Genomic DNA, 72,089 nt, shown 5'->3' on the forward strand with positions numbered 1-72,089 from the left:
AAACAACAAAAAAAACTGGGTGGGGGTGGTGTTGGTGGAAAAGGCCTTATTCCATATAAAGAGAGAAATGACAGGGGTGGGGAAAAAGGAAAGAAAATTGACCAGAGAAACTATATGGTTTAATCCAGAGAGAGAGAGAAAAATAAAGAAGGAGTTATAGTACAGGTATAAAGAGAATAGATTAGATATGTCTGCTTAAAGAAACCAACAACCAGAAAAACCAGACTAAAGAAGGGAAGAAATAAGAAGGAGAAAAAGAAGAAAAGAAAATATATATGTAGTAAGAATTGTCCAAGACTTAAATCAGAAGATGCAAAGCTGCTGGGTGCCTTGGGACTGGTAGCAGCACTGGTCTGGAGGCTCGGCTATCTGGTTTGTCAGCATCAATCCCACTCCCGTAGATATGCAGTTACCAGGCATGAAGGGGTGTGGTTTGGTGTAGGCGGGTCCCGCTTCCACTGTGGGCCCACTGTCCCTTCCCTGAAGCCCCACCTTGCTGGTGATGGGGAGAAAAATGGTGACACCCCAGTCTCTCCTCCCTGGACTGGGTGTCCCAAACCACTCTGTTCAGGCAGTTCTCACAGTGCTGTGCAGGCTCCAGCGGGCTGTTTTTGTTTTTTGCTCCACAGTATCCCATGCCTCCCTGGGGCTTGTCTGGGATTCAAACCCAGATGTCCTGAAGAGTCCCACTCTGCGAGCCCGGGGTTCCAGGGATGTGACACTTCACCCCACCTATGGAAGACCTCCTCCCACTGCCGCGTGGGTGCAAATGAGGAGGTTTGTCCCTTTCTGCTGACTCCCCTGTCTCCCTGGCACTCAGCTGGGATTTAAACCTGATGTCTTAAAGAGTCCCACTCCGTGAGCCCTGGTTCCAGGGAAGTGCCGCTCTGTGCCACTGATAAATGGTCTTTGGCTGGTGGGTGCAGGCAGGGTCCTTTGTTCTTCAAATGGTTATATACCATCTTTCCACAGCACTCAAGGGAGGGGATTGCTTTCTCCCTCTGTGGACTGTGCCTCTGAACTAGTTACTGAGCCCAGGGCTGGCTCCCATCCGCCCCAGGTGAATGAACTGGGCAGCCAGCCCCAGTCTGGAGGAAGCCCCGTAGTTAGAGTTTGGATCTTTCTCTCTCTCTCTCTCCCAGTCTGTGGTTTTTCTCTTGTCCAGATATAGTCCTATGTTTCCACAGCCTCTCTCTCTCTTCTCTTTGTCTCTCTGCAGAACGGGATCCCTGCTCTCCATTCCTCTGTCGCCATTTTCTCTCTCCCATTTCGCCATCACATACCTATGGCCCACCAGGTTGTCCCCATGGGTCACTGGAGATGTCTCTGTCACTCTGAAGCCTGGACTCTTGGAACAGAAAGTTCTTTGGCCTCAACACTGTTGTGTTTGAGGGATGAGGAAAATTCAGGTCCCCCTAGTTCTCCACCATGTTGGATCTCCTTTTTACTCATTTTTTAATGCCTTTACTATGCTGGTGCATTTGACATGTGCTAAATTTACATTATGGGCAATTCAACCATCCTCACATATCAGCTTCCCAATGAATAATCCTCATATATTGCTGAGGAGGGGGTGTAGATTGTTAAAAACCTGTAAGGAAGGCAATTTGATACCATTAGCAAAATAAAAAAGGCATACACATTTTGACCCGATTCTACTTCTAGGAATTCATCCTACAAACACACTTATCCTTGTGTAAGGTAATGTGCACACATGAGTACCCCATGTTATTTGTAATAGCAAAATGGCAGAAAGTCTTCATGTATGTAAAAAGTTAGGCACATCCATAGAATAAACTCTTAGCATTTGTGAGAAAGAATGAAGTAATTCTGGAGTGACATCAGCAAGATGGCCAAGTGAGACATCCCTTACTAACATTTTCCCTCAACAGTGATAATTTGGCATCCATCCATGGACAGGAGTGCCTTTGTGGGAGTTTTGGGATCCAGTACAGAGATTGAAAAACCCCAGGGTGGTCTAAGGCTAAGGAGAGCCATTTTGAGAAGGTAGGCTCACATCCAGGTGGCTGATTTGGCAGCTGTGGTCCTGGCTACAGATTGAAAACAGCTGTATACCCCTGAGAGCTCAGCTTCAGCCACATTTGGCTTTGGTCCTGTCCCCAGCACCATGCACCTAGGGACCTGGGAGGAGTCATGCCCACCTGTGCATAGATAATACATATACAGGTGTTGGTCCCAGCTGTGGACCCTGAAGTGGCATATGAACCAGCTCCAGTCCCTGTTGGCCATGGTCTAGGAAACATTGGAAATAAACCTGCCAAACTTGGTCAGACTGTAGATTCTGAAAGGACCCTATACTTGACTATAGGCCCTCCTAGCCACAGTCCATGAGCAGTCCTGGTGGCATGGGACCTGGTGGCATGGGGACCTGGTGGGAGACTTGAGTCTGTACCTCATGAGACCCTGAAACATCTCTATACATGGCCCCAACCACTTCAACCACTTCAGCCATGATTAGGGAGCAGTCCAGCCTTCCCAGGGACCTAGTGGGAGACACACACACCTATCCAGAGCCAGGTCTGAAGACCTCAGTCTTAACTATGAAATCTGAAACATCTCTAGGACTTTATTACAACCCCTCTCAGCCATGGTTCAGGGCCACTCCTTCTCACCCAGGAGCCCTTCCATTGACAAGGCAGGAGCTGTTCTAGGGACCTGGTTGGAACCACACTTGTCTACACAGCTGATAATAGGTCCACTGTCTCCAGATCCAACTGTGGACCTTTGTCCCAGCACCATCCTACTGAACAAAGTACTGGAAACAGTATCATCCACCCAGGGACAGACTGGATCCATGCATCCCCAATGCCCTGGTAATGATCCCATCACCCATGCGGATTCAGTGACAACCTCAAAACTTGCTCCATCCCAGCATGACTATGATTCTGGAGGTAATCTTATCAGCCTAGGGAATAGAAAGGAGACAGTCAATACCTGTTGAAACCAGTCTGTAAAAACTGGAAGAGATGTTTGCTCATGATCATGAAATTCGAGATGTTTGCTCATGGAAATGTTTGCTCATGATCATGAAGAATCAGACAAATATGACACCACCAAAAGAAATTAATGAAACTCCAATAACTGACCCCAAAGAAGTGGAGATCTATGATTTGCCTAACAAATAGTTAAAAATAAAAATCTTAGAGAAACTCAGTGAAATGCAAGAGAGAAGATAGACAACTAAATGAAATCAGGAAAACAACGCATGGACAAAATTAGAGAGTTGAAGAAGAAGTAGAAACCATAAGAAAGAACCAAATGGAAATCCTGGAGCTGAGGAATACAATGATAGAACTGGAAAATTTAATGGAGTGCTTCAACAACAGATGTAATCATGCAGAAGAAAGAATCAGCAAGCTCAAAGGCAGATCATTTGGAAGTAGTCACTTAGAGGAACAAAAAGAAAAAGGAATGAAAAAGAATGAAGAAAGCCTATGTTAATTATGGGACATTATCAAGCAAATTAACATTTGCATCATGAGAATCTCAGTAGAAGATAAATCATAAACCTTAGAAGAGCTCTCCAGGTACAGGAAGTTAAAAGGAACCTGAGCAAGAACAACCCAAAGATGATTGCTCTGAGACACATGATAATAAAAATGTTAAAAGTCAAAGAGAATTTTAAAAAATCAAGAGGAAAATGACTCCTCACATACAAGGGTACCCCTACAAGGCTCTCTGTGGATTTCTGTGCAGAAACCTTGCAGGCCATGAGGGAATGGGATGATATATTCAGAGTGCTGAAAGTAAAAAAAACCCTGCCAGTCAAGAATACTATACCTGGTAAAACTGTCCTTCACAAATGACAGAGGAATAAAGATATTTCCCAAGAAACAAAAGCTAAGGTAGTCCATTGCCACTAGACCTGCTTTATAAGGAATGATAAAAGGAGTTCTTCAAGTTGAACAAAAGGACAGTCATTAACAACATGAAACATGAAAGTGTAAAACTCACTGATAAATGTAAATATGTAGTCAAATTCAGAATACCCTACTACTGTAATGGTGTGTGAATCTCTTTTATTTCTAATATATTTGTTTTTATATTAGAATATATAAACAACCAAAATGGTTGTTTATACATCCAAACTTTACTTATTCATTTAAAAAGAATGACAGTATGCAATGGACAGTATCCATGTCCCTCTAATATATTTGTTTTTTTGTATATACTATATTATAGTATGAAAAGTAACTGTAGCTACAATAACTTGTGAATGGATGCACAATATAAAAAGATATAAAGTGTGACATCAATAGCATCAAGTGTGGGAGGAGGAGAAGTAACAGCATAGAGTTTTTGTATGTGATTGAAGAAAAAATGTTATCAGCCTAAAATAGACTGTTATATCTGTAAGATGTTTATGTAAGCCTGTATCCAAGCTCAATAATTTTTTTTTCTTAGAATCCGGTCTAGTAATAAGCCTATTGAAACAATTCTTCATTTCTGTTTTCATGTGTTTTATTTGTAGCATTCCATTTAACTTCTTGTACTTCCCATCACTCTTCTGAAAATTTCCTATTCATTCACATTGTTCACCTTTTCCACTATACGCTTTGGCATGTTAATTAGTTACATTAAATTTTCTGCCTGGTAGGTCCAATATCTGAGTCATCTCAGAATCTGTCTCTGTTGATTGCACGATCTCTTGTCATGGGTTGTTTATTTCTTGTTTTTTTGCATCTCCTACTTTTTGGTTGAATGTTTGACATTGTAGTAGAACACTAGAACTGAGGTAAATAATATTTATGCCTGAGAATGAGAAGAATATTTTCTTCTGCTTGGCTGTTCATGTTTGTGAGTGGAGTCAGTCTATTCAGAAAATGAGGTTTGACCATTATTGCTGCTATGGCTGTCTTTAGTGCATCACTGTTTCAAATCCCTCTGTGTTATCCTGTGTGTTGGGTGAAGGCTAGGATGTGAGGAAGTTTATACCAATGTTTCTGGTCCAGTCTCAGCTTTTAGCCTTTCCTGTATATGCCTACACCACAGAGGGAACTCTTTATACACTCTTGCCTTTTCCCCATTGGTAGACTGCTATTGCTTATTAGATTGGTGTTGGGCCACTGTTGTTTTCTGTTGTCCTGCCCCAAAACCAGTCTAGTGTATATAAGTTTCACCAGTAAGGTTTTTAAATTGATTGGAAATTGAGCAAGTAACATCACACAATTAATAACTGTATGAGTTTAAAATATAAATAAAGTATAATTTGAGACTAATATTATCAAATATTAATAAATCTTTGCTGTGTGTCAAACCCAGTTCCCAGTACTTTACATACATTAATTCATTTAATTATTAAAGTGATATTTTAAGCATAAGGTAATTCTCTAACTGCAAGTGAATTTACTCGAAATTATTTGCTTTGAATTTTTCAAGGACAGACTTAGCTTACACAACAACCGTTCAATTAAGGCCCTTGGAACATGCTATTGAAAACATAGACCACGTTTTAGATGATTTTTTGTATATATTTTCACGATGAAGCACGCTAAATAAATGCTAAGAAGTAATATTTCAACATTATGATTTTAGGCAAAGACTCATCAGTTTACCTGACAGAACAATTTCTAATCAGGAAGTAGCAGAAGAGATTTGAATTGCTCAACATCTTTGGATGAGCCCCAGACAGTGTGTGTTTTGTGTATATGCTAAGCAAGCAGGGTGAAGAAGCAGTGCGGTTTTTCCGTCTCATATATGTGCACATGATTCCATGTATTTCAAGATGTTCTTTTACTTAGCTTTATTTTGTTCAATTTGTGTTTTTCTTTCCATTGAGCACATTTTGAATGTAAGATAACCACAAAGCGACAAAAGGTTGAAATACAAACAAAATGGTACAGAATGAAAAATGTGCCTGCTAGAGAATTACTCTGTTGTAGGCTTCTACATCAATTACCACTTCTTATCAGGTTTTCTTTGCCTTCTTTAGCGAGTACAGTAAACCTTGTCTAAATTACAGTTTACATCCGAACTTTACTTATTCATTTAAAAATTTCTATGTATTATGTATATGAAGTTACTTCAATGTTCAGTTGACTTTTTTGTGTGAATCTTGGCTTGGAGTTCATCTTGACTTTTCTCATTAAGATTAATGGAATTCTTTCCCATGTCAAATCGCTTAACTTAGCACATTTTTCAGGAATGAATTAAAGTTGTTAAGTGACAGAGGTTCTGATATTTTGTTTATAACAATTTTTAGCTACTATATAACAATAATAATGGGAACTAAGATGTGAACTCTTCCCCTACACTGAAAGTACAGTAAGAATTTAGTATTGCACATGGGAAAAATGAGCAATTGTAGTTCATATGTGTCAGTTGCTCAAGTGTAAAACTGTGAAGTATACATTAAAATAGATATTGAAAACCAGTTATCTATTACTTTTGGTTGTCAGTGTTCAGTGTTGTTTATTGGTAGTCAGTATCCATGTCCCTCCCCCCTAGGATCTGCTTGTATTATAAGGAGTAGTCTGACTAACACTCCTTTGCAATTAGGGTTCTAGACGTGATTTAGCTCCTGCTAATGAGATGTACTCCAATGAGGCTTAGAATGTCAAAGGGAGGTGAAGGCCAGCCTACTTGTCCTGGTGGTCGTTTTGGGGGTGTTGTGCAGAAATGAGTCTTTACAGCTGCCAGAACCCACTTTCCAGTGTGTGTTCAACTTCATGGGCCACACTAAGATGCTGACCTCTGTGTGTCACTTGTATGAAGTCAATGGTGAGGTGAATTTGAAGCCCAGCAGCACTGTCTTGACTTTAGCTACTGCAGCCCCTTCCAACAATTCTGCAATTTTCTGCAAGGTGGGCCTTTCTGCTTGAAGTAGTTTGAGTACTATTAGTTTTCGCACTAAATTGTGACTAACTCCCAGCCCTGTGTATGTGTGCACACACATTCACATAACCATGTGAATTTTAGGTTTAATGGGATTATCATTGGATGCCTCCGGGCCGTAGGACGGGCACAAAATTACCCCATTCAAAGTAGCCGGTTCCTCTCCAGGCATATGACATAAGCAGAGATAGAATTCTCTAAAGGGAATGATTTCTTCAAGAGGAATCTATTAGATTGTAAGAACTAAGGCCTGACTGAATCTGGAGCTGCTAGAATACCCTTCCTGAAAATGAAGCAGAAGAAATCAGAGTTAATTGATGATGAGTAGGAGGGTCTAGTGACAAAGTTTGGACCCTTGGATCCAGTCTTGCCTTGTAACCACTTCTTGAATTCTCTACTTATGAATACATGAACACAAAGTTTTGTTTTGTTTTGTTTGGGTTAAGATCATTTGAATTAGGTTTCTGCCATATGCCTTTTTAAAATTTTTATTTTTTTGAGATAGAGAAAGAGTGAGAGAGTGTGAGCATGATGGGGAGAGGGGCAGAGGGAGAAAGAGAAAATCTTAAGCAAGCTCCATGCTTGGCGTGAAGCCCGATGCGGGGCTTGATCCCACTGGGATCATGACCTGAGCTGAAACCAAGAGTTAGATGCTCAACCAACTGAGCCACCTAGGCACCCCTCTGTCATTTTATATCTTAAAAACTATTGCTCATGATAGTATTATTATACCCATTTTACTGATGTAGAAAATCATTGTCAGAGAGTTTAATCTGATGCTCAAGGTTATACAACTATTAACAGTAGAGAAAAGAGCCAACATTTGGACTTCAAGCCTTATTATCTTAAATGTTATGTAAGCCCTCAAGGAGCTTACATTCTTTTTTTTTTAAATTTTTTAAATGTTTATTTACTTTTGAGAAGAGAGAGAGCATGAGCAGGGGAGGAGACAGAAAGAGGGAGACACGGAATCTGAAACAGGCTCCAGGCTCTGAGCTGTCAGCACAGAGCCCGACGTGGGGCTCAAACTCATGGACCGCGAGATCATGACCTGAGCTGAAGTCGGACGCTTAACCGACTGAGCCACCCAGGTGCCCCAAGGAGCTTACGTTCTTCAGGGGAAACTACCATGTAAACAGAAACTTGTAAAAACTCTTTTGCATGTTGCTGTCCAGTTTTTCCAACACCATTTGTTGAAGAGACTGTCTTTTTTCCCACTGGATATTCTTTCCTGCTTTGTCAAAGATTAGTTGACCATATAGTTGTGGGTTCATTTCTGGGTTTTCTATTCTATTCTGTTGATCTATGGATGTTTTTGTGCCTTTACCGTATTGTCTTGATCTCTATGGCTTTGTACTATAACTTGAAGTCTGGAACTGTAATCTCTTCTGCTTTGCTTTTCGTTTTCAAGATTGCTCTGGCTATTTGGGGTCCTTTGTGGTTCCATACAAATTTTAGGATAGTTTGTTCTAGCTCTGTGAAAAATGCTGGTGGTATTTTGATAAGGATTGCATTAGATGTGTAGATTGCTTTGAAAAAAAAAATAACTGGATCACTTTCTTACACTATACACAAAAATACATTCAAAATGGATGAAAGACCTAAATGTGAGATAGGAAACCATCAAAATCCTAGAAGAGAACACAGGCAGTAACTTTTTTGATATCAGCTATAGCACCTTCTTACTAGATATATCTCCTGAGGTAAGGGAAACAAAAGCAAAAATTTAAACTATTGGAACTGTATCAGTATAAAAAGCTTCTGCACAGCAAAGGAAACAATCAACAAAATTAAAGGCAGCCTATGGAATGGGAGAAGATATTTGCAGTGACATATCTAATAAAAGGTTAGTATCCAAAATCTATAAAGAACTTATCAAACTCAACACCCAAAATACAAATAACCCAGTTAAAAAATGGGCAGAAGAAATGAATAGACATTTTTCCAAAGAAAGCTTCCAGAGACTAACAGAGACATGAAAAGATGCTCAACTTCACTCATCATCAGGGAAATACAAGTCAAACCTACAATGAGATATCACCTCACGCCTGTCAGAATGGTTAAAATTAACAACAGGAAACAACAGGTGTTGGTGAGGATGCATAGAGGAATCCTCTTACACTATTGGTGGGAATGTAAACTGGTGCAGCCACTCTGGAGAACAGTATGGAGGTGTCTCACAAAATTAAAACTAGAACTACCCTATGATCCAGCAATTGCCCTACTAGGTATTTACCCAAAGGATACAAAAATACTGATCCAAAGGGATACATGCACCCCGATGTTTATAGCAGCATTACCAACAATAGCCAAAATATGGAAAAAGCCCAAATGTCCATCAACTGATGAATGGATAAAGAAGTTTTGATAAAACTTTGGTTTGTGAGCATAATTTGTTCTGGAAACATGCTTGTAATCCAAAACACTTGTATGTTAAGACAAATTTCCCCATTAAAAAAAGAAACTCAGATGATTTATTCCACAACCCAAAAATATTCATATAAAAATGATACCAAAATTGTAATATAATACAAAATAATAAACAAAATACCAAATATAAAGAAAAATAAACAAATTACCCTGCACTTAACTTTGAAAACCTTCATGGCTGGTGTAAGGGAGACAAGAGAGAGGAGGGTTATTGCGTAGGACAATTTTCACTATCACTAACAGATATTGACTGTAGTACAGTATGAAGAAACTCTTGTCATAGACTGTATTTAATGTAACTGACAGTAAGGCTCCAGAGTAAAGGGTCTGTATCTGCAAGCAGCCTGACCTAGAATGAAACTAAGCATTCCTAAGTTTACTCTTGTATGGAAAAGCAAAGGACTGTCCATAGGTGCTTTGAACGGACAAAAAATACAGTAGTGCCAACTGTGGGCACCTTCCAATGTTCTGAAAAATCACTGATTTCTACCAACTCCATGGTCTCAGACTGAGCATCCAAGCATGATGTGCCATTAGCACTGCCATTAGCAATGATGTGGATGGAGGTAGAGAGTATTATGCTAAGTGAAATAAGTCAGAAAAAAACAAATACCATATGACATATGTGGAATTTAAGAAATAAAACAGATGAATATAGGAGGGGAAAAAAGAGAGGCAAACCAGGAAACAGACTCTTAACTATAGAGAGCAAACTGATGGGTACAGAGGTAGGTAGGAGGGATGGGCTAAATGCGTGATGGGAATTTAGGAGGAAACGTGTTGTGATGAGCACTGGGTGTTATATGTATATGACAAATCTCTAAATTCTTTACCTAAAACTAATATTACACTGTATGTTAGCTAACTGGAATTTAAATAAAAATATGGAGAAAGAAAAAAAAATAAACCTTTCAAGTAAAAAAAAAGAGAAGCTTGTGAAAACTGTGGAAAATGATACAGTAAGACATGCAGAAAGTACCATGGAAATGGAATAGGGCATGATTAATTCTTCCTGGCAAAGCTTCATAGGAGAGATAAATATGAGCTGGGTTTTGAAGAATGATTAGGAGTTTTCCAAGCAGATAAAATGCATTTTTCGGTTATATAAATGAGAACCTTTGAATCTAAAAATTTAGATATTTATTCCATTCATCCATTAGTGGAATATTTATTTATTTTTGGAATCAACCTTTAAAAATTGCTCTTTCATGCAAAACAAAAACAATAACAACAAACATCAAAATACCAGTTTTGTAAAGTTTTGTAAAGTTGCCTTGGAGAACACAGCTTTGACCTATAGCTCCAATTATACTTCCTAGCATTTTTATCTTGAATTGAATTGGTTTATGCAAAATAAGTTGGAGGAAGTAAGACAACTCAGGGCTTCCCCTCTGCCAACCACAGGGCCATCCTTTATTCTTTTCCAGGGGGCTATTTATTTGTACCAACACCATTTTTTTAAAAGGCTCTTCTTTCCCCATTGAATGATCTTGGCAGTCTTGTTGAAAATCAGTTTATCATAGATGTATGAATTTATATCTGAACTCTAAATTCTATTACATTGATGTATATATCTATTCTTATGCTGGTACCACACTGTCTTGATTACTGTTCCTTTGTAATAAGTTTGGAAATCAGGATGTATAAGTCCTTCAATTTTTCCTTCTTTTTAAAGATTGCTTTGTCTATTCCAGGCCCCTTGCATTTGAATATGAAATTTAGGATCAACTTTTCCATTTCTGAAAAGTCAGCTGGGATTTTGATAGGAATTTAATTGAATATGAAGACCTTTTTGGAGCATCCTACTCTGCTCAGGCTGCCATAACAACATACCATAGACTGGGTGGCTTAAACTTAAATTTATCCTCACAATTATGGAGACTAAAAGTCCAAGATCAAAGTACTAGCAAGGTTGGTGTCTGGTGAGAGCTCTTTGAGCCATAGATGGCTGACTTCTCACTATTTCTTCACATGGGAGCGAGAGAGAGAGAGAGAGAGAGAGAGAGAGAAAGAGATCTTCTCATAAGGTCACAGTCCTTTATCTGATTAGAGTCCCATCATTATGACCTCATTGGACCTTAATTACCTCCTAAAGACCCTAAGGGTGCCTGGGTGGCTCAGTCAGTTAAGCATCAGACTCTTGACTATGACTCAGGTCATGATCTCATGGTTCATGAGACTGAGTCTGTCCTGCGTCGGGCTCTGCGCTGACAGTGTGTGGAGTCCACTTTGGATTCTCTCTCTCCCTCTCTCTCTGTCCCTCCCCTGCTTCCTCTCTCTCTCTCTCTCTCTCTCTCTCTCTCTCAAAATAAATGAATAAATATTTTTAAAAATTACCTCCTAAAGACCCTATTTTCAGAAACAGATACAGCCACATTGGGGGTTAGGGCTTCAACATATGAATTTTAGGGGCACACAATCCAGTCTATAGCAGGGAGTATAACATCTTAACGATATTAAGTCTTCCACCCCATGAACATGGGATATCTTTCCATTTATTTAAGTGTTCTCTAATTTCTTTCAACAATGTTTTATATTTTTCAGTGCATAAGTCTTACTCTTTTTTTGTTAAACTTTTGTTAAACTTACTAAGTATTTGGGGGGTTTTGGTGCTGTTATAAATGGATTGTTTTTGTAATTTCATTTCAGATTCTCATTGCTAGTTTCAATTGATATTTGTATATTGATCCTGTATCTTGTAACCTTGCTGTACTTGCTTATTTGTTCTAATAGTTTTTTTGGTAGATTTCTTAGTGTTTTATATACAAGATCATGTCATTTATGAATAGATGTAGTTTCACTTTTTCCTTTCCAAGCTGTTCCAACAATTTAACTCTTCTGTGTTTTGTTCTTGTTATTCTCTTCCCGTCCCCTCCATTTGGGTTATTTGGTTATTTTTTTAAAGATTTTTATTTGATTTTACTGTTGAATTAATAGTTATTCTTTTTTTTTAATTGAGGTATAATTGGCATGTAACATTATGTGAATTCCAGGTGTACAACATAATGATTCGATATTTGTATGTATTGTGAAATGATCACCACAGTAAGTCTAGTTAACATTCACCCTTATACACAGTAGTTATTCTTTATTAAATTTTTTATAGGGTTTCCCTATGGATTTCAACATGCATTCATAACTATCATGGTGTAGTTATAGTTGTAGTGTACTGCTTCACTTAAAAAAATAAGAAATCTTGCAAACTTATAAACTCATATTTCACCATCCTTTATGTTTTTATCAGTTATCTCTTCCTTTCAGCCACAAGAGCTTTACCATTTATTGTATTGAAGTTTTGAATGTGCATAGCTTTTGTTCTGAAAATATCCATATTTCACCTTCATTACTGAATAATACTTTTGTTGGATATAGGTAGAATTATGGGCAGAGATTTTCTTTCAGCTTTTAAAGATGTTCCACTTAACTGAGGGTTGATGGGGGGTGGGAGGGAGGAGAGGGTGGGTGATGGGTATTGAGGAGGGCACCTTTTGGGATGGGCACTGGGTGTTGTATGGAAACCAATTTGACAATAAATTTCATATATTGAAAAAAAAAAAGATGTTCCACTCAGTTATGATTCACAAGTTTTCTGATAAGAAGTTAGCTATTAATCAGATTGTTGTCCTCCTATATATAGTATGATGTTTTTCTATTGCTGCTTTTAAGATGTCATCTTTATCTTTGATCTTCAGTAACTTAAATATGATTTGATTCAGCATGGGCTTTTGTGTTTTTCTGCTTATTGCTTACTGAATAATCTGAATCTGTAAACTTCTGCCTTTTATCAAATAATCTATCTTTGAGTTTGCTTATTCTTCCTTCCATCTTTGTTCAGCTGTTATGTCTATCCCATAATTTTTTCTTTCATAAATTGTAATTTTGGTTCTAGAATTTCCATCCTTAGAAATCATTTCAATATCTCACTATTTCCCATTTCTACACTGTGATTTCATGCATTGAAGATATGTTTTGTTTTATACTTTACTGAGGTTAATTACTGCTGTTGGTTGAATTGTGTCTCCTTCAAAATTTCTATGTTGAACTCTAACCCAAGTACATAACAATATGATCATATTTGGAAATAGGATTATGGAAGATATAATTAGTTAAGATAAGATCATACTGGAGTAGGGTGGGCCTTTAATCCAATATGACTGGTATCCTTATAAAAAGGAGAAATTTGGACACAGATAAAAACACACAGGGTGCAGCCTATGTGAAGAGTCAGGCAGAGATTGGAATGAAGTTTCTACATGCCAAGGAATGCCAAAGATTTCCAGTGAATCACCAGAAACTAGAAAAGAGGCATGTAACAGATTATCCCTCACTGCCCTCAGAGGAACTAACCTTGCTGACACCTTGATCTTAGACTTCTAGCCTCCACAACTGTGAGGCAATAAACTTCTGTTGTTTAAGCCACCATGATACTTGGTATAGCAGCCCTAACAAACTATTACAATTATAATAGCTACTTTAAAATACTTGTCTACTAATTCTAAGGTTGGTTCACTGTAATATTGGATTTGATTGATTTTTATTTCTCTCGAGAATGTGTTTCATTGAATTGATTCTTCCTATGTCAGGTAATTTTGGACATTATGCATATTAAATAGTAGAGATGATGGGTTATATTCTTTTTCTCTTATGAATATTTCATTTGTTTTAGCTGGTGATTTCCTGGGCTGGGATTGAACTTCTTGTGTCATTCAGAACTTTTGTCTGAGCAGAGTTGCTTTGAGTCTCTTCTATAATGTGCCGTTAAGGAGTCATCCAGCGATATAGGTAGACAGAATTGGGGGATTGCCCTCTCTGGCTCTTCCTGTTTTAGGACTCTGGTAGTTTTTTTTCACATGTGTCTTTGTTGCTGCTGTGTGCATTATTCAGACTGCATTTAGCCCAGGCTAAAAGTGTCAAAAAATAGGAACTTAGGGCCATAGCTGTCCATGTCCCTCCTCCATGTGAAGGTGATTTCCCCTTGAGCATGTTTGCTGCTGTTCACTCTGTAGTAACTTCAAGCAGATTTCTTTCCTCCCAGGTTTTGTCATCACTTTCTGCTGTGTGCATGTGTGTGTGTGTCTGTCTGTCTAGAAGAATCTTAGTCTATCATGTCTGGAAACCAATCTCACTTCCATTTTTGAAGGCTATTTTAATTAGATGTGAAATTCTTGGTTGATAAAAATTCTTTTTCCGGACGTTAATTGTATTATCCCATTTTCTTCTGGCTTGCATAGTATCTGAGAAATCTGTTGTACTTATTACCTTTGTCCCTCTAGGTCTTTTTTTTTTTTTTTCCTGGCTGGTTTAAAGATTTTCCTCTTTATCACTGGTTGCCAGCAATTTGCTGGCTGTGAGTTGGAGGTATGTGTTCTTCTTGCTTAGAGTTTATCAAGGTTCTTAGATCTGTAAGATGGGATTCTCATCAAATTTGTAAAGTGTCCCAGGTGTCAGGAAACACCATTTAAATTGGGCAGATGGGACCGTGTGCCTTTCATGGAACAGACAGTAGAACAGGGAGGGAATGGATGGGGGAATACTGACTGGGGCTCCTGAGAAGCAGTGAAGGGTGAAGAATGAAGAGAGAAGGATGAAGAAAGAGCCAAGGAAAGGGGAGTGTGTGTGTATGTGTGGGGGAGAAGATTGGGGTAGGGGGAAGACTGGGGTAGAGCCTGACATAGGGACCAGAGGGGAAAATTAATAGGGATAGAGTAATCCCTATTGGGGTGGGACAAGAAAATGGAGGCATGAGGTCAACAGCACTTGGGAGGAGAAGGCCAACCTGGAGGAAGCCAAGTCAAAGAAAGACAGAAGACATTAAAAGGGGGCACAAAACATAGAAGAAGGGCAGCCAAAGAGGTTCCAGATACTAAATCTGAGCAGGTAGAAGAAATAGATAATGAACGAAGTGGGGTGAAGGATGAGAGGAGGGTGGAAAACAGAAGGAAGAAAGAACCACGTCTGGATGTTCAGAGCACAGTAGCATCTCCAGTGGCACCACCATATGGAGCCCGACTCATCCACTCCAGGAGTGGGGAGAGGGCGTCCCACGGCAGAAGCCCTAGACTTTAGCTGGAGTCCGGGCAGACTCCAGGGGTCCCGGGGTGGCGGAGAAGCTAGGGCGGACCGAGTGGATCATTACTCCCGGCCGCAATCCTTGCTTATGCGTTGGTGCTCAGTGGACGTGCGCCTCGTTGACCGAGGGGTGCACCCAGCAAAGCAGAGAGAAACCACGAAGGAATGAAGGCCCTGGGGGCGTGGTGCGGGCAGAGGGGACTCTGATGCTGAGAGTAGCGAAGGAGCGCCGAGCCCCCGCGCAGAAGGGCTCACGGGCTCGGGAAGTGCCTGGAAATCAGCCCGGGGTCGGAAGATGGGTGCAGGGTTGGGTGGGAATGGACAGGGAGTGTAGGCGCGTAGGGAAGCGGAGGGGTTCGAGAGATCCTGGGATGATCTGAGGATGGAGGTGATGCGTGGCTGCGGAACAGAAGTGTGTTGGGACGGGAGCACGACCCCGGCTAAATCGTCCCTGTGGTTTTCTCTTCTGATTTTCTGGTGTTAGGAGCGGCAGCATCAGAGGGTGATGGGTAAGGAATAGGTCTTCGAAGGGCAATCTAAAGGGGAGGCCAGTGGCAGATGGTGGGGAGGGTGGGCGCACGGGCGGAGGCGCGGACGAGGGCTAGTCCCAGGCGGGGTCCGGTGGGGGATCCCTTCGTCCTCGCCCGCTCCCCGGCTGCCTCCCCAAGCGCCAGCCGTGCGAAAAGGGCATGGATGCTGAGCCGAGCCAGGGCTGTCCGCGCCAAGAAGAAAGCAGGATGGAGGGGCGGGGGCCAAAGCCGAAGGGGCGGACGCAGGGTGGCGTCTCGCGCCCCATAAAGGGGCAGTGAGACCGCGCTCTCTTCTGCGTGGGCTGCGGCCACCGGTGGGGAACGCGGTGCGATGCGGGTTCCCTGCCAGCAGAGCCCGGTGCTGGCGGGCAGCGCCGCCCTGGCCGCCCTGGGGGCATTGCTCCTGTACCTGGCGGAGCCCTCCGGCTACGGGAAGTACTCGGAGCGCGCAATGCCCGCGGCTACTCGCCTGCCAGCCCGCGCAGCCTGGTTCCTGCAGGAGTTGCCATCCTTCGCGGTGCCTGCGGGGATCCTCGCCCGGCAGCCGCGCGCTCTCTTCGGCCCTCCGGCCACCGTGCTTCTGGGCCTCTTCTGCGGACATTACTTCTACAGGTAGCGTTTGCCCGCTGCGGGCGCGGCGTCAAGGAGCGAGCGCCGAGGGAGCGCGGAGCCCGGCTCGAGGGGAGCACCTGGCGGGGCGCGGGCCAGGCGAGGAGCTGTCGCGGGACACTGCCCCGGCCCCGCGAGCCCCTCGGGCTGGCTTGGGGCCCTCCGGCTGCCGCGGGGAGGCAGGTCCGGCGAGCGGGAGGTGGGCTGGCAAGCTCAGGCAGGGCAGAGCTGCGGGCATCCACCGTTCCCTCCGTGCGCGCGCGCGCGCGCGCGCCCGGTCACCTGTGGCGGCTCACCATCCCCCACCCCCCCACTCCGTTTCCGTCCCCTTTCACTTTTCCTTTGCAGGGTGGGGGGCGGGCTGGTCCTGGGATCGTGAGTGAGTCTACGTATTGGCATCTCCCGGAGGAGGCCGTGCTCGGAGGGACCGATAACTTCACCTTTGTGGGTCTGAGGAGGGAGGTGGGCAGAGCCTGACCCGGACTTCCACGATGGGAGAGAGAACGTGTGGGAACCCCCTGGTCTGAGCGGGAACCCCAATTCTCAGCCCTAAGGGGCTGCGCTCGCCACCAACTCATCTACCTGGTCAATTACCCTGGGACATAAGCGTGAATGAGTCGAAGTTAACTTAGAGCTCAAATGTTCTTCTAAATTAAGAATCCCAAATTCGGGACAACTTTGCCTTCCGGTCTAAGTAAAGATGGGACCGAAACCAGAGGCTTCGGGCATTCGGACACTGACTGCAGACCCTCAAAAAAGACCCCCTGGGGAGGGAAGGAGCACCTGAGTAAGTTGCCTGTCGCGTCCCGTCATTTAGCATCTGGTGTCTCTTCCAGCCCCATTGTAACCTGGCGAGATCTGTAATTAGTTATGCCACTATGCAGACAAAGAAGCCGATGCTGAGTAAAGGTTAAGGGACTCCAGGAAGACGATGCAGTAATGCCTGGCCAGATTCAAATCTAAGTCAATGCAATTCCACCGTTTCAATGAAACTCTTAAGTCAGTGAAACTCCACCGTTCAAGACGTTTTCACCACGTTAAGCAGGCACAAAGTCCATGCAAGACGAAAACAGAGTCCATGGCAGAGAAAAGTTGCCAAACCAAATCAAGAAGTTGAACACAAGCACAGACTAATTTTGAGTAGATTATTTCTGGAGTCAAAAGATGAAGGAAGTTTAGTTTAGAATTTAGGATAAAGAATGCCTCTGGAAGCTGAAAGGCACAATCCTTTTCCATAAGGATGCCTCATTTTTTGGAGCAGGAGTTTGTAGAGAGACCATGTTAACCTATCTTATGCTCCGGATCTTTTATTATTGGTCAAGATTTAATATTTATACAATTGAAAGTGAATTCTCATTCTTTTAAAAAGATGAGGATTGGCAAGCAACAAGAACTAAGAATTAAAATTTCAGAAATGGGTGTCCCTTGTGCAAATATTTACAAAAAGTCTGTTGTGGTGCAGGTTTAATAAACAACCATGTCATTTTGCCCAGATTTAAATGGTTTCATGTGTACTGGAAAAAAAAAAAAAACAAACAGATAAGAGACGATCTTTTGATTTCACTGTTTTTAGAATTGACATTTGACCAAAAAGTATGCTTCTACAACAATGGCTTTTGTCTTCAAATTAACAACTGTCTGTTAGCACCATAGACAGTATTTTTTTGAGGTCATTTCATCTTAAAGTAATGATTGGTGTTCTCTAACAGTCCTATTAATATAATTTTTAGACTTGTTTTTAAAATTAAAAGTCACTTTGCACAATAAATGATGACCAGTACATTAAAAAAGAAAAAAAAAAACCCAAGGAAGTAATTACCCATAAAATGAGTATCGATGTACTGTCCATCTTTTTCACGGGAAATCTTTTTTATTTTATTTTATTTTATTTTATTTTATTTTATTTTATTTTATTTTATTCATTTTTAACATAATTTATTGTCAAATTGATTTCCATACAACACTCAGTGCTCATCCCAACAGGTGCCCTCCTCAATGCCCATCACCCACTTTCCCCTCTCCCCCACCCCCATTCAACCCTCAGTTTGTTCACAGTATTTAAGTGTCTCTTATGGTTTGCCTCCTTCCCTCTCTGTAACTTTTTTCCCCCTCCCCCTCCCCCCTGGTCTTCTGTTGAGTTTCTCAGGATCCACATATGAGTGAAAACATATGGTATCTGTCTTTCTCTGACTGACTTATTTAGCATAATACCTCTAGTTCCATCCATGTTGCTGCAAATAGTCAGTTTTCATTCTTTCTCATTGCCAAGTAGTATTCCATTGTGTATATAAACCACATCTTCTTTATCCATTTGTCAGTTGATGGACATTTAGGCTTTCCATAATTTGGCTCTTGTTGAAAGTGAGGCTATAAACATTGGGGTACATGTGGCCCTATGCATCAGCACTCCTGTATCTCAGGGGGAATTTTAAAAATAAAAGTAAAGGATTTAGAGATGGATTCTGATGGAGGGAAAATTGCCCACTGAAAGCACAGCTCTGAGTTAGTTGTTCTTGAGGCATGAAGATGTGATATTTGCTCACCTTCCCCTTGTGTGAGCTCTTTCTTCAAGGCCACTGGAGTACTGGATCTGCTATCATTTTGAGTGTGTATAAGGTGTTATACTCTGCTGAACACTCTTTGTGGATTATCTACTAATCCTCATCCAACGTATGTAGATCAGCATTATTTTCACCCCCATTTTGCAAGTGAGAAACTGGGGGAAGAAAAGGTTAAATAATTTGCCCAAGGCCACACAGTAACGTGGGGAGCCATGGCTCAGACCCAGAGAGTTTGAATTCAGATGTCAGGTTCTTTGCTACCATGATAAACTCTTCTATGCTTGTTCTTGCTGCCTTGTCTTTACCTTTTAAAGACCTACTTAGACTTATAATTAATATTTTTTTTATTCTGAAAATAATAAATGTTCACTAAGGAAAAAACAAAATACAAAAAGTAGAAAAACACCCATAATTTCCACACCTAAGTATATCAGTAGTTAATATTTTGGAACATTTCTAGCAAGGCTTTTATTTTTATTAGTAGATTTTTACACAGGCTTGCTATATTGAATATAAATAGATTTTGTTCTGCTTGGTAACCTAACATTTTATAATAAGTGTTTTCCCACATTATCATAGAATCTTTGTAAATATAATCTTAATGGCTGCTTGTGATTTCATCTCACGTAAAACAATAATTTACCTATCCGTTAATTTATAGTTGGACATTCAATTTGCCCCCCTCCTTTTTTTGCAGGGGTTAAATCTATGAATCATGTCTTTGCAACCTACCTTCTTTTCAGAACGTAGGAGTGTTTTGTCAGTCAAGATTCCCAGAGGTGGTTCAAAGGCTATGAACATTTTTGTGCTGAGGCTTTAGGAGTTATGTAGCTTGATAATAAGGGTACATTCAGGAGAAAGCATCAGGCTTCCTTGACTTTACTCTGTTCTGTAAATTGCTGTGACACGGAAACTAGGATGAAGGGACAGGGGCTCAGGAGGAAGGCTGGCTCAAGTGTGGCTTAGAATCTTTTGCAAACTGTCCCTTCAGGACTATTCAGAACAGCAATATGTCCTATTGAATAGAAGTTAAAACTCTTTTCACTTTTCTCCTTACAAAGGGGATATGCTAGAATGTAAGTTCCACAGGGGCAAGGATTTTTGTCTTATTTTTTCATGACTGTGTCCCCATTGTATAGAAAAGTGCCAGTAGATAGTTGGTACTCACTAAATCTGTTGAATGTGTGAATGGATTCTACCTCTGACATTAGTACAGGCAGTCAGGATTGTAGGAGAGCAAGTGAATACTTAGAAATTACTGCTGAGATTGCATGGCTCGGTCAAATGAGACAGCTCTCCTCCCTTTGGAATCTATTGTTGTGGATGTTTAGATGGTCTAGCCACAGGAAAAGATTGCTGTGTAAGCATGTTGCCTAATCCCACTGCCAAAGTTATTTTGAAGTCAGAGTTATCTCTCTTGACCTTGCCTACAGCCCTGGAATGATCCTTTGCTCACAGTCTGTTTAATCCTCATGTTTCCAGAGAAGCCTTTGTGTCCTATGCAATGATCATTATGCCACCTATGCCTGTGGCAGTTGATGTCTTTTTCAAGACTTGGATGTGACTTTGGTATTTAGCTGAAAAAGGAAAAGAAGGCTCTTTTCACAAAAAAGGTGACTATATTGTGAAAAATTGCTTGCAGTGTGACTTTTCCTGACATGTATCCATCCAGAAGCACAGCATAGTGTGTACTTTAGAGTCTGTTTAAATTTAGATCTTTCCTGGGGTTTAGATGTTGAAACAGATGGCATTTCCCAATTAGCCAAATAAAATGATGGCTTCCATAAGATGCATTTTTGCTTCAATGGGTCAGTTCATTCTCCAGAAGCATGAATTCTCCCTTATTCTTCAAAACTCAGATCAGGGATCACTTCCTTCAAGAAGCTTTCTCTGAGTCCCTCCTCTGTAAATCCAGGGGTGATACCATTCCTTGGGCTTTCATAGCAGCCAGTGTGGCCTTCTGTGAGGCACTTTACACACTGGATCATGATTATCTTCTCTAAGGAAACTTCATCCAGCATCCTCATTTTACAGAAATAAAGCACCAATAATTAGGGGCAAAGAGGGGGCTGGGACTCGAATCTCCGGATGTGCCTTGCCAATGCTTCTCCAATCTCACAAGCAGTGCTGATATCTCAAATATTCAGAAGTAATCCAACCTCATGCAGGAAACACACTGATGGTTGCCAGAGGGGAGGGGATGAGGAGAATGGGCAAAATGGGTGAAGGGGAATGGAAAATAGAGGCCTTCAGTAATGGAATGAATAAGTCACCGGGATGAAAGGTACACCACAGGGAATATAGTCAATGGTAGTATAATCACATTGTATCGTGACAGATGGTGGCTATTCTTGTGGTGAACATAGAATAATATATAAATTTGTCAAATCACTATGTTGTACACCTGAAACTAATGTAACGTTGTGTATAAATCTATTTCAATTAAAAAAAAAAAAGAAAAATGTGTCCTTACATGTAAAATAAAACAATAAAAACTCAAAAAAAAAAACCCTCTAAAATCCTTATGAAGGAAACTACTCGTTGGCTAAGAATCAGTGTTGAGTGATGCCTACGTTGGAAACCATCTAGCAGATGGAGAAGAAAAGCAGGATGAGCCACATTTTTGTTGTCACTTGATCATAAGTTAAGGACATTCATGAAGCATAATTTGATCAAGTAGGAGTAACTAAAGGGTTCTTTAGAATGAGGGTTAACGCCAGATAGTAACTCTTTTGGGCTTGGCAGGCATATAGTCTCTGCTGCAACTACTCTACTCTGCAGTTATAGCGTGAAAGCAGCCACAGGTAATATGTGCACAAATGAATGTGGTTGTGTTCCTTCTCTGGCCTGTGGACCGTTAATTTTTGCCGGCCTCTCCTTAAGAAAACCATGAATGGCATAGCTTTACAATCAGTAAATTGATTGTATTTCAGGTAATACTATAATAAAATTTTGTTAAATCCTGTAACAAAGCAATGGGCAGATTCTAGAAAATTTCTGGTGCATTTAAACGCGAATTTGGTAGTGACATCATTTACTGAGAATTCCTAGGTTCCAAGTCCTTTATCTGAACCCTGTGGGAAATAGGAGGAGTCTTGGAGTTTACATCTAAATGGGATGACATCATAAGCACATCTGAAAAATATAGAGCTCTGTTTGCCAAAAATGTAAACAAGCTTTAAGAGATCGTGACCATTTCATTTTTGCCACATTGAAGAAAGGACGTTCTTGCTCATTTTAAATCTCACGTAATGCTGTTTAAAATGAACAAATAAGATAAGGAAACAATGATCCAAACTGGTGAAGTGATGTGTATGACATCACATGGCCAGGAAGGGGAAGCATGGTGCTTAAACTCAGCCTTCTGATTCTTTGTCAGCGTTCCACATGCTCAGAAGCATGCTAGGTCCCATAGGAGACACAGAGAAGCACCTCCCGGTGCTTGGTCTCCAGGAGGAAGGCAAGAAAGAATCATCATTATGTGTCTATCATTCTTTCTGGTGTGAAAGTTGGGTGGTGGCAATGTCAGTCTGAGAGGTCTAGGGCAGGTGGGAAAATGCAAATTGAGGGAGATACAGACCTAATTGGGGGGGGCACAGTCCTGTCACTGAATGTCTTGTCTGTGCTTGAGTGTGCATTGAATAGAGGACACTCTCTCCTCCTACCCAAGTTCAGAACCAACTGAGAGATAAACCTAAGACTTAGGCAACAATCACCACTGTTAGTAGAGTTAATTAAAGTTGATTTGGGGGAACGTGGCTTACATTTTAGATCATGTGAGCTTCCTAACACTATTCCTCAAAAATACTCAGCAACACCCATAGCTGAACAACCATAGGTTTTCTCTGTGGAGCCTATTTTCAAAAGGCAGCAGAGGGAGAGAAGGGCTGAGCTGTGTACACCTCCTGAGAGGTGCTGTAAGTTTGTACGTTTACCAATCAGGCAATTCACTTCTTCGCTGAGGAGGAATGAGTGAGGAACAGTGGAAGGGCCAAGAGGGATACTCTGATGATGGGCTCTCAGCAAGCAGGAGGGAGGACATAAGTGTTTTCTTTTCTAGGTATATAGAAAAGTTGTCTACCTATTGATTTTTGCCAGAGCCTGGCAACTTGGTTCTGGAGCATGGAGCACCTCCCCCTCTGCTTTTTGACTCTCTGCCACATATGGCAAAGGGGCCATCCAAATCTGGACTCAGGTTGTTTCAAAAGTCACTGTGCTCAACCCAGAATCCTTTAATAAGAGCTCAGCGTAGGAGCTCTAAATTAAAGAACTTTCTGAAGTGGGGCCAGCAATGTAATTTGCCTTCTATTTGGTTGGGGAAGGGGACAAAGGAAAGGAGAACCCAATATTTATTGAGCTCTGGGGATTCTAGGAATGATGTTACAACATTTACTTTGGTTTTCTCATTTTGTCCTTGAGGCAATTGCTGTTATTAATACTATTTCACAAATGACAGCACTTGGTCTGGCCCTCAAAGAATGGTCTATTCCCAGATTTGTGGGTGGGCATGTGATGTTCAGTCAGGAAAAGGGGCCTGATGGCTTATGACTTAAAATTGTCCAGTGCTTTATGTACATTGACTTGGAATGCTTCTCCTCTTTTTAATACCAAATATCTTTCAAATGTATGCCATAATATCCAATCCTACTACCCAAACCTTAATCAGGCTCCAAGCTCTTTTCAAAATTCTATGTTGTCAAGGCTGACCCTAGAAGTTACTGTGAAGAAAATAGGCAATATGCTTTTGACATAGCTGACCATGAAACATCCCAGGATCCTTTTCTGTGTGCAGTGTCTGTCTCTCTCCTGCCCCTATTTGCTCTCTTTGAACAGCAGTGCGAGTTCTCACTTCAGTCTCTCCATAAATGTTTTTTTACTTGCCCAAAGTCATATATCTGGTAAACAAATCTAAATATTAGAGTACTGGGTCCTTTGTTTTCTTATTATTGAGTTTTGCAAGTTCTTTATATATTCTGGGTACAAATACTTTCCCAGATACATGCTTTGCATATATTTTCTCCCAGTCTGTGTGGCTTGTAGTTTTCATTCTCCTGGCCATGTCTTTTGAAAAATCAGAAGCTTAAAATTTTAATACCACCCAATTTTTCTATTTGTTTTTGTGCTTTTGGTGTCATCTCTAAGAAATCTTTGTGTAAGCTACGGTCACAAGGATTTTCTCTTATGTTTCCTTAAAAGATTAAGGAAAAATAAATAAATAAATAAATAAATAAATAAATAAATAAATAAATAAAAGATTTAGAGTTTAGGGTATTATATTTATGCATATGATCCATCTTGGGTTAACTTTTATATAGGCTTAGAAGTGTGAATCAAAGTTCTTTTTTTTGGTATGGATATCCATTTGTTTTAGTATCATTCCTGAAAATACTTTTCTTTCTCTAATGAATTGCTCTTGCATCTCATGATATGAACAGATACTTTGCTAAAGAGAACATAAAGGAAAATAAAAACATGAATAGATGCTCAACATCATTAGTCATTAGGGAAATATAAATTGAAGCACCCCGTGGGATACCAGTATGCATCCACTAGAATGGCTAAAATTAAAGACTGACCATACTAATTTGTATACATTGTTTATGGGAATGTAAATGGCAATCACTTTGGGTAACATTTTGACAGTCTCTTAAAAAGTTAAACAGAAACATACCATACGACCTAGCCATTCCTTTTGCTAGCTCTTTTCCTGATAGAAATAAAAGCACATATTCATACATAGATTTGTATGAAGATGCTCATAGCAGTTTTAGTTGTGATAGCCAAAACCTGGAAACAACCCAAACGTCCATAAATAGGTGAGTAAGCACACAAACTGAGGTGTAATCATATAATAGAATCATACTCATCAATAAAAATGAATTAATTTCGGGGGCGCCTGGGTGGCTCAGTCGGCTGAGCCTCCGACTTCGGCTCAGGTCATGATCTCGCAGTCTGTGAGTTCGGGCCCCACGTCAGGCTCTGTGCTGACAGCTCAGAGCCTGGAGCCTGCTTCGGATTCTCTCTCTCTGCCCCTCCCCCACTCATGCTCTGTCTCTCTCTCTTTCTGTCAAAAATAAATAAACATTAAAAGAAAATTTTAAAAAATGAATTAATTTTTGGGGTGCCTGGGGAGTTCAGACAGTTGGGCTCTCGATTTTGCCTCAGGTCATGATTTATGGTTTGTGGGATTGAGCCCCACTCTGGGTTCTGTGCTGAGCCCAGAGCCTGCTTAGGATTCGCTCTCACCCTCTCTGTCTCTCTGCCTTTCCCCTGCTCATGCTCTCTCTCTCAAAATATATAAACTTAAAAAAAAAGAATTAACTATTGATACATGGTACAACATGGGATGAAACTAAAAATAATTATTCTGGATAAAAGAAACCAAGCAAAAAAGAATACATGCGTTATGATTCCATTTATATGAAATTGAAACCAATCTGTGGTATTTAAAGTATCAGTGGTTTCTTAGGGCACCTGGATGACTTAGTCCATTGGGCATCCAACTTTGGCTCAGGTCATGATCTTGTGGTTCGTGAGTTTGGTCAGGCTCTCTGCTGACAGCTCAGAGCCTGGAGCCTGCTTCAGGTTCTGTGTCTCCCTCTGTCTCTCTATTTCTCCCCCACTCATGCTCCATCTCTCTCTCTTTCTTTCTCTCTCTTTCTCGAAAATAAATAAAGATTAAAAAAAAAGTATCAGTGGTTTCCTAGGGAAAAAGAGGGATAGAAGGTGGGATTATGAAGGGTATGAGCAAAATTTGTTGGTGATGAATATGTTCATTATTGATATCACGATAGTAATTTATCAAATTACATACTTAATTACATACTTTAAATATGTGCCCTTGATTCTTAATTATACCTCAGTAAGGATGAAAAGAACTGCAGGTAGGCCAGTGAGAAAATTATATGTATGTGTGGCCCTGTGTCACTGAGAATTGTTCTAAGTTTCTGTGAATCTAATCTGGCAATGTTTACCAATAGCTGAACAATTGTTCACTTTTTTTTTTTTTTGGCCCAGGAATTTCATTTAGGGGAACTACTCAAGGGAAATAATCTAAAATAAATCAATTTATACAAAGTTATGTTATTATTTACAACTGCGAAATACTGGAAGTTACTTAAATGCCCTATAATTGAGTTCTGATTATAATCAATATGATTGAATATCATGTTTACTTAAAAATATTAGTTTTTTGGATTATATGATGAAAATAAGCATATAAAGCCATTTAGTAAAAAAAAGTAGCCCATAAAGAGTACGCTCTGAAAAATCCACATCAACATGCATGAATTAACATTGATAAAGGTTGGAATACAAAGTGATATAAATAGCTGATACTTTAGGCTTCTGTTTTTTCTTGTAATATGTTATATGTTTCTTGTAATATGGTTTAACTCTTACTAAACCTAATAGAAGAAATAACACTGATATTAAGATTTTAAGAAGTACCTTGCAAACTGACCATGCGATTAAATGCCACAGAGATCAAGACACTCCTACAAGTAGGCACTGCTTTGAGGGATTTGCTTTGAAGGAAGAATCACCATTCATGTGTAAGATTTCTTCTACTAAGCTGCTATGATGTCACTAACTCCTGAAATTGTCACTTTCCATATGGATACTTTGAGTTAGGATGTTGAAGATCCCTTAAAATATAATCATGTTGCTTGATAAATATCCTTTTAATACCTGTAGAATCTGTGGGAATGTCACCTCTGTCATTCTTAATTATGGTAATTTATGTCTTCTCACTCTGCCCCAATCTGTCTAGTTAGAACTTTATCAATTTTATTAATCTTCTCAAGGAATTGTATTTTGGGTTTATTTAGTTTCTCTATTGGTTTTTCTGTTTCCTATTTATTTGTTTTCTGCTTTGATACTTATATCTATCTTCCTCCTGCTTTGGCTTTAATTTGCTCTCCTTTTTCTACTTTCTTAAGGCAGAAGCTAAGGTTATAGATTGAGACCTTCTCCCTTTTGTAGTATAGGCATATATTGTTATGAATTTCACACAAATAAACTGCTTATGGCACCTCACAAATTCTTATATGTTGTTTTCATGTTAATTCATTTTCAAATGTCTTATATTTTTTATTCCTTCTCTGATTCATAGATTCTTTGGAAGGGTGCTTTTTAGTTTCCAAATGTTTAGGGATTTTCCAGATATTTTATGTTACTAATTTATAATTTAATTCCATTATGGAATATTGCTGGTTGTTTCTATTTTTCCCTCTGTTATTTGTTCCCATTTCCTCCATCTTCCAACTTTTGGATTGTTAACTTTTTTCATTTTGTATCTTTTTTGGCTTATTAGCTATAACTCTTTTGTTAGTTTGCTTAAAGATTTATTGCATGTATCTTAAATTTATCACAGTCTCCCTTCAAGTAATAGTATACCCCTTCACGTACAGTATAAGAATAAGAATAAATACTTCCATGTCATCTCTTGAAAGTTATGCTATTGTCATTATTTGTTTTACATATATACATGCTATAAAAAGCTCCACCATATTGCTATTATCTTTTTAAACAGTCAGTTATCTTTTAAGGAGATTTAAATCATAAAAACTTACATATTTACCCATATAGTTGCCATTTCTGATGTTCTTCACTTTTGGAGATTGATCCCTGTTTATATCTGGTATTATTTTTTATTTTGCCTCAAGAACTTTATTTCTCTTAGATTTTGAGTATCTGAAAATGTCTTTGTGTCTCCTTTGTTTTTGGAGATATACATATCCAGGATATGGCTTTCTGGAATGACAGCTGTTCTCTTTGAGTAATTGACATGTGCTGCTCCATTGTCATCTTGCTTGAATTGTTTATAAAAAGAAGTCTGTTGTCCTTCATATCTTTGTTCCTCGGTACATGTGTCTTTTAACCTCTGACTGCTTTTAGTGTTTTCTTCTTATCACTGGTTTTGAGTAATCTATCATATTCTTTGGTGTAGTTTTCATCATGACTTTAATGCTGGGGTTTTTTAAAGTCCTTAGGTCTGCGGATTTAAGGTTTTCATTAAATTTGGTCAATTTTTGTACATTATTCTTCATCTCCCTGCTTCTTGCTCCTATTGTTCAGAAACTGCAATTACATATTTGTGAGGCCCATGCATGTGTAAAACCATCCCACAGCTCACTGATGCTTCTTTCTTTCTTTCTTTCTTTCTTTCTTTCTTTCTTTCTTTCTTCTTTTCTTTTTCTTTCCTTCACTCTCTCTCTCTCCCTCTCTCCTTTCTTTCTTTCTTTCTTTCTTTCTTTCTTTCTTTCCTTCCTTTTTGGATTATTTTTTTCTGTGTACTTCATTTGAAGTAGTTTCTATTGCTATGTCTTCAATTCATAGTCTTCTGCAGTGTCTTATGTTTTTAATTCCATCTGGGATATTTTCAACTCAGACATTACAGTTTCAATCACTAGAAGTGGGATTTTGGTCTTTTTGCTATCCTCCATATTGCTACTTAACTTTATGAACATGGATTGCAGTTATAATAGGAGGTTTTTTAAAAATTGAGGTATAATTGACATGCAATGTTATATTAGTCTTAGGTGTACAACAGCAATTTGAGCAGTATACATTATGCTATGCTTACCACAAGTGAAGCTACTGTCTGTCACCCTATAATGCTTATATAATACCACTGACTATATTCCCTATGATGTATCTTTTATCCCCATGACTTATTCATTCCATAACTGGAACAGTTACAATAACTTCTTTAATGTCATTGTCTGCTAATTCTAACATCTGTGTCATTTCTGTGTCAGTTTTGATTGATTTTTCCTCTCATGAAGGGGGATGTTTCCCATTTCTTTGTATGGCTGGCAATCTTTGATTGGATGGTCATAGGTAGCTTTTTGAATGTTAAATATGTTTGTATTTCTATAAATATTCTTGACTTTGTTCTGGGATGCAGTTGAATTACTTGGAAATAATTTGATCCTTTCAGGACTTGATCTGAGTTTTTAAGTGGTTCTAGAAGAGTGCTAGTGACAGGGATAATTAATCCTCTCCTCTGAGGTAAGCACTTTATGAATACTCCACCCAATGTACCATATTTCTCTGTCTAGCTGGTAGGAAGGGGCTCTATTCCTGGCCATGTGTAAGCACTAGGCACTATTCCCTTTAATCCTTTTGAGTGATCCTTTCCTTACATAAGTGCATTAATTAAGATTCCGCTGAATAATTGAGATGCAAGTCTCTTTGTATATCTCTCATCTTCAGTACTCTCTCCTGAGACTTCTAGATATCTTGATCTGGAATCTCAGTTCTCTTTCTTCAATGCAGCAAATCTGCAAACTTCTGTCTGAGAGAAGGGCATCTTTCCTGGGGAGGAAAACTCTCTCTCGAAGTAAACTAGATCAGTTATAAGGCTCACATCATTTGTGTGTGTGTGTGTGTGTCTCTCAGGGATCTTTGTCTTTCATTGCCTGATGTTCAATGTTTTATAAATCATTGTTTTGTATAATTTGTCTTGTTTGTATTTTTGTTCAGCCTGGATGGTAAATCTAGTCCTTGTTGACTCCATGTTGACTGGAAGCTAAAGTCCCTCCAATGGGTTTTAGCATTTATCTTTGAAAATTTGAACATTTTGCAGGACTTGTTTACTTGTTGATTTTGGTGGCCTCTACTTGTACTCAGTTTTACTATGCTAAGCTCATTGGTTTGTGTTTCTAAACTTTCCACCAATTTGTTCTGAGTGTTTTGATCTTAGTGCAGGTTCATATAATACAACACCATAAGCTGAGTGGATTATCAACAACAGAAATTTATTTTTCACAGTTCTGGAGGCTGGAAGTCTGAGATCATGGTGCTAGCAAGGTTCAGTTTGGTTGATGGCCATTTTCTGGTTTCCAGGTGGCTGACTTTCTGTTGTATCCTCACATAGTGGGAATAGGGTGAGTGAGCGCTCTTGCCTCTTTTTATAAGGGCACTAATCCCATTCACGAAGGCTCAACCTTCATGACTTAATTACCTCCAAAGGCACCATCTCCAAATACCATCACATTGTGGATTAGATTTCAATGTATGAATTTTGGGGGGACATAAACATTCTGTCTGTAATAGTTTCCTTTGTTTCATTGTAACTATTACTTTTTCTGTTCTCAGGTTTAATGTGCAATGGACTTTGGGTCCCATGGTACAAGTTTCTAAACCTGTGGAGAGCTAAGCATGATAGGAGAATGGGGGGTTCCTTTTCATGAGTCCCGTGGCTCCATGACTATAAGTTGGGGGATAGAGTGTGGGAGATAGCAGCAGATGCTTATGAATGTCAGGACTGAAACTTTCGCATGGTAAATTCTGCCACAGAGACCTCAGAAAAGGCTTTTCCTTTTTTCATCAGCATGAACAATGGAATGGAGATGTAGGAGGGAGATGCACTGAGGCAGATCCATTTTTGAAAGTGGTGTCTTTCTTTTTTTTAAGATATAATTTATTGTCAAGTTGGCTAATGTACTGCATGTACAGTGTGCTCTTGGTTTTGGGGGTAAATTCCCATGATTCATTGCTTACATACGACACCCAGTTCTCATCTCAACAAGTGCCCTCCTCAATGTTCATCACCCATTTTGCCCTTGAAAGTGGTTTCCTTTATAAATGGGTGTTGGGATAAGCACTGGGTATTATGTGTAAGTGATGAATCTTTAAATTCCAGTCCTGAAATCATTATTACACTGTATGTTAACTAACTTGGATTTAAATAAAATTAAAAAAAATGGTACTCTTTGATCGGGGCTACTGAGTGCCAGGACAATATTTAAATCAAGGTAGAAGTTTCTCAGAAGTTCTCAGAATGATGGCACTATATAGGCCTCATTGCTACATGGCTATATAGAACAGTTTCTGAACAGCATGAGAAGCCCTATAAGGCTGGGCTACATAAGTGAAATAAGTCAGTCAGAGAAAGACAGATATCATACGTTTTCACTCATATTTGGCATTTGAGAAACTTAATAGAAGACCATGGGGGAAGGGAAGGGGAAAAATAGTTTCAGATGGAGGGAGGCAAACCATAAGATACTCTTAAATACAGAGAACGAACTGAGGGTTGGTGGGGGGGTGATGGGAGAGAGAAGAAAATGGGTGATGGGCATTGAGGAGGGCACTTGTTGGGATGAACACTGGGTGTTGTATGTAAGCGATGAATCTTGGGAATCTACTCCTGAAGATAAGAACACACTGTATACATTGCATGTTAGCTAACTTGACAATAAATTATATTTAAAAACTAGCAAGACAAACAAAAACAAAAAGAAAAAATAAAGCTGGGCTGCAGTATAAAGCCAAAGAGCTGGAATTAGAAACCATAAATTTCTTTTTGCAAACAATGAAAAATAAAGGGGACAAAGTTGTAGCCTAGAGAGATGATGTATTTGTGTCCAACAGTCTACATGCTTTGCCCTGAGCCTACAAAGCGTACTGAATTTTGTGCTTCAAGCTGAAAATCACCCCATGTCGCTATCTACAATTTACTTATTTCGTCAAGAGCAGTTGGAGTGAATGGCTGAGTAGGTGTTCCTACACAGTGCCAAAATCCACCTCAAACCGTCAACTTGAAAAGATAAGTTAGGGGCACCTGGGTGACTCTGTTGGTTAAGCTTTTGACTTTGGCTCAAGTCATGATCTCACAGTTCATGGGTTTGGGCCCTGCACTGGACTCTGCAGTCCAGTAATAGCTGGAGCCAGCTTTAGTTGGACTATAGCCAGCTATAGTCCAGTAATAGCTCAGAGCCTGGAGCCTGCTTCGGTTTCTCTGTCTCCCTCTCTCTCTGCCCACTCTCTCTTGCCCACTCTCACCTCTCTCTCTCTCTCTCTCTCTCTCTCTCTCTCTCTCTCTTTCTCAAACATGAATAAACACTTAAAAATTTTTTAAAAAAAAAGTTTAACTAGTTATTCGAATTAATTGATTAGTTACTCAGGCCAAGAGGTTGATCTGATTCTATTTGTATACTCAGATTTTGATCTTTGGGGGTATAAATAGTGATCAATAGTAGTATGTCTCTTGTATGATGATTATCTTTCTATCATTCAGAGGAACCCTCCAAGTTCCTTAAAACTTTGGTAGTTCATTACATGTTCAGATTGAACTTCTCTGTTGAGGTAGAGGCAGGAAGAGGGAGAAGTGAGTGAGTGAGCCCCCAACACTACCAGGACACAAATATGAAGATATAAAAAAACATAAACAGAAAACTTCAAAATGGCTTCATTTATTTTAAGTCTTCATGAGCTAATCATTTCAATGTTTTTCACAATTAAAATAGATCTACGGGATCATGACCACTAGATGATTCAAACCAGAAGATATCTACTAGGGGTAGATAATGGAACCTGACTATCTTCACTTTAGGGTGTCAAAGCAAGATGACAAGAAGTCTCAGGATCCTTGCTTTGGGGAGACCTAACACTGAATTTTTCCCATGGTCCAGCCCTTAATAGGAAATGGTCAGCTATTCCACTTCAGGAAAAAACAACGTGGTTTTACTGAATTAGACCTTTTACTAGGTTTGGCAATCTAATTTCTCTGTGTAGGCATAGCCTTTGGAGAAGCCAAACATCTGGTCAAAGCCAACTTGAAAAAATTAGTTAAATGTGCAAACTGGAGGTTATTATTTCAGTGTTTTTTAACCTTGGCTTCACATTAGAATCATCTGATGGAAATCTTAAGCACTACTGATGTTCAAGATTCTATGCTGAAGATTCTGAATAATTTGTCTTCAGTGTAACTCTTCCCCTTTAGGGTCCTAAAGCCTAAAGGTGGTTTGAAAGTACAACCAGAAGTGAGAACCTCTGATGTAGACTAATCCCCATGTGCCTGATTGATTCCTTTTCCACATAGTAACTGCTAGAGAGTGAAGTGATCAAGAGCATACACTCTGGAACTAGCTCTACCTGTACCTAAATACCAGTTCTCATTGTGCCTCAGTTTCCTTATCTGTAAAATGGAATAATATAGTAATACCTATCTCCTAGGGTAACTTTCTTCTTTCTTTCTTTCTTTCTTTCTTTCTTTCTTTCTTTCTTTCTTTCTTTCTTTCTTTCTTTCATTTTTGAGAGAGAGAGAGAGAGGGAGGGAGGGAGGGGGGAAGACAGGGTGTGAGCAGGCGAAGGTTAAAGGGAGAGGGAGACACAGAATCCGAAGCAGACTTCAGGCTCTGAGCTGTCAGCACAGAGCCTGACATGGGGTTCAAACCCACAAACCGTGAGATCATGACTTGAACTGAAGTCAGACGCTTAACCAACTGAACCACCCAGGCGCCCTCTAGGTAACGTTAATAACTAAATGGGTTAATATGTGCATAGTACCTAGAATATTACTTGGAACTTAGGAAGCACTATACAAACATTAGCTGTCTGGTGTCCTTTGCTGGTATTTCCTACCAAATGTCTGAACTGAAATTAATCTCAATGGCCTAATATTACTCTAACAAGACTTATTATTTCCCTGTAGCTGCTATAACAAATCACCACAAACTGAGTGGCTTGAAATAACAGAAATTTTTTTCTCTTGCCATTCTGGAGGCCACAAGTCTGAAATCAAGGTGTCAGCAGCACTGTGGTCCCTCTGGAAAACCCATTTCTTACCTCTTCCGTCTTCTGGTGGCTATCAACATTCTTTGGCTTGTGGTCACATCTCTGTTCTCTGTCTTCACATTGCCTTTTGTCTGTGTGTCTTTCTTCTCTTTTTCTGCCCCTTTCTTGTATGAGGCTACATGTGATTGCATTCAGGGTACACCCAGACTATCCAGGATACTCTCTTCTTAGGATCCTTAATTTAATCACATCTTTTGCCATATAACACAGTCTTCACTCTTTTGCTACAAAGTGATATTCACAAGTTCTGGGGATTAGGGATGGACACATCTTTTCTAGGGGGCCACCATTTGACTCAAGGTCCATAAAAAATGTAAGCTTGGATGGGATGCATCACTGGCTCATTCTGTGTCTAGTCACCCTTGCATTTGGCCTACATACCCAGCTCTCTAATATATCCAAAACCATTATTTACAATAACAGGTATCACCTGTGTATATACAGACAAGTGACTATTCATTGTCAGTGTTTATTATTTCATTGGAAGGACTCAGGGAAGTGAACCAAGGGCTCAGAGGATTAGTTGGCCCAATGCCCTTTGGCATACAGAAGAACCTCTTGGTGGGTTCTGCTCCAAAGGGAAAAATTGGGGGGCAACTCTATTTTATGATTAAATACAACTGAAAACCCTCACCATTCCTGGCTTTATCTTTGGAAAAGTTTGATTTATTTCAAAGGAGAACAGTGTGATGGTGCTTTAATAAGGACTCTTTCAGTTCCAAGTAACAGAAAAATCAATTCAAATGGACTTACATAAAACCTGAATTTGTTAACTCTCATGACTGAAAAATTTTGACTTCAGGTCCAGATTGATGCATGGTTCTAAAGATACCATCAAGACTCAGTTTCTCTCTCCAGCTATTGGCTCTACCTTTTCTGGTTCTGTTCTCTGAAAGGCTGTCCTTTAGTGGTGGCAAGACAACTGTAGGATCTAACAGCTTATATCCTCTCTGATCCACAACATGTGGAAAAGAACAGTTCTCAAAAAAAATGTAAGCAAAACCTTATTGGGATTTGTTGGGTCACATGCCAGTTTCTGAAATAACCAGAGTGATAAGGCTATCCCTGTTTTAATTGGCTGAGGAGCCTGAAGAGGATGAACCCCCTTGTGGGCTAAGATGGGAAGGAGAACCAAGGTAGTTACTCTAAGAAGGAAGAATGAATATTGGGTGGCAAATACAATGGATGACTCCAATAGGTGTAATAGATCTTTGAGCTAAAATGTCTGAAAACCAAACCTGGGTTCTTTTGAAGGGTACGTGGGATTTTTTCCCCCCGGTTGTATATGTTGATCACAATTTCTCTTTCCAACTGGAAATGAGTGAGTTATTTTGAAGCAGAGGACCCTCATTTGAATCTCATCTCATGTGGTCCTAGGAAAATTACCACATCTGTGAGCTTCAGATTCTTCCCTGGCTCAGCAGTAACTCTCTCTTCCCTTTCCTCTCTCACTTATCGTTTTAATGTTTAATTTCCTTGATTTATGCTTTTATCTTTATTATTGCCTTTCTTCTGCCTCTTTTGAATTTATTATGATCTTTTTTTCCTAGATTCTTAAGGTGGGAGCTCTGAGACCTTTCCTCTTTTCTAATTGTATGCATTTAGTGCAACAAATTTCCATCTCAGCACTGATTTAGCTGTGTCCCATGAATTCTGCTACATTGTAATTTTAATTTTCATTGAGTTCAATATAGTTTTTGATATCCTTTGAAGCTTACTCTTTGAACCATAAATTATTTGGAAGTATTCTGTTAATTTTCCAACTTTTGGAGAACTTCTTGATATTTTTCTATTTGATAGAGTTGGTGAGAGGCAGTCAGGCTCTGGAAATATTTTGAATGTAGAGCTGATATGATTTGTTAATAGATTTAATGTGGTATATGAGAGAGAGAGGCAGAGAGAGAGCGAGAGAGAGAGAGGAGTCAACAGTGGTTCAAGGTCCACAATCAGCAATTGGAAGAATGAACTTGCCATTTACTGAGATAAGGCAGACTTAGGGAAGTGCAGGTTTTGGGAAGGGTGGGGAATCAGGGTTTGGGCTTTGGATGTATTAACTTTGAGATATCCTTTAAACTGGAAGTCTAGTGGAACACTGGCTGTATGAATCTGAGTTCAAGGACTGCAGACATCCTGTCTGGTGACATAAATTTGGGAGTTGTCACTCTGTGTATGATATTTAAAGATATGAGACTAGACATGGTCTCATCTATAGAGGCTATAAATAAAGAAAAGAGTCCTGAGCCCTGGAGCACTCCAATATTTACAGGTCAAGGAAATAAAGAGAAAGCAGCAAAGGAAAATGAGGAGAAGTCAGTAAAGTAGAAGAAGAACCAAGAGAAAGTGGTGTGCTGGAAGCTGAGTGAAGAAAGTGTTTCCAGAAGGATGGAGAGGTTAACTTGTCAAATAAGAAGAGAGCCGAAAATGGACTCTTGGATCTGGAAATATGAAGGTCTCTGGTGGTCTTGCCAAGATCAGTTTCTGTGGCTGGGGAAGGAAGAAAGAAGAGGAGGAGAGACAGAGAGATGGCAAGTATAGATAACTCTTTGAAGGAGTTTTGCTGTAAAGGAAAGCAAAACAATGGGGTGGTGGATGAAGGGAGACATGGATTGAGGAAGGAATTATTACTACACATAGCAAGTAAATATATACATGGAAACCTTGTATTTACATATAGAATTTAAATTTATTTTGATTGACAATGAAATCTAAAATTTCATATAGTGAAAAGTCTTCAATAGGCTTGATAATCTTAGCAATAGCATTTATATTTGAAGAAGACTTAGTTAAATATGAGTTGGTCTATGGAAGATGTGTAATTTTAAAGGTTGTTTCTTTAATTTAATTTGAATTTGGAATTTCAGTTAACCCTTTCCAATAAGAGTCCCCCAAAATGAATATTTACTTAGCAGTGATAGAAAACTTTATATTTACAGAGTACTTATCAGTCTCTGTATCAGAACAAACACAAGAGAATGAAAATGTCATTAGCAGTGTAGGAGGGAATTAAAGCAAAGTGGTCCCAGATCAGGAAAACTGAGTCTTAGAGCATATGTGGGATCTGAATGTGAAACTCACCTGCAACCCTCCATAGCACTAATTGTCAACCTCTTGGGCTACTTGACTCTCTTTTCCTTTATCTTCATTGTTTTTATTGCTTTCTACATTGAAACATTTATTTTGAACTGCTTCCAGCTTTCCAGCAGCAAAATCATTCAGATCAGAAGGATTATTTGCCCTTCTGGGGCTCCTGACTTTCGAGAGCCTGTTCCTTATGATGGGTTTCACCAATCCTCTTTTCCTTTTCCTGCTGGGAAATCCAGTGAGGCTACATTTCCCAGTGAGGCCACTTCCAGCCTACGGCCTGGCCCTTGGGAAAACCTATACACCATCCTCTATGCTCTCTCTCTTTGTTTGGCCATCAGAGGAGGAAAATGGCCTGGAAGAGTCTGGATCCTGAATGATTGTGGAGCAGAGCACCACCGCTGAACATTATGCTATGGCATGAGCAAGAAATGAACTTTTGTTATGTGGAAACTCTGATACTTTAAAGTTCTTTATTATAGCCATGAGCCTGTTCTGATTATAACACACTCCTTTGGATGAGATATGATGAGTTTTGGCTTTGCATTCAGATTTAAAATGTCTAGAGGTTAGGGGTGAGGCAGATATGTGATTTGATCTGGAAGCATGGTTCACATGCGAGCACCAGTTTGGGGGCATTGTTGGCACTGACAGGGCCACTCTGGGAGGCAAGCAGCTATTTAAAAAATGTTTCAAATAACCTTTCTGTAGCCTTCCAGAACTTAAGCTACCTTTAGGCCCTCAAGGCTTCATGGGGTATGAAGGGGAAGAGAAACAAAATCTTCAGCAACTATCCTGTGTCAGGCATTTTTCCTTGCATAAACATTTAATTTTTACAGGAATCCAATGAGGTAGTAAAGATTAACCTCAGTTTACAGATATTAACCATCAACTATAGGCATTATGCTTTTTGATATGCAGTTTGTTACAAATTTGGCCAGTGGAACTCCTTTCCGGTTGGCACGTATGTAATTTTGACAGTCCCGGTCATCTCCCTTTTGATCTTGGATTGTTTCCTTACTTTCCAACACAACCAAAACACTTCTGTCTCACCTTATACTTTTTCTGCCTCTGATCTGGAATGAGCTGTTTCTTCATGGTGGCCTGCTTCTTTTAGAGAATAGCATTCACAAATGAAGACCTGGTGCTTACTGCTACGGGTGTGTCATTACTCCTAGGTCTTTGAGTGGGTCAGAATTACAAGTCATGAATTTATATGATACCTCCAATTCAAATTCAACATTACATTTCCTTTGACTTTATATTCATATCCTTTTCTTTTACACCAAAAATCTTAGTTTCTTTTTTACCTTTATTTTTATTTTAGAGAGAAATAGAAAGACAGAGCATGTGAGCAGGGGAGAAAGGCAGAGGGGGTGAGAGAGAGAGAGAGAGCAAGAGAGAAGGAGAGAATCCTAAGCAGGCTCCACGCTCAGTGCTCAGTGTTGAACCCGACGTGGGGCTCAATTCCACAATGCTGGGATGATGACCTGAGCCAAAATCAAGAGTTGGACACCCAACTGACTAGGGCACCCAGGAGCCCTAGTTCTTAGTTCTTAGTTCTTAATCACAATAGCATGTGTACTTATTGGCTTTCTCTGACAATATTAATAAAATAATTTATATTACAATACCATTATTACTGATAAAAATAAAAAAATCAGTTGTTATTTCTGTGCCATTCTTTCTGTCCCACTAAGGATATACAGTCATAGTACCATGTTCAAAAGTCACTTGAAAGGATTCTTTTTGTGTATGTGCTTGTGTTACCAACTTTATATACAACTGGATTTATGTTTCTCTTTGTTTTCACTTTTACAGTTTGCTCTTTTTGCAACTTTTTAAACATAAAGGCATTCACATGGGCCATATTTCAAAGCTATATAAAAAGGTAAATGGGGTGCCTAAGTGGCCCAGTTGGTTAAGCATTCAACTTCAGCTCAGGTCATGATCTTGTGGTCTGTGAGTTCAAGCCCTGCGTCGGGCTCTGTGCTGACAGCTCAGAGCCTGGTGCCTGCATTGGATTCTGTGTCCCTCCGTCTCTCTGCCCCTCCCCCACTCGTGCTCTGTCTCACTCTATCTCTCAAAAATAAATAAATGTTAAAAAAATTTTTTTTTAAAAAAAAGGTAAATTCAGTGACGTTTCATTTCCACCTCAATCCCTTATACTCTTTATCCTTTCCCTTCCTTCTGCCCTCTATAGCTAAGTATCTTTTAAAATTAGTTTCTCATTTACCCTTTAGGGTTTGTTTTGTTTTGCAAAAGTAAGCAAATGTGACCACTTTGATAAACAGTTTGTCAGTTCCTTAAAATGTTAATATAACCATAAGGCCCACAAATTCCACTTCTAGGTATCTACCCAAGAGAATGGAAAATATACATTCACATAAAATTTAGTCATGAATGCTCATGGCAGCATTACTCCTAGTAGCTAAAAAGTGGAAAAAACCCATATTTCTATCAGTTGACAAATGGGTAAACAAATTGTGGTATATCCATATAATTGAATATTATTCAGCTTTAAGAGGGAAGGGGGTTCTTTTTTTTAATTTTTTTTAACGTTTTTATTTATTTTTGAGACAGAGAGAGACAGAGCATGAATGCGGGAGGGTCAGAGACAGGGAGACACAGAATCTGAAACAGGCTCCAGGTTCTGAGCTGTCAGCACAGAGCCCGACGCGGGGCTCAAACTCACCGACCGCGAGATCATGACCTGAGCCGAAGTCGGCCGCTTAACCAACTGAGCCACCCAGGCGCCCCAAGAGGGAGGGAGGTTCTGATACACAGTACAACGTGGATGAACCTGGAAAGCATTATGCTAAGTGAAAGGACTCAGTCACAGAAGACCACATCGTGTGTGATTACATTGGTAAGAAATGTTCAGAAGAAGCAAATCCTTACAGACAGAGTAGATTGGTTGTTGACCAGAAGCTGGTGGTGTTGGGGGTGTGGAAAATTGTAATTGACTGCCACCAGTTACGGGCTTTCTTTTTGGGGTGATGAAAATATTCTGGAATTAGATAATGGTGATGATGACTGCACAGCTTTGTGACTATACTAAAAACCACTGAATTGTGCACTTCAAAGGGTGAATTTTGTATATGTGAATTTTATCTCAATAATGCTTTTATAAAAAATAAATATATATTATTTCCTTAAAATATTTTTTAAACGTTTTATTTTATTTTTTGAGACACAGAGCGAGACAGAGCATAAGCAGGGGAGGGGCAGAGAGAGAGAGACACAGAGTCCAAAGCAGGTTCCAGGCTCTGAGCTGTTAGCACAGAACCGGACGGGGGGCTCATGAAGTCAGATGTTTAACCAACCAAGACACCCGGGCGCCCCTCCTTTTCTTGATTACAAAACGATGGTAAGCTTTTTGTAATATACTCTTTATCAGCTTCCTTTTTTTCACTTACAAATAAATCTCAGAACTTGGATGAATCTTGAAGGAATCATGCTGAGTGACAAAAACCACTTTAAAAACTACATATGTTCGATCCACTTAACATAATCTTGAAATGACAAAACTGTGGAAAATGAAAACAGGTTAGTGGTTACCAGGAATGGGGAGAGGATGTGGCTATAAAAGGATAGTAAGAAAGACCCTTGTGGTGAAGGAGTAATAAGAAAATGTACCGAGAGTTTAAAAGTATCGTAAAGTATGATCTTCTCAGCCTTATGCAAATACATTTAAAAACTTGAGTGATAAGCATGATTTTGTATAAAAAACATGTGTTTTTCAGGACTTACTAGAGTGCCCCAGAAGGCATAGATAAGACAAAGAAACCAATTATTCTGAGAGAAATAGGGATATTATCAATAATAACAACAAACCCTCCTCCCAGCAGTGTAGTCCCAGACAGATTTCACAAAAAGCTTCTGCCAAATTTTTAAAGACTGTGTAATTCTAGTGCTATATGTCATTCCAGAGCACGGTCAAAGAATGAAGCCTTCCAGAATCTTCTAAGAGTGAAGTATAACATTAGTTACAGGAAATCCTAGAAAATATACTGGAAAGCCATTATAAATAATAAGGAATTCAGGATGTGGTTGGGAACAAAATTAATATATTAATAGTAGAAAAATCAAAGGCCTTCTATATGTAAAACAATCAGTTAATAGAGGTCAATGGAAAATCCCATTGACAGTCACACAAAATAAGATTTTAAAAAAGCGTGGGATTAAACATAACAAAAAATGTGCAAAATCTATGTGAAGAAACTTAAAAATGTACTGGGGAACACACAAAAAAGACCTGAGTTAGTGCAAAGGAACCACCTGTACCTGAATAAAAGGGTAATGTCAACAACAACCTAATAAACACAGTACCAGAAACAACACATTTACTGATCTCTTCTTTGTTCCGGTCTAAGCACCTTGCATATACTGACTCACTTAATCCTCACAACCCTATGAAATGGGGGTGGATGAAGAGACAGACACAACGAATTAAGTTAGGTGACAGGGTCATAGAGCTAGTAAATGGAAGAAGCCCTACAATTTAAAAAAAAATTATTCATTTATTGAGAGAGAGAGAGAGAGAGAGAGAGAGCGAGTGCAGGGGAGTGGCAGAGAGAGAGGGAGAGAGAATCCCAGGCAGGGTCTGCACCATCAGCATGGAGCCTGACATAGGGCTCGAACCCACAGACTGTGAGATCATGACCTGAGCCAAAACCCAGAGTCGGGCGTTTAACAGACTGAGACACCAAGGCACCCCAAGAAGCCTTACAATTTAACCCCTGTGCACCACTGCTTGAATTTTCTCTTGGTTAACTTAAAAATTGAGATATAATTCACATACCATAAAATTCATCATACTAAAGTGTACAATTAAATGGTTTTTAGTATGTCGAAAAAATTGTGTAACCTTCACCGTTGTCTAATTCTGGAATATTTTCATCATCCCCAAAAGAAATCTTGTACCTGGTAGCAGTCAGTCCCCATTCCTTCATCCCCCAGCCCCTGGCAACCACCTGTCTCTAAGGATTTGTCTGTTCTGGACATTTCATATGGATGGAGTCATAGAATATGTGGCCTTTTGTGACTGGCCTCTTTCATGTAGGATATTGTTTTTAAGGTCCATTCATGTAGCATATGTACCACTACTTTATTCCTTCCTATGGTTTAATAACATGTCATTGTATGGATGTACAACATTTTGTTTATCCATTCAGCATCCATTCCCGTTTGGGTTGTTTCATTTTGGTTACTATAAATAATGCTGCTATAAATATTTGTGGGCAAGTTCTTGTATTAATGTATGTTTTCATATATTTAAAATAGTTAATTTATAGTTTTTGTCTGGTAAGCTCAGTGATAGGGCTTCTCAGGGACAGCATCACCGTCTTTTGGTTGCTTTTCTCCCCTGTGTATGGGTCATACCTTCCTGTTTCTTTGTATGTCCCACGGTTGATTGTTGAAAATGAAGCATTTCTGATGATACTTTGTGGCAGCTCTGGGAATCAGATTCTCCCTGCCTCCCAGGGGCTTGTTGTTGTTGCTGTCTATTGTCATAGTCGTTTGTTTGCTTAGCGACTTTTCTGAACTCATTCTCTGAAGTCTTCATCTTTATTGTTGTGGCCACTGAAGTCACTGCTTGTTAGCTTGTTAGCTCATGATCACTTAATGATGGGACAGAGCTTTCCCTAAACACCTGGAACCAATTAAGTCTCCCTTGTCTTTGCCAAGGACCTCTGGGTGTCTGTTAAGGGACTTGTTCAGTAATCACCCATGTAGTTTACAGTTCTGCTTTTAGCCTTGTTAGCTACTTGTGCAAACCTTAAGGTTAATCAGAGGTGAGAGTGTAGGACATTTTCAGGTCTGTTTTTGAACATGTGCATGGCCCTATGCATGTTCATGGCTGTGTAGATTCCCAGAAATATACCTGAGATTTTCAAAACCCCTTATGGACATCTCATTCCTCCATCTTTCCTTTAAAGCTTTTGGAGGAGTTTTTCATCTGCCCCACCTGTTATCCGTTGCCTCAGGCCACTGTCCTAGTAAAACATTCAAAAACATCCCCCTTCCCCAGAAACATTTAGCCCTGGGTAAGGTTGAGTGAGGTGGTCAAAAGACAAGCCTTTTGAGGGGAACCACCAGACAGATAACATGATGACTTCTCTTTGGGACTAAGGCTCCAGCCCTGTTTTCCTCCCTCCAATCCTGGGAATGCGGGCTGTTACTTTTGAGGCTGTGCTGAGCTGGAACGTGGGAAATGGGACTAAGGTGAGTAAGTTAAAATGCACGGTGTTTGTGGCCCTTCCTGAGATTCAGCTATTTTCTTGCCTAAATGCTCCCCATGTGGCTGCAAGTCTGGGCTAATCCCAGAGTTTTGACAAAGTTGATTTTGACTTTTATTTTTTTTGCCAATTTTTTCTTTGCTTTTATGCTTTTTTACAAAGCATAGAGGTCCCCCTTCTGCGATTTCCCTCCCTTAATTAATTTTTACATCTAGGAGTATTTCTAAAATTTGCGGGGTGAGTGTTCCATGAGTTGGTTTTAAAGTTCAGATGAAGAAATACATAATATAGAATAAGTTGAAAAGCCTCAAAAAGAGTAATGATTTAAGAATAGCCCCACCTACAACTGGCTGACTCAGTCACTAGAGCTTACAACTCTTGATCTTAGGGTTGTGAGTTTGAGCCCCACATTAGGAGTAGAGTTTACTTAAAAAATAGCCCCACCTAGTATTAAGATATATATTAAAAGTACAATTATTAAAACAGTGTAATACTGGCAATCAATAGATCAATGGAAGAGAATCGAGAGTCTAGAAGAAGAATCAATTTTTATGGCAATTTAATAATACCAATGGTAGTGCATGTCAGTGAAAAAAAGAATTAAGTAAATTTACTACCATTAGGAAAAAGATTTAAGTTGGATTCTTATCTAACTTCTTACAACAAAAGAAATTCCAAATGTATCAAAGGTTTAAAAGTAAAATGTAAAATCATTAAATAATGAGTGGTTATAAGACTTTGGAAGCAACCCAAATATCCATCAAAGTAAAATAGATAAACACATGTGATACATTCATACATAACAGTAATATACAACCATGAAAGTATATGAACTATATAGCTTATATACAACAACATGCTTGAACTATATAGCTTATATGCAACAACATGCTTATATTAACAATATGAGTTAAAGACATGACATTAATGATACTCTAATAATCATAGAATATGAGTCCATTCGTATGGAATTAAAAATGAACAGAAATAAACCATATTTTTATAGATGCATCCAAATGTGGTAAAATTGTAAAGAAGCAAAAAGAAATTATCACAGAAATCAGGATGGTGGTTATGTCTGGGGTGATGGTGGTACCATGAATAGGGAGGGACCCATGGGAGGCTTCTGGGAGTGATGGGAATGTTCTATTTCTTGACTTGCTTAGTGATTATATGGGTGTTTATTTAATAGTTATGCATTAAAGTGTTCACGGGGCGCCTGGGTGGCTCAGTCGGTTGGGCTTTGGCTCAGGTCATGACCTCGCAGTTCATGGGATTGAGCCCTGCGTCGGGCTGTGTGCTGACAACTCAGAGCCTGGAGCCTGCTTTGGATTCTGTGTCTCCTTCTCTCTCTGCTCCTCCCCTGCTCACACTCTGTCTCTCTTTCATTCTCTCAAAAATAAATAAAAATATTTTTAAAAATCTTAAAGACCTGTTCACATAGGTTTATGAACTTACCTGTATGATTGTTATATTGAACGATAAAAGAAGGAAAGTTACAAAGAAGATATAGTTGATGTCTAGCATTCAATTATACCTTGGCAAATTTTTATTTTGAGGCTATTTCTATTTTTTTTAGTTCGATCTTCCTAGATTACTCTAGATTCCATAACATTTAGAGGAATCTCTCTCTTTTCTCACGAGATTCTTCAGTCCACTTTCTAGAAATGCTACAATATCAGTAATTAAGTCTATCAGAGAGACATAGAAAAATGCATCGTTGAGTGGCTGCTATAAAAATGTCATTGCACTGCTGCATGGGGCAGGCCAGGCTTTCCCTTTCTTCAGGATAGTATGGATTTTACTTGTAGATTGATATAAAGCTGATCTCCAATTCTGGGCTCATAGGATTGAATTTATTAACTACTGGATGGAGAGGAAATGTAACTTTCAAGGCTGGTCTGAGAATAAAATAAGGTAATAAATGGTGACTACTATGGATTTTAATGAAGCGAGATAAATAATAGCATAAATGATTGCTGTAGAATTGAATAATAATATTCTTCTTTGCATAAGTTCACCGGAAAATGATTTTATAAACTGGGTTTGATGTGGGGCACCTGGGTGTCTCAATCATTTTAGCATCTGACTTTGGCTCGGGTCATGACCTCATAGTTTGTGCATTTGAGTCCTGCTCCAGGTGTACTTGAGCCCCGCTCTGGGCTCCACACTCTCTTACCTTCCCTCCCTCTCTCTCTCTTTGCCCTCCTCTCTCTCTCTCTCTCTCTCTCTCAAAATAATTAATTAATTAATTAAAAAATGGGCTTGATATAATTGTTTATTGTTTCATCTTATTTGATTTTTTTTTTAAACAGTGTATCCTGTCCTTTCTTTCCCGTATACCCCAGGACATTTGTTTACTCATTGCGTACTAGAGGGAGGCCTTTTCCAGTTGTGCTCCTCATCAAAGGCTTTGTTTTCTGCATGGGAAATGGACTTCTCCAAGGCTACTATCTGATTTACTGTGCTGAATACCCTGCTGATTGGTACACAGACATACGGTTTAGCCTGGGTGAGTACACCTGACCATCTCCCACCCACACCCCAGTGAATATCCCTTCCAACAGCCTGAATCACCATCACCTCTCCCCACCCTACTGCAATAACCCTTAGTGACTCCCTTCCCTTCTCTCCCTGCTACCAGTCTTTCCTCTATAAAGCAGTAGGAGAGCACTTTGAAGAACATCATTCCCCCCCCCCGCCCCGAGAATCCTCCAGAATTCTATTACTCTCAGGATGAAATACAAATTCCTTACCACTGCCTCTGCTTCTGACACCCAAATATTGTTGGTCCTGCACGATTTCCCAACCCTATTTCCTGCCTCCATCCATTTACTGTGCTGTAGGGAACTTCCTGCTGGGCCTGAAATGGCCAAGCTGGTTTGGCCCCAAAACTTTCAAACAGACCATTCCCTCTGTCTAGAATGTTCTGTCCACATATATTCATGGAGATTGGTCCCTCACTTTACTTAGGTCTCTATCAAGTTGTGCCTCCTCAAAGAGACTTTTCCTGACCATTTATCTAAAATAGTAGAAGACACTAATTGTTGAATTTTTTTTCATTATCTGCAAGAGGAACTCAAGTTGGGAAGGTTCAATTGTGCATTACTTTGACTCAAACCAAAATACAGGGATTATCCTTAATTTTTCTCTTTACATCACACATCCAGTTCTATCCATCAGCCTAGTACAGCTGCATTTAGTTCCATAACTGTGCCAACTGGCCTCACTTCTCCCTCACTGCTCCAACTTTGTCCTAATCTGAGCAGCGATGACCTCTTGCTGGGACCACGACAGTGAACTTCAAACTAAGCTTCCTACCACTGGTACTGGCCTTCAGTAGCCCCTTTTGCACACAGCAGTCAGAGTCAACATTTGAAACCACAAATGACCGGGAGCACCTGGGTGCCTCAGTTGGTTGAGTGTCTGACTCTTGATTTAGGGTCAGGTCATGATCCCAGGGTCACGGGATTGAGCCTTGCATCAGGCTCTGCACTGAGCATGGAGCCTACTTTAAGCATCTCTGTCTCTGTCTCCCTCTGCCCTTTTCCTCTGCTCTGTGCACTCTCTCTCTCTCTCTCTCTCTTAAAAAAAAAAAAAGAAGTAAAAAGAAAACACAAATGACTGGAGGATTAGTTATATGAATGCCGATACACGCACACAATGGAGTGTTCTGGAGCCACAGACACAAACAAACAAAATAAAACAAAAACAAGGAAGGTCTTTGTGTGCTCCTGTAAGATGTCTCCAGAATATGTGGTTATATAAAAATCAAGTGTGAACAGTATATATAGTATGCTACTTGTCATGTAAAAATGGTGGGAGGGAAGTGTGTGTGTGTGTGTGTGTGTGTGTGTGTGTGTGTATAAAACTGGAAAAGGGAGTATCAGATTGATAAAAACTAAAAAGGTGACACATAGGTTTTCAGGGAAAGAGAATGGGATAGTGGGCAGAGCTTCTCTTTTGATATGGTTGTGTCCTTTGAATCACAAAACTTCATAACTTAGGTAAAAAAAAAAAAATCTAAGTGGGGGCACCTGACTGGTTTGGTCCAGGGAGCAAGTAACTCTTGATCTCGGGGTTGTGAGTTTGAGCCCCATGTGGGGTGTAGAGATTACTTAAATAAAACTTAAAAAAAATCTATGATAGGCATCAAGGAGGTCACTTGTTGGGATGAGCATTGGGTGTTAATACCACACTGTATGTTAACTAACTTGAATTTAAAAAATAAATTTAAAGAAAACTTAAAAAAATCGAAATGGAAAAAGTTCCCTAAAATTGGGAACAAACAAATAAATGTACCTAACTATATATCAAGCTGGTAACATAACCACACAGGAAAATGACTTATGCCAGTTTACAGGAAATAAGGCAAATGAAGAAGTAAGCTGAATGGCACCATGAGAAAATGAGCCAGTCTTACCTAGAAAGGGGAGCATTCTGAGGTACAAGAGTCCAGTCTTTTCAAGAAGTCAGTGCCCTGAAAAAATGTTTTAAAAAGGTAGAGGTCAAAATGGTCTTAAAAGAGATAATGACCAACTACAAGATATGGTCCTATGTTGGACTTTGGTTTGCTCAACCCAGCTATAAGGAGCATTTTGCTTCTTCCTGGGGAAATTGAAATCTGGCCTAGATACTACACAAGATGAAAATCTGGAAGGATACGCACTAAGGTGTTTAATGGTGGTAATTTCTGGGTGGTGGGAATAAGGTGTCTTGATTTTCTTATTTTTACAAATTCACATGTAGTATTCCACATACTTATTTCTTTTGTAATATTAATAAACAGAAATAAGTTCCTATTTTTCCCTGCTTAAAACCTGACACTGGCTTTCTCTTGCACTTAAAAATCCAAACTCCTCACCAAGGTATATAATGCTTACTGTGTTTTTTTTAATTATCATCCAGTCCACATTTTCTCACTTTTCCCTCTATCCTAAAGTTTCAACTACAAAGTTTCTACTTCTTAGTCACGGTAAACCTATTCTAGCCTCAGGGCCTTTGCACCTAATCCCTATACTAGATTGCTGTCCCTCAGATCTATGCATTCTCATTATTCAAATCACAGGACAAATGCCAAATCTTCAGAAAAGCTTTCCCTTTCCACCTCATCTAAAGTAGAGACACCACTTCCCCTCCCCAGCTCATTCTCTATCTCATGATCCTATGATCTTCTGCTTTGGTGTGACATTATATAATTAAAACAATTTTAATTATTTGAATTCATTTGTTTTCTTCCACTAAAATGTAAGCTCCATGAGAACAGACACCTCAACTGTTTTCTCACTACTGTATCCCTGATGTTTAGGACAGTGCTTGGTACATAGTAACAGTAAATAGTAGTTGAATGAATAAGTGAATGAATAGGTGAATGAATGAACACATAAGTGAGTCTTGTACCATCCTTGTGAAATAGGTACTGTTAGAATCTCCATTTTACAGATGACAAAATGGAGGCTGAGAGAAGGTCAGTGACTTGCCCAAGGACACACAGCACAGACTCTGAGTCCAAGGTTCCTGCTTTGTCCACTGCTGTGCATGCTATCTCCCCTCCTTCTCTCAATGTCTTGCCATTGGTGTCTCTCCCCAGTTTCCTTTTCTTCCAGGCCAATAACTAAAAAAAAAATTATTATCGGAGTATAGTTGACATACAATGTTATATTAGTTTCAGATGCACAACATGGTGATTCAGCAATTCTATACATTATTCAGAGATCACCAAGATAAGTGTAGTCACCATTTGATGCCATGCCACGGCCAATGATCTTTCGACTAGACAAGACTGAAAATCATATCATATCGTATTTCATATCACACTAAATGAGGTGAGAGTAGATCTGACTGTTTTGAATTCAGGTGTTCTTGCTTTTTGCCTCATGTGTTTTGATCGGTACAAATACACATCGTTGAGAGGTGAGGTTGGGCATCTATGTGGAAAAATAGAGTGTTTCTGGGTTGTAATGGTGCCCATTGGGGTGTAAGACCTAGCATCCCTGATCCTGGCTCTCCTCACCTCAGACCAGGGCTCTTTCTGAACCAATGAATGGGGAACAAGTGTGTGTGTGTGTGTGTGTGTGTGACTGACAGTGGTGGAAACCAGTTTACTAGGTGCCAGTCTCCCCAGTCCAGCTCATGTTACTTCCATGCGAATGGATGTATCAATGAGGAATGCTCTGAGCATTGAGTCACAGAAAACCAGTTCATAATGACTTAAATAATTAAGAATTTATATTTCTTACATAGCAAGAATGTTCAAAGGCAGGTGACTTCTGCATCCCTTCAATTGCTTACAGATGTCATTAAGATCCCAGGAACTTTCTATACTTTCTTTTCCACTGTTCTTAACATGTTTGTATGTGGTCCTCATGATATTCACTCCATGACTGCAAGACAGTTGCTATAACTTGAGGCATCACATCTGGCAATGAATGAGGAGGGTGACAGAAGAGGTGCTGTTCCATCTGCCCTTTTATCAGAAAAGCAAAACATTTCCAAGGAAACGCCCAGAACATTCACTTCCCTTTACATCCTTGTGGCAGAAATAGGTCACATGACCACTTTTCAGACTTCCAGCCTCTATAGTGTGGGAAGGCAAAGGAAGGGGATTTGGAATTACTTGTTGAGTTTGCCAATCACAATTTAATTATTTGTGAATGAGTCAAAAGCTTGCTATTCATTTATTCATTCATTCATTCATTCATTCATTCAAGTATTGGCCCATGGTGTTTCTTCCCTTTTTCTTCTCTGCCACCTGCCTCTATCATATGACACAGTTCTATGAAACAATGTGGCCTCTCCACCAAATTTGGGACCATGACTAATTGGCCACCCTTTGACATTCTTTGTAGCATCCTCAGAATTTGAAATTGAATGCCCTTGTCTCCATTTTTAGGAAGAAAAAAAAACTTAGCTTGTGAGAAAAACACCAAAATCAGGATACATTTTTAACTTCTTCCTTCTGTCTTCTTTGCTAAGGTGTCTTCTTATTTATTTTGGGAATGGGGATCAACATTCATAGTGACTGTATACTGCGCCAGCTCAGGAAGCCTGGAGAAGTCATCTATAGGATTCCACAAGGTAATGTCTCTCCTGCCCTCCAGATTTCTACTCTTCCTTGGGAGCCTTTCCCAGGGATTGTGCTATGAACGGCAAATGGAGGGTGGGGGGGCAGTGAGGGCACAAATGACACACTATATCTCCATTTGCCTCTGACATCCCCTCCCACCCCACAACACATTTGTGTTTTTTATCTAAACCTGGAAGTTCAAGAAAGGCAGAGGCATCCTCAGGAAGGTGTGAGATCATAACACCCTAAAGGTGGGGTAGTGCAAGGCTGGGGGCAAGGTGGAAATAGGCTACCACCTAGTTACAATAGGTACGATTACATGTGCTGGGTTAGGCTTCTCTAGAGACACAGAACCACTAGGATACAGATGCGGATACAGATATATATATATATATGGAGAAATTTATTCTGAGGAATTGATTATGGAATTGATTATGGAAGCTGAGAAGTCCTATGATCTGTTACGTGCACGTTGGAGACCCAGGAAAGCTGGTGGTGTAAATTCCAATCTGAGTGCAGGAAAAGACTAACATCCCAGCTTAAAGACAGTCAGGCAGAGAGAGTGAATTTTCCCTTACTCAGCCTTTTTTTTCTATTCAGGCCTTCAGTGGATTGGGTGAGGCCCACCCACATCAGGGAGGGAAATCTCCTTCAGTCAGTGTATAGATTCAAACATTAATCTCTTCCAGGAACACTCTCATGGACATACCCAGAAATAGTGTTTAACCAAATATCTAGGCACCTTATGGCCCAGTCAGGTTAACGCAAAAAGTTAAGCATCATGTGTACACAGAGTGTTGGTCCTTCCTGAATCAGCAGATAAAGATGAATCCTGTATGACTTGTCTTTTCCAGTTGACCTAGATTTGTCTAGTGATTAGTCAGGGGTATATTTCCTACCACTTGTATTTTCTTAAAGGTGTGGAGAGCCATAATTAATCACAAATTAGGATGGGAGGTCTTGCAACTACAAATGCATTCTCAGATATAAAAAGTCACAGGATATTTGAAACCCTAACTGTTCCCAAGAAATCAGGGTGTAAGGCTGACAAACATAAGCAGCTGAGAGTGAACCAGTCCAAGTAATCCTTGGATATTTTAGGTGGTACTTATATAGGTTTAACCTCCTTTAACCTAAAAAGGATGGCTCCCATCCTTTTTGATGTAAATGGAACCTAAATTTTCCCAAGTTACAATATGGTATTAATATTCATTTTTAAAAATTTAAATGTTGCTGACATCCTAATGGTATCTACATAAAACAAAAATAATGCCATACATTGATAAATACCATTTGCTGCATTCACAGGCAATTTATAGACCCTTTGCAGTAGGACAGTGGTTCCTCCCAGGGTCTGGAAAATCACAGGTCTGGAACTGCTGAGGCAGTGTCATCTTTAAGGAAGATAAATTTAAGGGGCTGTGGGATTTTAAATATTCACTCACTAACCAAACAAAGAAGAGCAAAGAATGCTCTTAAAAGCTCCATTGTCGAAGTTAGTTTCCAACTTTAAGGTATGTTAGAGAATGATTTGAAAACAAAATACTCTTGGGGTGAGAATGATTTGAAAACAAAATATTCCTGGGGCGTCTGGGTGGCTCAGCTGGTTAAGCATCAGACTCTTAAGTTTGGCTCAGGTCATGATCCCCGGGTTGGTGAGTTCCAGTCCGGCATCAGGCTACAGGCTGACAGTGGGGAGCCTGCTTGAGATTCTCTCTCTTCCTATCTCTCTGCCCCTCCCACACAGACATGTGTGCTCTCTCTCCCTCTTTCTCAAAATAAATAAACTTAAAAAAAATAAGAAAACAACAAAATATTCTTTATAGAATTGTGGAAAGAAAACTAGTTTTGGGTGAGTTTCCCAGTTTAGTGTGGGGCAGAAAGTGGATATATTTACTATCATTGGAAATGTGTTGGTTTCTATTTATAGTTTTGGTATCAGACATACATGGTTGGATAGAAAAGTAAACCTTGAAAATCAGCAGAAGCAGACCTCACGGCGGCGGGGGGCTGGGGGCACAGTCCCCAAATCTACTTCTGGCATCAACTCAGGTTTTTTATTATTGTCACCCTGTGTGTTGTTGCATTTTGTCTGAGCGCCAGCGTGAAATATGCTGGCCGCAATGTGGGTGTCCACGGGAGAAGGGAGAAGGTGAGAGGTGGCCTGGAAACATTACTTAATAGAACGAAACAAACTCCACACCTCCTGCCCCTCTTCCGCGTCTTGTCTGGGAGCCAGTGGTGCAGCCGTTGCTAGCGACTGCCTAGAGCCTGTCAAGAAGTTGCTGCCACTCCTCATGATTCTGGGATGTTCCGAGAACAACAGGCTGCATCACTTTGTTTTCCCTTGTCCCCAAGAAAACTGCCCTAGACTGCAGTGACGATAAGGAAGTCCTCAGCCCCTCGTCCATCGTAGCTCCCTTTTGTATTTCTACATAGGAGGAGCGGTTTTAATGTGGCAATGATCCAGTTCCGATGATTCTTTCTTTCTTCTGCATGCAGGTGGCTTGTTTACCTACGTTTCTGGAGCCAATTTCCTTGGTGAGATCATTGAATGGATCGGCTATGCCCTGGCCACGTGGTCACTCCCAGCGCTTGCATTTGCCTTTTTCTCACTTTGTTTCCTTGGGCTACGAGCTTTTCACCACCATAGGTAAACTTTGCACTCAGGGTGGCAGCATCCAAGTAGCTTTCTTCTCTAAACAGGCTTTCAATCCTGGGAGTCAGATAGATGTAGAAACTAAGACATGTGTTTGTATAAGGTAAAACTGATACAGTTTTCTGGACTGGTAAATTCTGACTTCCTGGGCTTTCACTGAACTTGGAATTTAGCCGGATGACAGTATTGTAAAAAAAAAAAATTTTTTTTTTCTATGAGGAAAACTAAACCCATCGGGGAGTGACTTGGGGAGCCACCTAACGCCTTGATGAAGAAGGCTTCCCAGGGAGAAGCACCTTGTGTCCTCATATGTTAGGCGGCTCTGTGCCCTCCTAGCAGGCTTACCTGCTGGTGGGTGGATACTGGGTGGTAGTGGGCTATAGGGAAGGGTCAAGAGGCACAAGGAATGCTTCAGTTCAACTCACTTCCATTTCTCTGCTTCAGTTCATTTCACTTCTGCCACATTTCTAAGTGTGTTCCGTGGGCAGAACTTTCCACAGCCTCACAGGTAATTCTGAGGGACAGCCAGGATACAGTCCCACCAAGGGACAGCCTGGCCCCAGGTCTTGTGGGGCTACTTTCTTTAATTCTAGGCTTGGTGCTAACAGTCCAGGTAATCAAAGAGCCTTGGAAACTCCAGAATTATTTTCTTGGAATCTGTGCAATATTCAGGCTTACTTGGGTATGGGTACTTCCCTTTCCCTCTACCTCCTCCATCCATAAATCATAGCCAAGGTCATTGGTGGCTTCCTGGGAAGGCAGGGTAAGTGAGTGCTTATGTGGTATGATTTCAGGACTGTCCCCTCACCTGGGGAATTGTATGGGTTTGGAAACTTTTCTCTGTAGGGCTAGCCTAAAGCTTTACTAACTTCCACCTCCCTCCCAAACCCTGCACCTCGGATGGGGTGGGGACCAAAGCATTGACTAAATGTCTCCACTTCAGGGGGAAGGAAAGTAACATGCTAAGTTGTTACCAGGCTTTGAACTTGAATTTCAGATCCTTTCTCTAAAATGGCATTTGTTAAGAAGGGCATTTGTTGGAATGAGCACTGGGTGTCATATGTAAGTGATGAATCACTAAATTCTGCTGAAATCATTATTATACTATATGTTAACTAACTTGGATTTAAATAAAATTTAAAAATTAAAAAAAATAGGGGCGCCTGGGTGGGTCAGTCGGTTGAGCGTCCGACTTTGGCTCAGGTCATGATCTCGCGGTCTGTGAGTTCGTGCCCCATGTCGGGCTCTGTGCTGACAGCTCAGAACCTGGAGCCTGTTTCCGATTCTGTGTCTCCTGCTCTCTCTGCCCCTCCCTCGCTCATGCTCTGTCTCTCTCTCTCTGTCAAAAATAAATAAACATAAAAAATTTTTTTTTAATTAAAAAAAATAAAACGACCTTTGTGGCTGGAGACAGAGAGAGAGAGCGAGCGAGCGATAGCCAAGGGGAGAATAGCCTTGGAACCAGGATCTGGGGGACCCTTAAGCTCCTGCATAGGTGTTTTAGTTGGGCTAATGATTAATTTCATAGTTTAGAAGGTTAAACCAAGAATGGGTTCTTTTCCTTGGAGTGGAATTTACGCAGACCTGTCAGAAATGAATAAAACAGTAGCTGTCCTCATGACCCGTGCCAGCCACCTTCTAGACTTGGTGGAGACAGGCTGCAGACCACCCTTCCTCTCTTGAGGCAGAGTCTGCTGACTACCAGAGGTGGAGAGGGAGAGGGCAGAGAGGGCATCAGCCAGCAGTTCGAGGAGCCCTGAGAAGTGGTCTCAGTGGAGCTGGTCAGGGGAAGGACAGCATTTCCACCAGAGGTTTCCAGCTGGTGCCACAACAAATTCCTAAGTGTGGCCCTGTCCTGTTAGGTCAGACTGCTCCAGAGGGAGGCCCAGAGGGCATAATCATAGCACCGGAAACCTGCCACCTCTCGTCGCATATTATTACTGGGTGTCCCCCAGTTCAAATTAAGGCACTTTAACAGAGTGCATCATCTTGACTATAACTTGAGAACTACCAGCTTCAGTTAGCTAGGAGGACAGACTGGTCACTGAAGGAGAAAGCCATTTCACAACTTCTGTTAATCTTTCAGGGTTGCCAAAACAGATGGCCACAAACTGAGTGTCTTAAAACAATAGAAATTTATTTCCTTGTGGTTCTGGAGGCAGAAGTCTGAAATCAAAGTGGATGTAGGGTCATATTCTCTCTGAAGCCTCTAAGAGAGAATCCCTCCCTGCCTCTTTCCGGCTTCTGGTTGCACCTGCCGTCCGAGGTGTCCCATGGTTTACACAGCTCCATTCCTAACCTCTGCCTCTCCCCACATGGCCTCCTTCCCTGCCTGTCTCTGTCGTGGTGTCTCTTCTCCCCTTCAGTCATACTGGATTAAGGGCCTTCCCTACTCCAGTATGATCTCATCTTACCTTAATAAATTATATCTGCAATGGCCCTATTTCCAGGTAGGGGGTTAAAGCTTCAAGCATCTATTCTGGGGGACACAATTCAACCCATAACACAAGATAACATTTTCTTGGCATTCCCAGGCCTCATGAGGGGATATTCGCCTGGGAACATTACCAGGTCTCAAGGAGTAACCTTGCCCAGTGTCTTTGGGGTCTTTGGTTCCTTATTTCCCGGTTGAATCCATTGAGCAATTCTTTCTGGCTTATACTTTTTTTTTTATTGTGGCAAAATACACATAACATAAAATTTACCATTTTAGCCATTTTAAATGTACCATTCAGTCATCTTAAAGTACATCCATAATGTTGTGCAACCATCACCACAGTCCTCTGGCTGTTACTTTTTATTTCCCAACACAAGAAGCTTCAACATTTACAGAAGAGGGTGCAGGAGGGAGAAAGAAGATGGACAAATGGCCGTGTGGAAGAGTCAGGCCCTGAATAACTGTAGGTTGATTAGTCATAAGGATTTCAGACCCAGCGAACCTCCACTGTTGACCACTGCTTATTATAATTATCCTTTCTTGTCTTTTAGGTTCTACCTCAAGATGTTTGAGGACTACCCCAAATCTCGGAAAGCCCTCATTCCATTCATCTTTTAAAGAAACCAAATAAAAAGGAACAGAGCTCCCACATGACTGTCGAGCACCATCAGGCAGCTGAACCTGTAACTTTTAAAGCTGCACTGTGCATATACATAATAGTAGGCTTCTTGCGTTCCAACAGCTGTCCTGGAGATCTTGTGAGGTGGGTACTTAGTGTGTACTCCACTGTCCCAGAGGGTCTCTTTCCTGATCTCCTTTTGAAGCTTCAACAAGGCTCTTTTCCACACAGAGGCATCTATCTGCTTCTTAGCTATTCCTCCTAGAAAGTGTAGAACTTCCCTATATTTTCTTCTTTGGGTGATCTGAGTACGTGTGGCTGAATACCTACTCTACATCAATGTAAGACATCTCTGTAGTCAGAGAGGTTCCCAGTTGAGGGCATTGCTTATAGACTTTATTAAAGGTACATATTCTAAACCCATACAAATTAGCAGATATTGAAAATCTGAAGCTGCATGGATCCTGAGCAAATCTACTCCCAAATGGAAACTCAGTCACACTTTCCTTTTCCTTAGTTAATTATGAAAGATGTGAGATGGACTTTTAATAGAGGAGGCTCTCTTCATCTTGCTAAAGATGCAACGAGGCACTGACCCCATTTCAAATTTGTACATTATCTCAGTGCCCCTATCTTCTGAAAGATTCCATGATCCCTGTTAGAGATATCCCCAAAACTGGTGTGGGTTTTATTGAAGGACGGCTTTTCATGACCACAAAGAGAAAGACATGACTCTGGTTGGCTCCTGAGAGAATTAAAAAAAAGTGTTTCATTGTAGACATTGTCAACTCTGGTATTCTCTGAAACCTGTGGAAATATCCAAGTAATGAGAGAATGTTAAAGAAGGGAATTGACTGGATAAGATCATACATGGCTTGCCTGAAGACAATTGCAGTGACACTGAAGCATATCAGAAGCACTCAGCAGCTCTCCTCTTCTGGGATTTCTTCACTGCAATCCTCGGGATCTGATCAGGAAGGCATTTCCTGGGGGCAGACTGAAGAGCAGTCCTCAGAATCCCTGAGGGCAGATGCTGAACCTCTGCCTCTGAACCAGAGGGACGCAACTGGGCAGAAAGCCTGTTTTGTTTGGCTCAGACAGGGCTTCACACATAGGTTGACTTCCTTTTTTTCAACATTTGAAGTTTCCAAAATTTCAAAGTTAGGTCTCTACATTTCAATTGTCTTTAAAAAGTTGGAGGATCTGAGATCATGAAGCCCACTAAGAATGGGGACTGATCAGCTAGTAGGCATTAGAATTTGCAACCTCGGTGGAGGGGTCACCTAGCATGGGAACTTGACATCGGGCTCTCTAGGGAGGGCTGAACATTCTGAATCAGAATGTACAAAAATATTTGTCCCCTCAGGTCCAGGTTTGTGGCAAGTGTTGGTAATATTTAGCAAGCCCTTTTGAGAAATGAACACTAGGTTTATCACATGAGGTACTAAGTACAGAAATTCGCTATATAAGAAACAGGATGCTCAGAAGATCTAAGAATGATATATATTACTGAAGAATATAAATTGTAATCATATAAGTGTTTTTCTGTTTATTAAATGCCTCTCAAATCATGGATGCTAAGTAATTTTGTTTGAATTGAAAGATCCCTGGACTCATAAAGATTTTTATAAGGTGTTGACCTGTGGGGGTTTTTTTTGTTGTTGTTTGCCTTTTGTTTTCTTCCTTTTTTTTTTTTTTTTTAAAGTATTGCTTCCTTTTTGCTCTTCTGTCTTCATTTTGTCAACTTGAAATAAGGGTCTCTGAGTTGAAAACAAAAGGGAAATATAACTTAACAGAGTGTCTCAGGCACAGCTCAGTACTCCAAGAAGGTGCAGGAAAGGTGCTGAAGAATGTGCTAAGGCTAGATGATACCCCCTCATGTTCAAGAATATACAGGTGGGGGAGACATTCTCAGTGAAGTAAACCTTAAGGTGTAGCTTGGGCTCCGTGAAACAAAAGACTTCCAGTTCTCTCCATGACATTGAAAACTGCCTTTGTTAAAACTTTTATTTTATTGCCATATAAAATATCTGGGCTGGTCCTTGAACTGTAATAAGTGCTTGATGAATGGCAGCTGCTCTTTGCCTGGTAGGTGCAATCTCTGGATAAAACTGTCATTCAGCAATTGCATTTTTTGCCACAAGAGGGTGCTCTCTAGAATTTTTAGGCCAACCCTGATTTAATAAGGTAACTTACATATTTGGAAATTTTAAATACCCTATTGTCATTTCAAGTTAATGTGATCGTCGACTTTTCTTTTTTTAGTTTATTTGTTAGTAATCTTTACACCCAACGTGGGGCTTAAACCTAAGACCACGAGATCAAGAGTCCTACAATCTATCATATCAGCCCCAGCCAGGAGTCCTTAATGTGGACTTTCTTAATTTAAATATAATGTAGATTAAACTTCACGTAATCTTAACTCTTCTTTTAAAACTGAAGTACTCTCAGTGTTCTAGGGCCGTTGTTTTCAACTCGTTTTCTCTGTGTAGGGCTAGAATATGTATGCAGATGGAGTACAATAAAAGTCTGAAGGGAAGGTATGTTCATCCTTAAATGTATTCCCTTTTCTCCTAAAACTAGAGTGCAACAAAAATATGGTTAGTGTAGGATTCTATGGAGTGGTTTTTGAAACAAGAGGTTAAAATATGCCTGTGGCTTAGCTAACAAAATATTCTGTCTTGCTCTTGCTGAAACTTTCATGGAGGGAACGTTTTCCTCCTGACCTTGTGGGAGATGTTGTAGTGTTCTGTTTGTTTTCAGAATGAAAGAGCCAAAGCACATTTAAGACATCAGCTAGTTCTGCCCCATTCACATAATAGATGGAGACACTGAAACCTGCAGTGTTAAAATGCCTTCCAAGGTCACATAGCTGGTCAGAGCAGCCATCCTGTCTTGCCCCTTTAAGAATCAGAAGTTTGTCTTTCTTTGGGCACGTGGGTGGCTCAGTTGGTTAAGCGTCTGGACTCTTGGTTTTGGCTCAGGTCTTGATCTCACGGTTTTGAGTTAGAGCCCTGGGTCGGGCTCTGGGCTGGCATCTCAGAGCCTACTCGGGGTTCTCTCTCCCTCTCTCTCTGTCCTTCCCCCACTCGTGCTATCTCTGTCTCTCTCAAAATAAATAAACTTAAAAACAAAAGTTTGTCTTTCTTCTTAGGGCATAGCAGGCTTTTGTAAGAGAGACCCAGCAGAGCCCACATAGATAGGCTCTACATAGAATTTAAGGCCTGAACATAATCTGCAATCATTTATTAAGTATTTAAAATAGAAAAAAATGGTAAGGGGTGGGAGGATATTGTTGAGTTAGACATGATTCTTGTCCATTAGGGGCTACCATTTAGATTTCTGAGGAACTCATGCAGGAGAAAAACAGCCAGAGCTTCAGTGTGGTGCTACAGTTCAGAATCTACCAATTGTCACATCCATTTTGTGGAATCTGTTACCCGCACTCTGTGGAGAGGATCAGGCTATGCATTATCATGAACCTGTTTCATAAAATGAAGGTGTGGTAGAGATCATGGTGGGTAGAGATGGCATTTGTGTTCTGGAAAGGGTTTCCAGTCCCAAATTGCCCTTACCCCCAATGCTTACCTCCAGAAGGAGCAGCACTGGCTTTACTGTATTCAAAAGCGGGGGGGAAAAAAGACCTCTAATGAGAAATTTGCAATTAAATAGTGATTTAGGTGGTCTAACCCTTTCAGGAACAAATAAATAAGCCTATGATTTTACTGCCTTGCAGTTTTTTAATAGCTGTCTTGACTTTTTGTGGTAACCTTATGGTAATCTCACCACGAATCAAAAGATAAAGTTCTTGGCACATGAAGGAATGAACTCATGAAGAGTCATTTCCTTTCTTGCCTGGCCTTTTGATTCTCTAATAGGCTGTGGGCTGAGGTCCAGGCATGGCAAATAAGCTAGGGTAACAATAAATGCTAAGCAAAACCTTCTAGAAAAGGCTGCTGATTGTTTTATAGCATCTCCACTATCCCATGATAAAAGAAAGAGGAATGGTACCAGATGGTGATATGGGTGCTTGGATGATTTAATAGCCACTGAGTGGATTTATTTTTAAGTAAGAGATTTACTCATTCTCTCTGTAAGTCCATTAAGCTGTGATCTTAAAAGGTTCTATGTTATTTGTATCATGTCCCATTTCTTCCCACCAGCCATAGCTTGGGATGTGGGTGAATGAAATGCACTGTTGAGGAAGGTTAAATATGTACTAACCTGTGTTTAGTTCCTTTTGTCTTAATCTTTGTTAATTTCAGGGTTTGGCTTTGCTCAGTGAAGTCAGAGGCTAGGTAAGGGATGTCCAGTACCCTCTCCCACATGGCAGGCTGGCTGAGAGCAGGAGGAGAGCACAGAAAGTGGAGGAGGTGGGCAGTTATGTAGGAGGAGCAGGGGTAGGGGCAGGGGAAGGTGGGCGATGAAGTCAGGGAAAGGGCTTGGGAGAGGGAGCCTCTCCCGACAGGGTGGGATTCTTTCCTTTCTCTTGTCTTCAGTTTGCATAAGTCTGATCCCTTCCTTATCCTCCCAGGGAAAGAATCCTTCTGGGAGAGAGAATAAGCTCTTCTTAGAGCTCCTTTTTCATAAGGGAAGATGCTTAATTTCTTTAAACACAAGCCATATGGTTGTACCTCACAATAAATAATTTAATTATGTTTCTGTTCACTCACCTCATAAAGATGGTTTTAAGTCTGTACAGCAGTGACACTTGTGAGAAAGAGATAGAGTTGTGCTGAGAAGTGCATGGTAGCATCCAAGTTTGGTGAGGCCAGTGGGGGGATGGGAGCCTCCAGAGGAGTAAGAATCCACAGGGTGTGCCTTTTTCATGGTCTTTCTTTTCCTTTACTCCAGAAGCCCCAAAGGAAAGGATCCTTCCCTACAGGGATGCATTTTTTTCAGCATTGATTAGAAAGCAAATGCCATAAAATCAATTAAGTTTCTTTAATTAATTCATTAATTAGTTGCATTTAATGCATTTAATTAGTTAATTCATTAATGTAAGATTCTTATGCTAAATCTATAGAGAGGTATAAATCTGAATGTGAGCTGTGTTAAGTTAAAGATGTATACTGCATAAACTCTAGAGTGACAACTAAAAAAAAAGAGATATAGGTAATAAACTAATAGTGGAAACGGAAAGGAATAATAAAAAACAACTCAATCCCAAAATAATGTAGGGAAAGCAGAAGAATTGAATAAAAAACAGATGGGGAAAATAGAAAATAGTGAGATGGTAAATTTAAATCCAACCATATCAGTAATTAGATGAAATGTAAGTGGTATAAGCATTCCAATTAAAAGGCAGAATTTCCAGACTAAATAAAAAAGCAAGATCCAACTATCTGCTATATTCAAGAAACCTGCTAAAATTACAAAGTTAGTGGATGGAAAATATATACTATGAAAACATTAGTTAAAATAAATCTGGAGAGGTTATGTTAATATCAGACCAAGTAGATTTTAGAGCAAGGAATATATTTAAAAACATTTTTAATTCTAGTATAGTTAACATACAATGTTATATTAGTTTCAGGTGTTCAATACAGTGATTCAACAGTTCTATCCATAACTTAGTGTTCATCATGATATTAATACCCTTAACCCATTTCACCCATACCCCGCACCTACCTCCCCTCTAGTAACCATCAGTTTGTTCCCTATAGTTAAGTGTCTGTTTTTTGCTTTGTCTCTTTTTTTATTTGTTTGTTTTGCTTCTTAAATTCCACATATGAGTGAAATCACATGAAATCACATGAGTCAATTCTCTGACTGACTTATTTCACTTAGCATTATACCCTCTAGATCCATCTATGTTATTGCAAATGGAGAAATTTCTTCTTTTTCGTGGCTGAGTAAAATTCCATATATGCACCACATGTTCTTTATCCATTCATCTGTTGATGAACATTTGGACTGTAGAGCAGAAAATATTATAAGTGATAAAGAAAGACATTACATCATGATAAGCCAATTTATCAAGAAAGCAAACCTAAATTTGTACACATCAAATAAGAGAGCTTCAAAATCTATAGGCAAAACTTCTATAACTGGAGGGAGAAATGAATCCATAATTGTAGTCAAATTTCAATGCTCCTCTCTGTGCACATTATCTGTGCACTTTCAAATAACCTGTATGTCAAAGGAGAATCACACGATAAATTAGAATATTTTGAATCAAGGGTGCCTAGCTGGCTCAGTTGGTACAGCATGTGACTCTTGATTTTAGGGTTGTGAGCCCCATGTTAGGTGTAGAATTATTTAAAAAATATAATCTTAGGGGCGCCTGGGTGGCTCAGTCGGTTAAGCACCTAACTCTTGATTTCAGCTCAGGTCATGATCACAGGGTTGTGGGATCAAGCCCTGCATCAGGCTCTGCGCTGAGCATGGAGCCAGCTTGGGGTCTCTGTCTCTGCCTCTTGGGTCTCTGTCTGTCTCTGCCTCTTCCTCTGCCCCTCTTCAAATGCACTCATGCTCATGCACTCTCTCCCTCAAATAAATTTTAAAAAATGAAAAATAAATAAATAGATAAAATCTTTAAAAAAATTTTGAGTCAAGGGGCGCCTGGGTGGCGCAGTCGGTTGGGCGTCCGACTTCAGCCAGGTCACGATCTCGCGGTCCGTGAGTTCGAGCCCCGCGTCAGGCTCTGGGCTGATGGCTCGGAGCCTGGAGCCTGTTTCCGATTCTGTGCCTCCTTCTCTCTCTGCCCCTCCCCCGTTCATGCTCTGTCTCTCTCTGTCCCAAAAATAAAAAAATAAAAAAAAAAAATTTTTGAGTCAAAATGAAAATGAAAAACATGACATAGCAAAATTTGTGACATGGGACATCCACAAATGGTTATTATGTAAAAATCGGGACTGTATTTATAACTAAAATATTAGAAAAATATATGAAACAACGTCCAAGTGTTGAACTACAATTCATGAGTGTTTCCTGAGCAAAAGGAAATGATCAAAAGGAGATGAGCCCACGATTTCCTCAGCTAATTGATTAAAGAAAGTTTCCAAGCCACAGCACAGGGAAGGGAAGCCCAAACAGAGGCTGGTGATCTCCCCGAGTTGATAAGACAGAGTTGAGGATTTGGGAAAGCCAGGGTAGCTGGAATTCTGAGGGCAGAGGTATCTAGGGCAGGTTGGGAAGGGTTCACGGAGGCAGCACATAAAGTAGGCTCTCTTCATGGCCAGTATGGAACCAGAGATGAATTTTAAAGTGGGCAAAACTTCCAATATATTTAATTGAAAATTTGGGATAGAACATTTTAAAGATGAAAATAAGGCCTGTTGTCTTATGTACAGTATTTATTTGGACTCTAGGGGCTCTGTGTAATCTTTATCTGGTCTTCTAAATTCAGCTGAGGTCTACTCTTCTTTTAAAAATGAGGCATTCTTCTTCCCAAATTTAGAGGTGCTATGAATACTCTAACCCTTCACAGCATACCCCCTTGGCTACTAGCAGAATTATTTGCAGAGACTAATGTGGCTGAAATGCCATCACACTTTGTCAACAGTTCTAATGCATTCTCTTCTTCATTCTAAAGCCTTGGAAATATGTGAGGTAGATTTTTTTCTGTCTGGTACCAGTTTAATAGGTTCATCATTTTCCTTTAGCCTGTAAGGCTAAATCTAGAAAAATCTAGATGCTTGGTGATCTCTGAAGACAAATCATGTCAAACTTTTCATTATCCGTTTAGCAAATCTATATTGAAACAACTGGATATCCACATGCAGGAGAATGGATTTGAACCCATATCTCACACAATAAACAAAAATTAACTCAAAATGAATTATAAAGGTAAAGAAATGTAAGAGCTAAAATATAAAAATGTGTAGAAGCAAACATAAGAATAAATCTTTGTGATGTTGGGTTAGGCAATGATCTCTTATATGACACCAAAAGCACAAGCAATAAAAGAGAAGATTGGCAAGATGGATTTTATCCAAATTAAAAACTTTCATACTTCGAAGGATACCACCAATAAAGTAAAATAGCAACCAACAGACTGAGAATATTTGCAAATCATATATCTCATAAGGGATTTATATCCAGAATATAAAGAACTTCTACAACTCAATAATAGATAGTAAAATAACCCAATTAAAAATGGACAAAAATTCAAATAGACATTTCTTCACAGAAGATATAGAAATGTCCAATAAGGACATAAAATATACTCAACATCATTAATCACTAGGGAAATGCAAATCAAAACCACAATGAGATACCATTTCATGCTTACCAGAATACCTATAACTAAAAAAGACAGACAATAATAAGGGTTGAAGGGAATGTGAAGAAATCAGAAAGAACCCTCATACATTGCTAGTGCGAATATAAAATGGTGCAATCTTTGGAAAACAGTTTGGCGGTTCCTGAAAATGTTATGTAGGATAAAAAACTGAGAACAAACTGAGGGTTGATGGGGGGTGGGAGGGAGGAGAGGGTGGGTGATGGGTATTGAGGAGGGCACCTTTTGGGATGAGCACCGGGTGTTGTATGGAAACCAATTTGACAATAAACTTCATATATGGAAAAAAAAAAAAGAAAGAAAATGTTATGTAGGGTTACTATACAATCCAGCAATTCTACTCCTAGGTATCTATCTACCTTTATTTGGTTTTAAAGCACTAAGTGATCCGAAATGACAGTTAAGTATCTCTTGGCAGGGATTAGTTTGGTTGACACCTTGTCACAAGGCAGAGAGCAAGATGAAGAAATCGAAGCAGAGGACCTATCTGCAGAAGAGAGACTGAGCAGTGCTTGGAGTGCCCTCTGGTGGGAACTGCCTAGATGTGCAGAAGGGGCCATGGGCAATTGGAAGTTGAGATAACCCTGGGCACCCCAGAAAGTGGAGAGAGAGTCCAGAAAGGAAACAAGGAGTCAACTTCAAGGGAGAGATTTGATTAATCATGAGGAAGACAACAAACCTGGCTGTGAGCTCCTCATCACTGGAGTGTTCAAGAAGAGGCTGGAAGATATCTTGGTGGTGAGGGGTCAGGTTGAATGGAAGCCAGTGACTAGACTAGTGTTCTCTAAGCCCCACTCTGAGTTTGAGACTCTGAGTGCTAGGCAATGAAGACAATATTCCTGGTTGACAAGTTTTCCTGGGGCAATCTGGCCTATAGTTCCAGGCAGTTAATGGGAATCTGAATACAATCTCCCCAAGCATCAATAATTCAGTTGCATTGATCTCTGAGACGGAGCCAGTAACTCCTGGATATGAGTGGATGAAAAAATGCAGAATTCAAGAAGTTTAGTTCAATTCAATCTGGGCAACGGAAGTTAGCTTCTATCTAAAGAAGTAGAGTTAGTGTTCCAGAATGCTTATGCTACTTGCACTCAAAGGAGCTGGTGAAGGAAAAAAGATGGAGAAACTGTGATAGATGAGAAGAGACTCTAGAAAGATGCTACGTTGTGAGTTTATTAGGCAGATCACTTTATTAGAAAATTTTATGTTTTATTCATTTTTAGGAGAAAGAAAAATGTTATTAGAAAGCAAAATGATTAGAGATGCCTTTTTCATATCAACTTGATAAGATATTATTTATTTATATTTATTTACAATAAACTGTATCTGTTTCAAGTGTAAATACCATGGGTTTGACAAGTATATACACCTATAAATGACCCCTCCAATCAGGATACAGAGTATTTCCTCATTCTCAAAAGATTCCTTATACTTCTTTGCAGTGCATTCTTCCCTCCACTCCTGGTCACAGACGATCACTGATAGGTTTTTGTTTGTTTGTTTACTGTAGGTTAGTTTGAAATTTTATCTGAATGGAATCATACCGTATGTACTGTCCTGTATTTGGTTTTCATCACTCAGCATGGCAGTGCTGGGATTCATCTGTGTGATCAGTCCATTCCTTACAATTGCCAAATAATTGCATTAAATTTGCCAAAGGTACCACGTTTTATTTTCTATTTCACATATTGAAGGATATTTATGATGTTTCTAGTTTTGAGCAATTCTAAATAAAACAGTTATGAACATTTGTGTACAGATTTGTGTGTGAACGTAAGTTTCATTTCTCTTGGGTAAATAAATACTTAAGAATGGGATCCTGGAATATACTACACAAATGTTTGTAAGAAACTGCCAAACTGGTTTTCCAAAGCGGCCCCATCATTATGCATCCCTGACAACAACATATTAGAGTTCCAGTTCTGCATCTTTACCAGCACTTGATAGTATCAATTAAAAAAAAAAGATAATTCTAAGTAGGTGTAGAGTAATGATTTTTAAAACGTTTTATATCTGCATTTTCTTAATGCCTAATACTGGTGAGTATCTTCTCATGTGCTTGTTTGTCATCTATTTTCTTTATTGGGAAACTGTTTGAATCTTTTGCATTAAAAAAATTGTGTTCTCGAATGAGGAAGATGGCGGCATAGGAGAATGCTGGGCTCACCGCTCGTCCTGCTGGTCACTTAGATTCCACCTACACCTGCCTAAATAACGCAGAAAACCACCAGAGGATTAGCAGAACGGAGTCTCCGGAGCCAAGCGCAGACGAGAGGTCCACGGAAGAGGGTAGGAAGGGGGGCGAGGTGGTGCGCGCTCCACGGACTGGCGGGAGGGAGCCGGGGCGGAGGGGCGGCTCGCCGGCCAAGCAGAGCCCTGGCTGGCAAAAGCGGAGGGGCCTGATGGACTGTGTTCCGAAGGCAAGCGCGACTTAGCGTCTGGGAGGTCATAAGTTAACAGCTCTGCTCAGAAAGTGGGAAGGCTGGAGGACAAAGGGAGGGAGAGCTGCTGAGCCCCCGGACGACAGAACTCAGTTTGGCAGGGAACAAAGGCGCTCGCCAGCGCCATCTCCCTCGCCCATCCCCCAGCCAAAATCCCAAAGGGAACCAGTTCCTGCCAGGGAACTTGCTCGCTCCTCTGCGCAAACACCCAACTCTGTGCTTCTGCGGAGCCAAACCTCCGGCAGCGGATCTGACTCCCTCCAGCTGCCACAGGGCCCCTCCTGAAGTGGATCACCTAAGGAGAAGTGAGCTAAGCCTGCCCCTCCTGCCCCCGTGCACCTTGCCTACCCACCCCAGCTAATACTCCAGATCCCCAGCACCACAAGCCTGGCAGTGTGCAAGTAGCCCAGACGGGCCACGCCACCCCACAGTGAATCCCGCCCCTAGGAGAGGGGAAGAGAAGGCACACACCAGTCTGACTGTGGCCCCAGCGGTGGGCTGGGGGCAGACATCAGGTCTGACTGCGGCCCCGCCCACCAACTCCAGTTATACACCACAGCACAGGGGAAGTGCCCTGCAGGTTGTCACCACTCCAGGGACTATCCAAAATGACCAAATGGAAGAATTCCCCTCAGAAGAATCTCCAGGAAAAAACAACAGCTAATGAACTGATCAAAAAGGATTTAAATAATATAACAGAAAGTGAATTTAGAATAATAGTCATAAAATTAATCGCTGGGCTTGAAAACAGTATAAAGGATAGCAGAGAATGTCTTGCTACAGAGATCAAGGGACTAAGGAACAGTCACGAGGAGCTGAAAAACCCTTTAAACGAAATGCAAAACAAAATGGAAACGACAACAGCTCGGATTGAAGAGGCAGAGGAGAGAATAGGTGAACTAGAAGATAAAGTTATGGAAAAAGAGGAAGCTGAGAAAAAGAGAGATAAAAAAATCCAGGAGTATGAGGGGAAAATTAGAGAACTAAGTGATACACTAAAAAGAAATAATATACGCATAATTGGTATCCCAGAGGAGGAAGAGAGAGGGAAAGGTGCTGAAGGGGTACTTGAAGAAATAATAGCTGAGAACTTCCCTGAACTGGGGAAGGAAAAAGGCATTGAAATCCAAGAGGCACAGAGAACTCCCTTCAGACGTAACTTGAATCGATCTTCTGCACGACATATCATAGTGAAACTGGCAAAATACAAGGATAAAGAGAAAATTCTGAAAGCAGCAAGGGATGAACGTGCCCTCACATATAAAGGGAGACCTATAAGACTCGTGACGGATCTCTCTTTTGAAACTTGGCAGGCCAGAAAGGATTGGCACGAGATCTTCAGTGTGCTAAACAGAAAAAATATGCAGCCGAGAATCCTTTATCCAGCAAGTCTGTCATTTAGAATAGAAGGAGAGATAAAGGTCTTCCCAAACAAACAAAAACTGAAGGAATTTGTCACCACTAAACCAGCCCTACAAGAGATCCTAAGGGGGATCCTGTGAGACAAAGTACCAGAGACATCACTACAAGCATAAAACATACAGACATCACAATGACTCTAAACCCATATCTTTCTATAATAACACTGAATGTAAATGGATTAAATGCGCCAACCAAAATACATAGGGTATCAGAATGGATAAAAAAACAAGACCCATCTATTTGCTGTCTACAAGAGACTCATTTTAGATCAGAGGACACCTTTAGATTGAGAGTGAGGGGATGGAGAACTATTTATCATGCTCCTGGAAGCCAAAAGAAAGCTGGAGTAGCCATACTTATATCAGACAAACTAGACTTTAAATTAAAGGCTGTAACAGGAGATGAAGAAGGGCATTATATAATAATTACAGGGTCTATCCATCAGGAAGAGCTAACAATTATAAATGTCTATGCGCTGAATACCAGAGCCCCCAAATATATAAAACAATTACTCATAAACATAAGCAACCTTATTGATAAGAATGTGGTCATTGCAGGGGACTTTAACACTCCACTTACAGAAATGGATAGATCATCTAGACACACGGTCAATAAAGAAACAAGGGCCCTGAATGATACATTGGATCAGATGGACTTGACAGATATATTTAGAACTCTGCATCCCAAAGCAACAGAATATACTTTCTTCTCGAGTGCACATGGAACATTCTCCAAGATAGATCATATACTGGGTCACAAAACAGCCCTTCATAAGTTTACAAGAATTGAAATTATACCATGCATACTTTCAGACCACAATGCTATGAAGCTTGAAATCAACCACAGGAAAAAGTCTGGAAAACCTCCAAAAGCATGGAGGTTAAAGAACACCCTACTAACGAATGAGTGGGTCAACCAGGCAATTAGAGAAGAAATTTAAAAATATATGGAAACAAACGAAAATGAAAATACAACAATCCAAATGCTTTGGGACGCAGCGAAGGCAGTCCTGAGAGGAAAATACATTGCAATCCAGGCCTATCTCAAGAAACAAGAAAAATCCCAAATACAAAATCTAACAGCACACCTAAAGGAAATGGAAGCAGAACAGCAAAGGCAGCCTAAACCCAGCAGAAGAAGAAAATAATAAAGATCAGAGCAGAAATAAACAATATAGAATCTAAAAAAACGGTAGAGCAGATCAACAAAACCAGGAGTTGGTTTTTTGAGAGAATAAACAAAACTGACAAACCTCTAGCCAGGCTTCTCAAAAAGAAAAGGGAGATGACCCAAATAGATAAAATCATGAATGAAAATGGAATTATTACAACCAATCCCTCAGAGATACAAACAATTATCAGGGGATACTATGAAAAATTATATGCCAACAAATTGGACAACCTGGAAGAAATGGACAAATTCCTAAACACCCACACTCTTCCAAAACTCAATCAGGAGGAAATAGAAAGCTTGAACAGACCCATAACCAGCGAAGAAATTGAATCGGTTATCAAAAATCTCCCAACAAATAAGAGTCCAGGACCAGATGGCTTACCAGGGGAGTTCTACCAGATGTTTAAAGCAGAGATAATACCTATCCTTCTCAAGCTATTCCAAGAAATAGAAAGGGAAGGAAAACTTCCAGACTCATTCTATGAAGCCAGTATTACTTTGATTCCTAAACCAGACAGAGACCCAGTAAAAAAAGAGAACTACAGGCCAATATCCCTGATGAATATGGATGCAAAAATTCTCAATAAGATACTAGCAAATCAAATTAAACAGCATATAAAAAGAATTATTCACCATGATCAAGTGGGATTCATTCCTGGGATGCAGGGCTGGTTCAACATTCGCAAATCGATCAACATGATACATCACATTAACAAAAAAAAGAGAAGAACCATATGATCCTGTCAATCGATGCAGAAAAGGCCTTTGACAAAATCCAGCACCCTTTCTTAATAAAGACCCTTGAGAAAGTCGGGATAGAAGGAACATACTTAAAGACCATAAAAGCCATTTATGAAAAGCCCACAGCTAACATCATCCTCAACGGGGAAAAACTGAGAGCTTTTTCCCTGAGATCAGGAACACGACAGGGATGCCCACTCTCACCGCTGTTGTTTAACATAGTGCTGGAAGTGCTAGCATCAGCAATCAGACAACAAAAGGAAATAAAAGGCATCAAAATTGGAAAAGATGAAGTCAAGCTTTCGCTTTTTGCAGATGACATGATATTATACATGGAAAATCCGATAGACTCCACCAAAAGTCTGCTAGAACTGATACATGAATTTAGCAAAGTTGCAGGATACAAAATCAATGTACAGAAATCAGTTGCATTCTTATACACTAACAATGAAGCAACAGAAAGACAAATAAAGAAACTGATCCCATTCACAATTGCACCAAGAAGCATAAAATACCTAGGAATAAATCTAACCAAAGATGTAAAAGATCTGTATGCTGAAAACTATAGAAAGCTTATGCAGGTAATAGAAGAAGATATAAAGAAATGGAAAGACATTCCCTGCTCATGGATTGGAAGAATAAATATTGTCAAAATGTCAATACTACCCAAAGCTATCTACACATTCCATGCAATCCCAATCAAAATTGCACCAGCATTCTTCTCGAAACTAGAACAAGCCATCCTAAAATTCATATGGAACCACAAAAGGCCCCGAATAGCCAAAGTAATTTTGAAGAAGAAGACCAAAGCAGGAGGCATCACAATCCCAGACTTTAGCCTCTACTACAAAGCTGTCATCATCAAGACAGCATGGTATTGGCACAAAAACAGACACATAGACCAATGGAATAGAATAGAAACCCCAGAACTAGACCCACAAACGTATGGCCAACTCATCTTTGACAAAGCAGGAAAGAACATCCAATGGAAAAAAGACAGTCTCTTTAACAAATGGTGCTGGGAGAACTGGACAGCAACATGCAGAAGGTTGAAACTAGACCACTTTCTCACACCATTCACAAAAATAAACTCAAAATGGATAAAGGACCTGAATGTGAGACAGGAAACCATCAAAACCCTAGAGGAGAAAGCAGGAAAAGACCTCTCTGACCTCAGCCGTAGCAATCTCTTACTCGACATATCCCCAAAGGCAAGGGAATTAAAAGCAAAAGTGAATTATTGGGACCTTATGAAGATAAAAAGCTTCTGCACAGCAAAGGAAACAACCAACAAAACTAAAAGGCAACCAACGGAATGGGAAAAGATATTTGCAAATGACGTATCGGACAAAGGGCTAGTATCCAAAATCTAGAAAGAGCTCACCAAACTCCACACCCGAGAAACAAATAACCCAGTGAAGAAATGGGCAGAAAACATGAATAGACACTTCTCTAAAGAAGACATCCGGATGGCCAACAGGCACATGAAAAGATGTTCAACGTCGCTCCTTATCAGGGAAATACAGATCAAAACCACACTCAGATATCACCTCGCGCCAGTCAGACTGGCCAAAATGAAGAAATCAGGAGACTATAGATGCTGGAGAGGATGTGGAGAAACGGGAAACCTCTTGCACTGTTGGTGGGAATGCAAATTGGTGCAGCCACTCTGGAAAGCAGTGTGGAGATTCCTCAGAAAATTAAAAATAGACCTACCCTATGACCCAGCAATAGCACTGCTAGGAATTTACCCAAGGGATATAGGAGTACTGATGCACAGGGGCACTTGTACCCCAATGTTTATAGCAGCACTCTCAACAATAGTCAAATTATGGAAAGAGCCTAAATGTCCATCAACTGATGAATGGATAAAGAAATTGTGGTTTATATACACAATGGGATACTACGTGGCAATGAGAAAGAATGAAATATGGCCTTTTGTAGCAACGTGGATGGAACTGGAGAGTGTGATGCTAAGTGAAATAAGCCATACAGAGAAAGACAGATACCATATGGTTTCACTCTTATGTGGATCTTGAGAAACTTAACAGAAACCCATGGGGGAGGGGAAGGGAAAAAAAAAAGAGGTTAGAGTGGGAGAGAGCCAAAGCATAAGAGACTGTTAAAAACTGAGAACAAACTGAGGGTTGATGGGGGGTGGGTATTGAGGAGGGCACCTTTTGGGATGAGCACTGGGTGTTGTATGGAAACCAATTTGACAATAAATTTCATATATTGAAAAAAAAAGAGTACACTTACCATGATGAAAAATATTAAAATGATTAAAAAATATAATATTTGGATCTTATTGTATTTCTGCACC

At 40.1% G+C, this 72,089-nt stretch overlaps 1 protein-coding gene across 1 annotated transcript; it reads left to right on the top strand.

The window, feature by feature from the left end:
- The first annotated feature begins 16,215 nt into the window (after positions 1 to 16,215).
- SRD5A2 (steroid 5 alpha-reductase 2) lies at positions 16,216 to 57,349 on the top strand. The gene is made up of 5 exons (XM_042930272.1): positions 16,216 to 16,496; positions 45,312 to 45,475; positions 49,939 to 50,040; positions 52,532 to 52,682; positions 55,677 to 57,349. The coding sequence occupies exons 1-5, from the start codon at positions 16,216 to 16,218 to the stop codon at positions 55,741 to 55,743; spliced, it is 765 nt and encodes a 254-aa protein (XP_042786206.1). The 3' UTR covers positions 55,744 to 57,349.
- Positions 57,350 to 72,089: the final 14,740 nt, after the last annotated feature.

The sequence above is a fragment of the Panthera leo genome, chromosome A3 (genome assembly GCF_018350215.1).
Source record: "Panthera leo isolate Ple1 chromosome A3, P.leo_Ple1_pat1.1, whole genome shotgun sequence".
NCBI lineage: Eukaryota > Metazoa > Chordata > Mammalia > Carnivora > Felidae > Panthera > Panthera leo.

Excerpts from the sequence above, each read along its gene's own strand:
- SRD5A2 (XM_042930272.1), top strand. The coding sequence starts at position 16,216 with ATGCGGGTTCCCTGCCAGCAGAGCCCGGTGCTGGCGGGCAGCGCCGCC. Across the intron at positions 45,476-49,938 it reads AGACATACGGTTTAGCCTGG|GTGTCTTCTTATTTATTTTG; the intron begins GTGAGTACACCT and ends TTCTTTGCTAAG. Across the intron at positions 52,683-55,676 it reads CGAGCTTTTCACCACCATAG|GTTCTACCTCAAGATGTTTG; the intron begins GTAAACTTTGCA and ends CTTGTCTTTTAG.